The sequence below is a fragment of the Mesoplodon bidens genome (genome assembly GCF_964165515.1).
Source record: "Mesoplodon bidens genome assembly, chromosome: 4".
NCBI classification, from domain to species: Eukaryota; Metazoa; Chordata; class Mammalia; order Artiodactyla; family Ziphiidae; genus Mesoplodon; species Mesoplodon bidens.
In genome coordinates this window covers 170,901,258-170,972,321 of record NC_138160.1, presented here as the reverse complement: position 1 = coordinate 170,972,321, position 71,064 = coordinate 170,901,258, and the positions used below count along the sequence as shown (strand labels likewise).

The 71,064-nt window shown below is 41.8% G+C and overlaps 3 protein-coding genes and 1 long non-coding RNA gene across 8 annotated transcripts; 1 reads left to right on the top strand and 3 right to left on the bottom strand.

The window, feature by feature from the left end:
- Positions 1–11,022: 11,022 nt before the first annotated feature.
- FAM200C (family with sequence similarity 200 member C) lies at positions 11,023–17,973 on the bottom strand. Its single transcript, XM_081230866.1, has 2 exons — positions 17,569–17,973; positions 11,023–13,455 (listed from the first exon to the last, which is right to left on the bottom strand). Exon 2 carries the CDS (start codon positions 13,403–13,405, stop codon positions 11,624–11,626), a length of 1,782 nt encoding a protein of 593 aa, XP_081086992.1. The 5' UTR covers positions 13,406–13,455; positions 17,569–17,973; the 3' UTR covers positions 11,023–11,623.
- A 2,052-nt stretch (positions 17,974–20,025) lies between these two features.
- SLU7 (SLU7 homolog, splicing factor) lies at positions 20,026–36,679 on the bottom strand. Of its 4 annotated transcripts, none has more exons than XM_081230558.1 (16): positions 36,606–36,679; positions 34,383–34,568; positions 33,325–33,478; positions 32,902–32,982; positions 32,172–32,336; positions 29,534–29,602; positions 27,589–27,639; positions 27,262–27,393; positions 26,901–26,998; positions 26,666–26,733; positions 26,392–26,531; positions 25,388–25,549; positions 22,725–22,829; positions 22,495–22,566; positions 22,267–22,380; positions 20,026–21,599 (listed from the first exon to the last, which is right to left on the bottom strand). In XM_081230558.1, exons 1-16 carry the CDS (start codon positions 36,641–36,643, stop codon positions 21,420–21,422), a joined length of 1,815 nt encoding a protein of 604 aa, XP_081086684.1. In that variant the 5' UTR covers positions 36,644–36,679; the 3' UTR covers positions 20,026–21,419. The 4 variants fall into 4 exon arrangements, with proteins under 4 accessions (XP_081086684.1, XP_081086685.1, XP_081086687.1 ...); XM_081230559.1 differs by having other exon boundaries at positions 27,592–27,639; XM_081230561.1 differs by having other exon boundaries at positions 36,626–36,662.
- A 1,019-nt stretch (positions 36,680–37,698) lies between these two features.
- LOC308616640 lies at positions 37,699–39,236 on the bottom strand. The gene is made up of 3 exons (XR_014015736.1): positions 39,151–39,236; positions 38,428–38,489; positions 37,699–38,002 (listed from the first exon to the last, which is right to left on the bottom strand). It is a non-coding gene; the product is annotated as an uncharacterized lncRNA (long non-coding RNA).
- Positions 39,237–40,702: 1,466 nt separating this feature from the next.
- Positions 40,703–48,839, top strand: PTTG1 (PTTG1 regulator of sister chromatid separation, securin). 2 transcript variants are annotated; one of them, XM_081230996.1, is made up of 6 exons: positions 40,703–40,787; positions 41,246–41,346; positions 41,698–41,879; positions 43,227–43,320; positions 47,775–47,933; positions 48,686–48,839. In XM_081230996.1, exons 2-6 carry the CDS (start codon positions 41,256–41,258, stop codon positions 48,763–48,765), a joined length of 606 nt encoding a protein of 201 aa, XP_081087122.1. In that variant the 5' UTR covers positions 40,703–40,787; positions 41,246–41,255; the 3' UTR covers positions 48,766–48,839. The 2 variants fall into 2 exon arrangements, with proteins under 2 accessions (XP_081087122.1, XP_081087121.1); XM_081230995.1 differs by having other exon boundaries at positions 41,695–41,879.
- Positions 48,840–71,064: the final 22,225 nt, after the last annotated feature.

Below are 71,064 nucleotides of genomic sequence, written 5' to 3'. Positions count from 1 at the left end.
TGGGCTTCTCATTGCGGTGGCTTCTCTTGTTGCGGAGCACGGGCTCTAGGTGCGCGGGCTTCAGTAGTTGCAGCACGCGGGCTCAGTAATTGCGGCACGCGGGCTCGGTAATTTCGGCATACGGGCTCAGTAGTTGTGGCGCTTGGGCTCTAGAGTGCAGGCTCAGTAGTTGTGGCAAACGGGCTTAGTTGCTCTGTGGCATGTGGGATCTTCCCGGACCAGGGAGCAGACCCGTGTCCCCTGCCTTGGCAGGCGGATTCTTAACCACTGTGCCACCAGGGAAGTCCCACAACTTATTTTTTAATATAGCTGTTCTATTTCCAGTAATTTGTCTTGAAAGTGTGCATAAGGATATCCATTGCAACCTTGTTTGAACTAATAAAAGACTGGAAACAATCTAAATGCCAAGTAATAGGGGACTAATTAAATCATTATACATACATACATAGAGGCAGAACTCTTTGTACTATTATGGAATTATCTTCAAGACAAATTGTTTAGTGAGAAAAATAAGAAGCAGAACGGTGTGTATAGTTTGCTACCATTCAAATTAAAAAAAGAAGAGGTGGGGGCTTCCCTGGTGGTGCAGTGATTGAGAGTCCACCTGCCGATGCAGGGGACATGGGTTCATGCCCCGGTCCAGGAAGATCCCACATGCCACGGAGCAGCTGGGCCCGTGAGCCATGGCCGCTGAGCCTGCGCGTCCGGAGCCTGTGCTCCGCAACGGGAGAGGCCACAACTGTGAGAGGCCCGCGTACCGTAAAAAAAAAAAAGAAGAGGTGAGGAAAACACAGACACACATGGATGTATGAACACAATTTATCCCTAGGAGGATATACAAAAAATTGCAACAGCAGATGTTGTCTCTGGAGAGAGGAACTGGAAAACAGCAGTAAGAGAGAGGCGTATTTTTTCGCTTAGATTTTTTGGAACAATTTGATTTTTTTTTTTTTTTTAAAGAAAACTGGTACCATGATTTTTAAAAAATGATTAATTAATTAATTTTTGACTGCGTTGGGTCTTCGTTGCTGCGTGGCATTTCTCTAGTCGCAGTGAGTGGGGGCTACTCTTCGTCGTGGTGCGCGGGCTTCTCATTGCGGTGGCTTCTCTTGTTGCGGAGCACGGGCTCTAGGCACGGGCTCAGTAGTTGTGGCTCGCAGGCTCTAGAGAGCAGGCTCAGTAGTTGTGGCGCACCGGCTTAGTTGCTCCACGGCATGTGGGATCTTCCCGGATCAGGGCTCGAACCCGTGTCCCCTGCATTGGCAGGCGGATTCTTAACCACTGCACCACCAGGGAAGCCTGAACAATTTGATTTTTAAAACAATGGAAATCTTTTACTTACTCAACACTCCTCCCCTCAATAAAATAAAAAATAAGGAAATGCTGTATTGCATTTTTTAGAAACTCTTCCTTTGCTCTGATGGATGAGCCAGATCTGGGGATGTGGCAGAGAGTTTAGGGAGTTAATAAACCCCCAACAATTATAGACTTTCTTTTTAAAAAAACATTTTCAAAGAGCAGTCTCTTGCAGTCTTCCAAGTTTGGGACAAGTATTTTCCGCATTGTACAGTCGAAGGAGCTGAGGCCCAGAAGCAAGGCCATCTTCCCAAGGTTACACAGTGGGCGAGGGGCAAGTTGGAATGAGAGCTCAGATCTCGCCTAGGCATAAGTTCCTTCTTCTAGACAGTGTTTAGCTGGTCAGAGGGCTTCAACGAGCAGAGTAGTTTTCACGGGAAGGAAAAGAAGAACCAGAGAGTTATAAGAAGCTCTTCTGGCCCGAGGTTTTGGAAGAGTTAAAAGCCTTGAGACAGCTACAATCCCAGAGCAAATGAAGTCAGACCAAAATAGACACCACTTGTATTCTAGGGGAAATGACCCAGAAAAGATCCAACCCGTTTCCAGATGTAGCTTGAAAGGCTTCAGTTGGAGAGACTTCATTTTGGAATCTCATGCAAAAACCTCTCTTGATGAGGTTTCTCAACTCAGTATGTGGATCAGAAATGAACAGACATTTGATTTGAGGGAGATGCTCTGCTAAGAAGATCTAGAGGCTCGTACTTTGTAGAATCAAGCTTAGAGAAAGTAACCTATGAATGAGTATAGAAATGAAGGCTTTGCCATGCTTTGCCAGCATAATTTTGGGAGGGGATATGAGAAATGTAGGGTCTATCCCTGCCTTTTGGCTGGGATGAAAAGCAGAAATTCCAGACTGAGGAAATGAGGCTTGATGAAACTGCATAAATAAGATTTAGCTAGTGGCTAAAAGAAATCTTTTATCTGTTAGGTGTTGTGAAGTGGAAGGAGACTAATTTCTCAAAATCTTGTACTTTAAAAGACATCTACACATTTCTTTTAAATAATACTCAGAAGACACTTAACTCTACATGTCTCATCCACTTAATTTATTATGGGTATGATAAAAAATTAAAAACATTAAAGCATACAAGAGTGTGTCTACCGTGCTACTGCTTATGAGGAAAAAAGGTTACACACACAGACACACACGCACATTTATGTGTAACCACACTTGGAAGACATGTAGCCTGGTAGCCTTGGCTGCCTCTTGGAGAACTGTGGAGCTGAGATGGGGTGGGAGGTACAGCCTTCACTGTACTCTCTCAATTTACCAGATGCCTGTTTTACATATTAAAAATAAAACACACTCTTAAAAAACCTCAAAGGGAAAAACGTAGCTTTATAATGGAGAGATGTGGCGGCCCCTCTGTTAACCAAGTAGGGAAATTTAGCATTACCAAGGGCATAAAACCTGACATTATACGATACATCCAGGGTTTTAACCTGAATATAATTAAGCCTTCACACCTAACCTCTGATTAGCAGAAAGTATAGGGAATAGAGAAACTAGTTAAACAACACAGGAGAAAACAGTCAATTCAGAGAGTGGGACATTCTTTAAAATGTTAAATGTCATGGAAATATTAAAAGGTGGTTCAAAAAATTAGGAATAAAAGATATTTTGGGGGCAATTGGAAGAACTTTGAATATGGTGTGATTATTAGACATATTAGGGAATTATTGTTAATTTTCTTGTGTGTGAATAATGGTTTTGTGGTTATATAGGATAATGTCCTTATTCTTAGGAGATGCATGCTGAAGTATGGAGGGGAGAAGACACATGGTGTTGGGAAGTTACTTTAAAATGGTTCAGAAAACACACATGAATGCACAGACACTCACACACATGAACACCCCCCCCACCCCCCACCACCCCCCCCACACACAAAACAGAGTTGGTTATTAAGCTATAGTCTTACCTTCAAACTCAGCTATGTGATGTCAGGGCTGGGACTTTGCAAATCACATTTCTCCTTTGCCAGCGGGCCTTCTGTTAGTCTGCCAATAGGGGGCATTAGAAGGGAACTGGAAGTCTAGAGGAGCCACAAAGAGCTTGCTTCTTTCTGTTTTGCTTCCTGTTACTCTCAGCCTCGCCCGAGCAACAGTTCCTCACCCTGGGAATGAAAGTTATTTCCTGTAGGAGCAGCTGGTTTAGGTTTATATTTTTTCCACAGTCTTCAGACATACCTGTATCAGCTGGCAAATGCCTTCTCTAACCCAGCTCCATGGGACCCTTCGTCCAAGCTTCTAAATTCTATTAATCCCGAGCTCTTCTCCCAGCCCTAGGGATGGTAACTGCTTTCTGTGTTTATACAGTATTCCTTTTACCTTTCCAGTTCTCTGATACCTGGTTCACAGTTCTTTATATTAAATTTTCTCTGCAAAAGTAACTGGTAGAGTTTGTGCTTCCTGACTGAACCTTGACTGATACAGAAATTGGAACTAGGAGTCTCAGGAAACAGACCCTGTTTTTAGGTGTTTGGGTTTGTCTTTAGACTTGAACGCAATGTTGAGCTCCTTGTCATGGAAATGGGATGCTAGTAACTCATGGCATGGAGTGGCCCTGCCTTAATCTAATTATTGGCTGTAGATTATTGTGATAAAGAACCTCCTGAAGCAGGTGCCTTGGGGGACCAAGTGGCTGCTGGGAATGATGACTACAGGGACCGTGGGGCGGGATGCCTCCTTCTGAGTGCTCTGGAGTGTGTACAGAAAGAAAACAACACACTCAGCCCTTTAAAGTCTCAGCCCAAGTCCAGGTCAGAGAACTAGAGAGATTCTATGGTAGCTCTAAAAGTATCGCAAATCTGTTAGAGCTGCAAATTCAGACACAAGATTTAATTGTGAAGGTTGTAGAATTTAATGTAAATTGATTTCACAGCCTATGTCTCTCAGTGAAAGTTAGGATGAGGATTGGGAGTGTCCCCAGGACTTGGAATGAGGACATCTGCGTGAACACAGATGAAACTGAGAATCTGAACCCCTAAGTCACTCTGAGCCTTCCATGCCTTCACCTTCTGTGTCTGAGATTAGGTTTCCTTTGCTTGAAGTCCTTGTAATACTCTCACCTGAGGCAGGTGACTTTCAAGGAGATGCCTGTACTCTTCAAGACCTACCCCACCACTCCTTGCTGCCACTAGACCCATAACTAGGGTCAGATCCAGCATATTCCAAGGGAACAAGTACAAAGTCTGAACCTGGAGGGAAGAATTTATAATCCGAAAGAACTGCAAGATTTTTCTAATTTATATAGGCAGAAACCAGGTGAATATATGTGGGAATGGGATTCTAAGAGCATTAGATGGAAAAAGGCAGAATGTAACAAGCCAAATTTACTGATATGGGTGTATGTATCAGGGATTCTGGATTTAATATGTTAGCTCATATAAGAATTTACTTACTTGGGGCTTCCCTGGTGGCGCAGTGGTTGTGAGTCCGCCTGCTGAGGCAGGGGACACGGGTTCGTGCCCCGGACCGGGAAGATCCCACGTGCCGCGGAGCGGCTGGGCCCGTGAGCCATGGCCGCTGAGCCTGCACGTCCGGAGCCTGTGCTCCGCAACGGGAGAGGCCACAACAGTGAGAGGCCCGCGTACCGCAAAAAAAAAAAAAAAAAAAAAAAAAAAGAATTTACTTACTTGGATAACTTGAACTCAGCAGTGACCTACATATAATGAGTTTGAGATCCCAGAACTTCGCTGGCACAATGTAGAGAAAGGAATTAAAAGACTTGGGGAGATAGAAATGTTGCTAAGCTTATCACATGTGACCTTTGAACTTCCCTCACCCACTACCCCCCCTCCCCAACTATATGGTTGAAGAGGGCCCAGAGGACACTCATTCCCTGAGATATTGAGCAATACATTAGTGAGGAGATCACCGATATCCTTGGAAACCTCTGTGGTGGCTTTTCTCTGTGGGCTTGTATGATGGTAGAAGATGCTGCCACTGAGATGAGTTCATTGATTTCAGTGGGGTCGATAGGATCCTGGAGTAGCCGAGGCCAAGTGGCAGTGTTCAGTCATGAGAGAGAAGATGGATGCACTTAGTGCCCAGCAGAGACAAATGGAAATCAGAATGTTTTGATCCACAGGGATTGTTGGTAGTAGCTGTGAAGGTTAATTTTATGTGTCAATTTGACTGGGTCATCAGGTGCCCAGATATTTGGTCCAACATTATTCTGGGTGTTTCTGTGAGGATGTTTTTGGATGAGATGAACATTTAAAGTGGTGGACTTTGAGTAAAGCAGATTGCCCTCCCAAATGTGGGTGGGCCTCATCCAATCAGTTGGAAACCTGAATAGAACAAAATGACTTCCCCCCAAGCAAGAGAGAATTCTGTAGACGGCTGTCTTTGGACTGGAACTGCAGCACTGGCTCTCCTGGCTCTCTGGCCTACTGGCCCACCCTGCAGATTTTGGACTTACCAGCCTCTATAATTACGTGAGACAATTCCTTCTAATCAATCAGTCAATCCTACTGATTCTGTTCTCTGGAGAACCCTAATACAGTAGCTAAATGGTACAGTAGATCTAGGAATGGAATCGATAGGCAGTCTACTAAAACATTGCTTGATCTATGTAACGAAAAACCCCAGGGCTGGTGCCCAGAAATCTGACTAAAGTCACTACAGAGAGAGTCATAACCTCTCCTCCAGTTTCCAGACCTAAGCCAGCTGTCAGATCCAGAGCCCCTTGATTGAAGGACGTGCTGAGTTCCCTTAAGAACTCCACGACACCGCCACCAGTATACACTAGAGACCTCCTCCAAGACTTCCCCAGAAACCTGCAGTCTTTAATAGATGACTCAGTATTATGAAAAAAGGAAAGCCTCAGATCTTTTAGGGATTAAATAATAGGCACTGGCCCTGAATTGATGCTAATTCCTGGGACCAAAATACTACGATGGTCCACCAGTCACAAAGTGAGAACTGGTGGTGGTCAGATAATGAATGGAGTATTGGCCCAAGCTAAAATTACAGACAGCCTAGTAGGTCTGTGAACCCAGAGGTTATATCTCTAGTTCTTAAATGTGTAATTGGAATAGATACATTCAGTTCCTGGCAGAACCCCCAGATTTGCCCTCTGATCCATGGAGTGAGGCCTATTATGGTAAAAAGGGACAAGTAGAAGTCCCTAGAAGTTCCCTTCCCTACCAGGGTAGTAAACCAAAATCAACACCACCTTCCTGGAGGAAATTGCAGGGATTAGTACCACCATCATAGGCTTAATATCTGTCATATCCCCATTTAAATTCACCTGCTTTTCCTGTGCAGAAGGTTGTTGGATCTGGAGATTGACTATGGATTACTGTAAACTGAACAGAGAATAACTCCAGTTGCAGCTACTGTTCCAGATGTGTATATCTACGAAAGAGAGTCAGCATAACCCTTGGCAACCCATATACCATTAGTGATCTGGCAAATACTTTTTTCCCCTCTATATCAATTTCAGTGAATAACGCAAGCAGGTTGTTTTCACCTTGCTGAACCAAGAGATCACCTTCACAGTTCTGCCCTAGGGCTACATAGACTTAATGTCTGTGATAATCTAATCTGCAGAGATTTTGATCATCTTGACATTTCACAGATCATCAAATTTGTCCACTTCACTGATGACATACAGATGGCATCTGATAAGAAGGTAGAAGCAAGTACATTAGATGCCTTGGTAAAATGCGTGAGTCAGAGAGTGGGAAATAAACCTCATAAAAAGTCAGGGACTCATCTTGGTGAAGTTTCTAATGTGCAAAGGAGTGTATGTTAGTCTGCTTGGGCTGCCATAAGAAAATACCATAGACTGGGTGGCTTAAACAGCAGAAACTTCTCAGTTATGGAGGTTGATAAATCCAAGATCAAGGTGTGGCAAGGTAGGTTTAATTCTGAGGCCTCTTTTCCTGGCTTGTAGGAGGCCGCCACCTTTCTGTGTGCTCACATGACCTCTTCTTTATGCGCCAGAGAGAGAGCAAGCCTTTCATAAAGGCATTAATCCCACTGGGCCAGGCTCCCACTCCCATGACTCCATCTAAACCTAACTACCTCCTCCCAAAGGCACATCTTCAGATGTCACACATTGGGGCTTAGGATTTCACCATATGAATTTGGGGGTGAACACAGACATTCAGTTCATAACAGAGTGTGGCAACAAACTGACACCTGTGGAATTTATTGGTCTTGTCATGTACTTCATCACTCAGAGGCACCTAGTCTGTTAGAATGATAGAATGAGCTACTTAATACTCAGTTACTTGCAACTGGGAGACAAGAATCTAAAAAGATAAAGTTCTATAGTTCTATCTTGTAGGATGCAAATGTGCTTTGAATTGGTAACCTATGAATATACTTTTTTTTAATCCCCCAAGCCAGAATACATTGGTCTGGGAATCAAGGGATGGGCACCTAATAATTCACAGAATTTTTGCTTCCCATTGCTGTGACTGTGACTCTTGATATTTTGGAAGTCTCGGTTCCCGAGGGAGGAATGCTTTCACCAAGGGACGTAACAGTGTTTCCACTGAACTGGGAGTTGATACTGCTGCTGACCGTGTTTGGCTTGGGCTGTGGGGTTAATGCCAGTGGGCCTGAGATTGGTCTGGTCAAGGCATGGCATGTCCTGATGAATAGTGTCGCATTCTAACTGTGTATCTGAGGAGTTTCAGGGTGGTATCAATTTGTTATCGTTGTTTACTGTAACAGTGAGATAGATGCGACTTACACCTGGAGACTTCTTCTATACCCCCTCAATCCCACAAAAAAAAACCCAAACCTTGGTGGTTGGGGCTAGTCATTAGGCAACAGAATAGTTAATGGCACTGTTACTAAATTTGAGGAGCTGAGACTGTGTTTTCCTCATTCTGGAGAGAAGGTAAGAGCATCTTTATTTGTACAGAGGATAGTTACCTCTTAAGAGAACCACAAACCTATGTTTATTGTATAGAAATTCAATTATGGATAGAAGGATGACTGGCCAAACAGATGGGCTGTGCTGGTTACTAAGCTCTTGTCTTTCAGCCTCAGACCCACCCTCTACATGTCCTGTAGTCTGCTTTGTCATGCTGGGGCTGGGACCTCACAAAGTACATTTCTTTATCACCTAGCTTTCTGTTAGGCTCTGCAAATCAGGGGTGTGAGAGACATGGTGGAAACGTATTGGAAGGACCAGGGATTTACTCCCTCCTCATTTGCTTTCTACTGCTGACAGTATCCTCCCTGCAGTGGTTCTTCACCCTGGCAGTGAGAGTTAGTTTAGGAGCAGCAGTTGGTTTAAGTTTTCAGTGTTTTCACACTTCCAGAGCCGCCTCATCCTACATGCTCAGAGACATCAGCAGGCTGGCACCCATTCTTCAGACTTTTGAGCTCCTAAGACAGTAATACCAGTCAGGCAGGGCCTCTTCCTCAGACACTGGAGTCTCACTTCCAAGGGACCCCTCATCCAAGCTTTCACATTTTAATAATGCCAGCCTCTTTTCTTGTTCATCTAGCCCTAGTGATGCTGTTTCCTTAAAGCCAAGCTTACAATATTTTGGTATAATTTAATGCTGAAGACTATAATATAACTAAACTATAGTTTAAACTATAAATATCCAGACCCTATCAAAAAAAAAAACCTGAGATGTAATTTATATATCATAAAGTTCACCCTTTAAAAGTATATGTTTATTTGGTTTTGATTCCCATTGGATTGTCTGAAAACACTGACCTATTCATTCACTTCAAGTGGCTTTTGGTATCTTAGGAAAGCAGCCAAGATGTCAAAAATCCACGTGGTCAAGTCAGTTTTAGGCAAAAAGCCCTTTTTATCTTCTCTTTCCCACTGTTTCTCAATGATTTCTTGCAGTCTGGTAGTTGTTGGCTCCATGAGAGTTGTCACCAATTTTGTCACCACCAGAGGCTCAGGTGGGGCATTTTAAATTTGAGCTACTAATCCCTTTTCTAGAGATGTTTAAAATCAGGTATTTGGGAAAATCTGTAATGAGAGTAAGTTTGCTTTCAACCAGTCATGAACTGAGAGTGACATCTGCTGGTCATAAAGATTATTATTTATATTGTCTTGACTCCTTTTTGCAATTTATCGACGACCTCATATTTTGAAAATATAAGAAAAACAATTATGTCTTCCTTGGAAGAAAAAGAAATGAACACATAGGACTTATATATGCCAATATATGTACCACTGTGGAAGACTTTTTAAATTAAAAAAAAATCTAAGTTTCCTCTTCATTTTATCAGACACAGCAGTCTCATTCATTTGATCAGGGGAAAATGAACTGTTGTAGAATTTGAAAAAGAATTAAAAACTCGGTTAGCCATTTCCTTTAAAGTGTCCTTTGGGTTTTTGTTTCAGAGCAGAAACTAATGAATTCAGTCTAAGAGAAAACTGTAGTGGACCTAACAAAAGACTGGCTATCTCAGGGTCGTTTGCTTTTGGCATTTCATCCTAATCTTGCTATTGTATTGTTAGGTCCCAGGTTTCATTCGTACCCTTGCTCCCATTCCTACTTCCTTCCTATCTTTAGATATGCATACATATTAAACTTTATACATACTCTTCCAGATTTATTCCTGTATTAGCTTTGGAAATTTCCTCCACCGCTCTTGATGTCAGATTATACTGGGAAAAATTAGGACTTACATTTTCTAACTATATTTTTATAGAAAAGAAGGCATGTATTTATATTTATTGATAAAGCATTTTGATGGACAGTGATAAAGTTTAGTTTTGTGTAGGGAATATAAGCTTCAATTTGTGTACTCAAGTGGCATCTAAATTTGATAGTTGGACTTCATTCCCCTTCAAGTTAAAAAAAAAAAATTCAAAAGTGCTATGATTACCCACCTTATAAACTTTGTGGATACCCCTGATTCTTTCCATGTGATAAATTCCTAGAGGGAAAAATCCTCAATCAAAGTGCTATGAAGAATCAAGAGGAATGAAAATTAGTAATATCATAACAAAAAAATTGGAAGTAGTAGGAGAGGATGGATGTTTTATAAATTCAGTCCTTACCTATTATCTAGAGGAGTCAACACATAACTTCTAAATCTGATAAATCAAAACTGGCCTATGTATTTGGTATAACATATTACTTAGATATATGGGTGGGACCACAAAATGTTAAAGCAGAAATGGTTAAGGTAATTGGGTAGGAAGGGGACTGTGGCTTTTCATTATAGGACTCATTTCTTCTCCAGCCTTGAGCATATTGTACTTGGATAAAACATTAAATTTTGAAATAAAAAATGTTAGTTTATTTACATTTAAAAATAAATCTAGCCAAATTATCATCCAGGAAAGTATATTAACCTAGATTCCCATGGGGAACTTTTTGGTGGCCCTGAATTACTACAGTGACTTCATGTCAATTTATTATTTATATTCTGATCCATTCAAAAGTTTTGAACTATCTTAGAAAAATGCATACAGCATAAGGTGTAAAATAAGTGAGGAAACTGGGGTAAAGGAAAAATAAGTGTAGGAAAAATAAGATGAGGTGAGAGGACCAAAGAATCCATCAGAACCATATGGAAAGCTGGTTAAGAATGAAGATCCTTGATCTTGTCCAGACCAGTTAAATTAGAATCTCTCAAATAGGGCTCTGGGATCTCCTCTTTAGCAGCCCTGATGACTTGGAGTCTGGATGTAATTTAAAAGAAGACAAAGAGTGACTGACAGGATATTAGGATGTTTATTAATGTCATGGAATTTAGAGCATAGGAACTAAGAGGAATGGACATTGTGAGACTAACTCCAAAGAATACATTTAAAAATAAATCTTACCAAAAAAAAATCTTACATTAACTAGGACCATCCCTTCTCTCACTATAACATTTCATAATCCTCTTCTGATTTCATTAACCTCCCCAAAACAGCCCTCAAGGACATGGGAGGACTCAGTCTGTCATTTCTTCCTTTGACTTTTAACATGAGATGCCATGTTCTGGGAGGTCTTTTTCTCTTGGCTCTATTCGTAGCCTATTGTACCATTTAGCTTGGATATTGTGGCGCTCGAGTGTCTTTTTTTATGTATCACATCAAAAGGTTAAACAGATACTTAGAAGAATCCTATGCATCAGCAGCACTTAATCTTTTCTGCTGCTTGTGCTTTTATTCTCAAAACATATTTTCACGTCTTATGTGAAAATTAAAAGTTAAAAATGCTAAACTTTTAAAGGATTTGGTATATCATAAATATAAAAGAGACAGAATTATAACTTAATTTTACAATGGAATTAAGAATATATTAAAAATTATACATTAAAAAAGTCTATCAGCTTACAGTGACTTCTGTAGCTGTAGTTTTTGTTCAATGATGTCTGAAAAACGAGGAACTTTTTTTGAAATAGCCACACGGATGTCATCACTCATATTCAGGTAGCTTCTGGGCTTTGTTTTAAAATGCAAAAGTGATGAAAATCCCAACTCACAAAGATATGTAGTTGCAAACGGTATAAGGATTTTTAGAGCTGTCTTTGCTAGGCTTGGAAACACTGTGAATTGAGCACACCAGAAATCCTCAAGCTTCATTGTCTCAAATTCCATTAGGATTTGGCCACTAGCTCGTAATTCAGCAAGATCATTTTTCATTAAATAGCCATCATCGACAAAGTCCAAATTAAAAAGAAATGGATCCAGTATCCATTTACTTGCCTCATCAAGATCTCCAACAGAGAAATATCCGTGGAAGAAGTTGCTCAACTGTTGCAGGTGCACTGTTATTTCAGCTGCAATGCATAATGCTTCATTATCTGAAACAACGATTTCTTCAAGAAAAGGAAAGTTGGTAAAATTTCTTTTCTCAATTCGCTTTAGCCAAAATGGAAACTTCCTAACAAAAGCAGACAACTTCTCTCTAGCTGATACTGTGTTCACTCCAGTCCTTTGCATAGATGCACTAAGTTCATTTAGGTGTTTGAATAAATCTGCAAGGTATGCTAGGTGAATTTTAAACTCTTTGTTTTCAAAGCCATCAACTAAATTGCTGCTTTGGTGGTGAAGAAACTGATTTATTTCTTCATACATTTCAAAAATATGAGTAAGTATTTGGCCTCGGGAAAGCCACCTCATTTCAGTATGGAAAAGGAGAACACTATACTCTATTCCAATTTCTTCAAAAAAAGCCTGAAACAGGCGATGATTTGGAGCTCGCCCTTTGATAAAATTTATTACCCTCACCACGGTAAAAAGAGCATCCCTCAGTTTTGTAGGCAATGTCTTTGTGACAAGTTCATGAGGGTTCAATAAACAATGTGTGATCACGATATGAGGTACCTCTTTTTTCATACAGGAAACAAATTCTGAATTTTCTCCTAGGATAGAAGAGGCACCGTCAGTACAAACAGAGCCACATACATCGAGTGCTATCTTATGCTTCAAAAAGAAGTCTCTGAACAGATTGAACACAGCTTTTCCCTTCACTGTTAACTGCAATGGTTCACAGAATAGGAATTCTTCTACGATCTCCCTTTCCTTTATGTATCGCACAAATGCCATTAGCTGACTGCAGTCATCCATGTCTGTTGTCTCAGCAAGCTGAATACCCACTTTAAGAGGACTGGCTTTGATATCTTCTAGAACTTGCTGTAAGATATCCTGGCTCATTTCATCAATTCTAGAATGGATCACATCATCTGATAAGGATACCTGCTGAAGCTTCTTTTGTGCATCTGGTCCCAAAACTATTTGTGCTATTTCCAGTGCACAAGGTTTCACTAATTTTTCAGCTATCGTATGAGGATTCTTCTCCTTGGCACATAAATACGCAAACTGATATGATGCCTGTAGTAAGGTATCCTCCTGTGATGCAACTCCAAATGCTTTCAGGGTTTCACTCTGATCAGATGGTGCTGGCACATGTTTCAGGCTATTGAGATCGTGCCCACCTATACCACCATGCTGTCTGTTAAAATGGTCAGACAGTTTTGATGGTCGGAGGTCAGCGTTTGAAAATACAGAGTTACACAATACACACTGTGGGCGCTGAGTTCCATCAACCTCCGTTGTACAGGTGAACCAGTAACGAACATAGTCATCGTCCCATTTGCGTTTCTTCGACATGGCACCCCAAAATTCTCACGTAGTATTCCAGAGGTGTCGCAGACTTTTTGCTTTGGAAGTAAAATATAACCCAGACATTAAAAACCAGTGGCTAACTGAATTAAAACAAAGCCACATCACATGCCATCCTGTCATCACTGTACATGTCAAGAAATATCCTGCAACATGTCAGTTCAAAGTAAGCCGTGACAGCATCACAGTCCGACTTAAACCTAGCAAACTCACAGCTAAAGCTCTGGAGTAGATACCTTGCCAGCAAGTTATATACGAGAGATTAGGGCTTTTGCAAATTGTGATTACCCATAAATTCTCTATTGATGAATTGCAGTGATGGCTTAATTTGTTTTCAATGATGTATGTTCCAAACAAATCTGGTACATTTTGTATCCCCAGAAAAGGCATCTCACTACCACCCCCTTCTTTGCATCTTATGCCGAGGATGTATGCACACCCCCAGTTATGAACTAGTGAATAGAGAATGGAGTAATTCACTAAGTACTGTAAGGAAGGGCAGATTTTGAAATGGTGGCCAGTTCTTTCTAATAGTTAAGGATTAAACAGGTCTATAAAACTATTTGATCCTTGAGTGGCTTTGACTCCAACTTAAGCAGAGAATTTCAAACAGGTCTGACCAACCACCCTTGACACAGAAGTAGGATACACACTATCAGTCCATGATTCACACTGTCCATATAAAAAAAGCAAAACAAGTTGCTCAGGAGAAACACAACTATTCTTGTTACTGAAACTTCAGAAAAAGCTCTCTCATAGAAGAAAAGCCTTAATGACAGTATGACAGGATGTAGAAGGCAGTGGTTCTCTAGTTTAGTAAATGGAGGAATCATATAAGTCTCTTGCTAAAATGCAGATTCTTGGACCCCAACCTGAGATATTCTGATTCCCTAGCTCTGGAGTAGGGGCCCCAAATCTGTATTCTAAATAAGCATTTTAGATAATTCTCATGAGTAGTACCTAGAACAGTAATCTCTAACAAGAGATGCCTATCATAATCATTGGGAGCCCCTTTGAAAGTATACATGTCCCTATATCACCTCAGAATTAATAAATCATCATCTCCAAAAGTAGGACAAAAGAATCTAAAATAAAGTTGTCCAGGTGATTCTGATACACATCCTAGTACATAGACAGATTTAGAGAAATGAAACATATCCTCGGGCCAATTCCTAGCTTACAGATGTTCTAGGTTGCTAAGTAAACACTAAATGCTTTAACAGGCAATTATGTTTTCTGAGTTGATGACAACTTCTTACGAAAGTTGAGGGACCTAACATTTCTCCAAAAAAGACATATGGATGGCCAAAAAATACACGAAAAGATGCTCAACATCACTAATTATTAGAGAAACACAAATCAAAACTATACCTCACCTTACACTGGTCAGAATAGCTGTCATCAAAAAATCTACAAATCTGGCTTCCCTAGTGGTGCAGTGGTTGGGCGTCCGCCTGCCGATGCAGGGGACATGGGTTCGTGCGCCGGTCCGGGAAGATCCCACATGCCGCGGAGTGGCTGGGCCTGTGAGCCATGGCCGCTGAGCCTGCGCGTCCAGAGCCTGTGCTCAGCAATGGGAGAGGCCCGCGTACCGCAAAAAAAAAAAAAAAAAAAATCTACAAATCTGCTAGAGAGGGTGTGGAGAAAAGGGAACCCTCTACACTGTTGGTGGGAATGTAAATTGGTACAGCCACTATGGAGAACAGTATGGAGGTTCCTTAAAAAAACTAAAAATAGAGCTACTATATGACCCAGCAATCCCACTCCTAGGCATATATCTGGAGAAAACCATAATTCGAAAGGATGCATGCACCCCAATGTTCATTGCAGCAGTATTTACAATAGCCAGGATGTGGAAGCAACCTAAATATCCATCGACAGAGGAATGGGTAAAGAAGATGTGGTACATATAATACAATGGAATATTACTCAGCCATCAAAAGGAACAAAATAGTGTCATTTGCAGAGACATGGATGGACCTAGATACTGTCATACAGTGAAGTCAGAAAGAGAAAGACAAATATCGTATAATATTGCTTATATGTGGAATCTAGAAAAACGGTACAGATGAACTTATCTACAAAGCAGAAATAGAGTCACAGATGTGGAAAACAAACTTATGGTTACCAAGTAGGGTAGGGAGGGTGGGATGAATTGGGAGATTGGGATTGACATATATACAGTACTATGTATAAAACATAACTAATGAGAACCTACTGTATAGCATAGGGAACTCTACTCAGTGCTCTGTGGTGACCTAAACGGGAAGGAAATCTAAAAAAAGAGTGGATATATGTATATGTATAACTGATTCACTTTGTTGTACAGCAGAAACACAACATTGTAAAGCAACTATACTCCAATAAAGGCTAAAAAAAAGTCATAAATGAAACATTAAAAAACTTTTAATTTAAATTAAAAAAAAAAAAAAGAAAGTTGAGGGACCTAAAAAGAAAGACATGCCTTTTTTTCTTTCTCCCTCCTGAGCAATGAGTAAAGGTGTAATCCACAGGTAGACTCAAATACACCTTAGAAAACATTTCTATCTCCCACGTAAATAAGTGATCCCCTAAATTTCCAGAGTTCTGTGCCACAGAATGTGGCTGAAATAATGTAACAGGAGTACATTTAAATCCAAATGCCCACTTTGGCCATTAAAAAAAAATCACAGTAAGTAAGCCAAGAATATTAAGGCATTAGCTTTCTAGAGGCTCTGCCAAGAATGACTAGTTGTAAAATGCACTTCTATGTAACTAGTAAGTTGATCTGCCATATGGTTGTTATCAGTGAGTTTAAAATTGGAAGATGTCTGCCAGTCAGTAAAGACAGTTTAAAGTTTAGAGTTGATCTTAAGCGTTCCTTTATCAAGTGATGAGACTATGGGCCAACTGTGTTTAGAACCTCTCCTAACTGATAACAAAATGATGATATAAGCATAAAAAATGCTTATCTTTCTGTATTCTGTTACGTATATTTTGGGGAACAGAGGGAGTGAAGGAAAAAGCTTTACTTCAAATGATTTCTCACTAGAAATCATTATAGGATGAGTTTAGGGTCCATTGTTCCCCTCTCTGACTATGCTACTCATGCTACTCAAGTATATTCTGATTGAAGATTAACCTGTTTGGAAAATAATTTTTAGAAAAATTCATCCCCCTCAAAAAGGGAGAATAGGTAGCAAGAATTTTCAAGATCCTCAAAGATGAACTTACTGCCCAAGAGGCTTTCTTGTGTTTTAGAAACTCACAATTTTCACTTGCTCCTTTGTGGTATTTAGCAATCACAATATCCTAAAATATGTAAACATTAAAAAAGCATCATCTTATTAAGGAATTATTGTTAACTGAAACTGTGATAATGGTATGGTTGTGTTAAAAAAAGTCTTCATTTGTTAGAGATACAGACTTAGTTATTTACAAGTGAAATGATGTCTGGGATTTCCTTTGAAATACAGTACTTTAGCACACATACACAAACACGCACACACACACAATAGGGTGGAAACAGAACAGGATTGGCCTTGAGTTGGTAACTGCTAAAGCTGGATGATGGGTACACATCATTACACCATTCTCACTCTATGTATGCTGGAAAATTTCCATAATAAACAGTAAAATAAACAAAAAGGTTTACTTATTAAGACAGACATAATTAGTTTTTAGAATGATTCTTCGGAGAGTTTGTTGAAAGCTATCTGAAGATGCAGAATGAAAGACCAGATGTAACAGAGTAAAATGTTTTGCAAATTTATGAAGGGTAGATACGAAAAAGCATCACAATTTAGAGAAAAAACAGTCAGTTACAAGGGAACGTTAACGTAACAGAAATACCTGAGGAAGCCTAAAACATCTATTTCAGCAGTGACAATACTAAAGTGCAGTTGTAAACCTAAAACCCCAAACCAAACACAATCCAACTTGTACCTGGCCACCGCCTATGCCCGTCCATGGTAGGTGCCGGTGTCCAGGGAGGCAGAGGATTGAATCATTACATTTTACATCGTTAAGAGCAAAAGCCAGGAGAGAAGTGACGGGAATGCAATAGCTGAGCAAATGCGCCAGAGGCAAACGCCTGGGACCCTGCCTTTGTCACTTAGGCTGGGACCTGTCCAAGCTTCAGTCCCTCAACCGGGGAGGACAATGGTACCTACCTTATAGGGCTGTTGGGAAGTTTAATTATGAGAATGCATGTAAACAACACCAGCTTGTACTGGTAGGACCTGTTGGTGTATTATAAGGACGGAGCGTTTAGGAGGCGGCCCGGCGAGCTAAGGACGCCGGCGGCGCGGGAAGAAGACTCTGCTCGGTCTCCACCCGACGTCTCCGAGCCAGAGGAGCGGGCCCAAGGGGATGCTCGGGCTTCTTTTAGGCGCCCGTTTCAGGCTCCAGTTCGCTCTCCGCTCAGGCTGGGGCCCAGCCTCCGGGCGCTGGAACCAGTCTAGGTGGCGGTTCCTCGTGTCCGACTCCCGAGCAGGACCCTGCGGGGCGCGGTGAAACAGCAGCGCCTGCGGTGTCCCCCGCTCTAGCCGCCCGGGGTTCCATCCGGGTTCTCGTGGTGGGGGTGGGGGCGCTTCCCGCCCGCAGACCGGGCGAAGCGGATCCCGGCACGCAGGCGCACTGGCAAGCGGCTGAGGGCCCCGCCACCCTGAGTAAGGAGCACGCGCGCTGGTTTTCTTTTCAGACGGGGGACTTGGAGCTGGGGATTTTTTGCCTATTGTGTCTGCCAGAGAGGATGAATCGTAGAATCTCGGGAATGGAAGGCCCTGTAAAGCCCACATAGTTCTACTTTCTAAAGCACTGCAGATAAAATTTTATATTAAGTCAGGCTTTGAGCTTGGCGATTGTAAAGCTTCAATAATTAACCATTTTCTATGTGGAATCAATGAGGAAAAAGGGAGCGCATTCTACTTACAAATTAAACATTCAGGCAAATGGGACAAGCTGTACATTCATTAACATACTAATGGTGGAGGCTGAGCTTGTGTCCTCTCGCCCATGCACGTTGCCCTCCTCCCACTTCCCATTAATTAGAGCATGTGGATGAATTTGCTAAGAATCATCATTCATCTTAGAGAAACGATTTTAAATTTTATTTAAAATTCTTTTTAACAACAGACTCCTAGAGAAATAAACCCATATTAGAGAGATTGCAGAGAAAAACCCTAAAGTAGAAATGAGAAAAAGTTGAAAGAAACAAACCTAAATATAGCCCTCTTTCCTATTTTGAAGGTATTTAATGAAATCACATTTTACTCATTTTTGTATAGTTAGTCTTGGGAGAAGCATCCCACAAGGCTGGGGGAGGGGGAAGTGTCAAAGAATGTGGGACAGATACTTTATTTTCAGGTATTGAGGGTGAACCTGATAAAAAGATTGAGAGCCTGCTTAAAGTTTCTGTCAATGAGAGAAATTGCAAAAGACCAGTTTGGTCCAGAAACCTGGGCCTTAAATGCTAGAGAAAGGAGTAGGCTTTAGAGTCAGAGACTTGAGTTTATGTTCTGGACCCAACACTTTTTACTGTTAGGACTTGAGCAAACCACCTGGACTCATTAAGTCCTTATGCTTACTGTGAAATATGGATATCATCCATTACTCACCCCATGAAATTCTTTTGAGGAGATAACATGTGAAAATTACATTACATAGTTCCAGCACTCAAAAGGCAGCTATAATTGAGATAATAAAATCAAAGTTCATATCTTGAGTAATGTCCTAGATATTACCTTTTATCCAAAATGAAACAGAAATAAGACATGATTTCATATATTATAGAATTCTTCCTAAAATCAGAGTAACTTAGGTTTCAAGAAGAGGGAACAGAAGCCCTAACAGAAATGTTAGGTGACACATTTTTTAGAGTTAAAGAGTCCTGAAATTGTTTTAAAAATATTTTATTTATTTAGGCTGTGCTGGGTCTTAGTTGCAGCACGTGGGATCTTCAGTTGCGGCATGCAGGATCTTTTTTTTAGTTGCAGCATGTGGACTCTTACTTGCAACATGCATGTGGGATCTAGTTCCCCAACCAGGGATCGAACCTAGACCGCCTGCATTGGGAGCGTGGAGTCTTACCCACTGGACCACCAGGGAAGTCCCTCCTGAAATTTTCTAATTCAAACGCACAGAAGCTAACCCAGGCTTCCTGCCAGTCCTATAGATCACTTGTCTGCCAGGCATTTGTTTTGTTTTTTTAAAAAATTGGTCTTGGTTGCGGCATGTGGGATCTTTAGTTGTGGCATGTGGACTCCTAGCTGTGGCATGCACATGGGATCTGGTTCCCGGACCAGAGATCGAACCTGGGCCCCCTGCATTGGGAGTGTGGAGTCTTACCCACTGGACCACCAGCGAAGTCCCCAAATATGGTTGTTTTTTTTTTTTTTTTGGTATGTGGGCCTCTCACTGTTGTGGCCTCTCCCGTTGCGGAGCACAGGCTCCGGACGCGCAGGCTCAGCAGCCACGGCTCACAGGCCCAGCTGCTCCGCGGCATGTGGGATCTTTCTGGACCGGGGCACGAACCTGTGTCCCCTGCATTGGCAGGCGGACTCTCAACCACTGCGCCACCAGAGAAGCCCTCCCCAAATATTTGAAATAATGCTACAAACCACTCACAGTTAAGTATTCTCAGTTACACATCTTTATCAACAAAAGATAAATAAAATACAAAATAGACACTAATATCAGACTATGTTGAACCATCCTATGTTAAGGTAGGAATATGAAAATGTAAATTTTTGACATTCTTAAAGTAGGTAAGAATTCGATGTATTTGCATTGCTGTTTTAATTTCATACTGGTCTGAATCTAGATACCATGTATATCCACAGAACTTGACAATTTGATTCAGTTACTCTCCCACCAGCACTATTTCTGAGATGCTAACTTAATGCAATATTCTAGTGGGTTTTGGTAGTTTAGAAAAGCCAGTGAGCTGTTAAAAGTCAATGTCCTTGTGTCAGGGGTTTTAAACAGGCTGTTTTCACTGATCCCACTCTCACTGTCAGTATTATCTTCACAGTGTTCTTAGAAGAAGGCTAAAAATCACAGCAATCTCAGTTACTAATAGCCCTACAAGCTATACTTGTAATTCTTTGAAAAAACCTTCAACTTCAGGTTTTGCTTTTTACAAATTTTACAAAAAGACACCTGCTGGCTATGAAGGTTAGGTATAAGAGTTATTCTATAGTCTTTAAAAAATCTAATATTCATGATTGTCATATAAAGGCATCACAATTAAAACAGCAATTAGTATCACAGACCATATCCTCTATGCTAAAGGATTTCTGTGTCTAAACGCTCACTCATGTCTAGAATGGTAAAAGACCTAGTACTAACACTGACTCAAGGGTGACAAAATAATTTTTTTTCCATGCAAAGGCTAACGCATTTAGTTCTGAGTATAAGATACAAGGAAATGTGAAAATCAAAATTTTATAACCAAGTGGAAAACAGAATTATTACTACGCAGACTGACATCAGGGATAAAGTTTTCACACGTTCTACAGTCCTTTCAGTAACCCAGAGCTCAAGATAGGATATTAGCTTCAGGTCAGAAAAATCCGAGAAGGCAAAAAGAAATGATTATCAAATAACTACAGTTATAGTGACTACTAATTAAAAAAAAATGAAGCCCTTGTTTTGAGAAAGAGTAACTGCCTTCAAAATGAGTGCTAACACTAGATAAAGGGCCATAAAAATTGAGGAAATAAAGTTTGAAATTTAATAAATAAATGTTAAGATATTTGTGATAGGTGGAGAGCCAAGACCTTTTTCCACATCACTAATATAAAATTGGAAATAAAATCTTAATCTGCACTTAATATACCGCTATTTTTTCTTCTCTGTTTCTTCAGTGTGGAAAGGAATGAATTTACTGTAAGTCTTCTGGATGCTTTAAAGTCAGGCAGCAAGGAGAGTAGATACAGATTTTTCCATTGATAATCATCAGCAAGAATCTAAAAGAATGTATCAGCAGAGTCTATCTTCGGTGACCATCTGTGACCAGTTACTACTGTCCGAGGAAGGAGGCCATGGGGTCATCTGGCCTCTGACGCTTCATTCTGTAGGCCTCCATTTCCTCTTCAGTGGGTTCCCGAGTTTCATATATGCTAGTGTAAGGCCGCTTCCTCTCATCAATCTGCATGATCTCCTTGACATGAAGAAGACGGGCCTCCTCTGCATTCAGTGCCTATAGTGAGAAAAAAGAAATTAGTACCGTGGCTCTACATCAGATCTCTTTTGTGCAAAGGTGGTAGAGTACCAGAAGACCCCACTGAGTATGAACTACTACATCAAAAACCTAGATTGCCTGGAAGAGCTTGGGAGTCAGCCCTTTCGCTGTCAAGCTACAACTAATTACTATTTGGCTCATACATTTTCACAGAGCACAAAACATTCTATGACATTTTCAATGAAATTTCAAAGAAATTTTATTTAACAACGAAAATTGAATGAGGTTTATTTTACTGACAGAAGCCGGCAACTGATGCTTTTTTGTGGAGACTGCAATTTTGACTTTTCCCAAGACTTGCTGAAACTTACAAATTATAGAGCCAGATGGCAAGTCTCTCTGGTGAACATGTCATAAATCTAAAATAACAACCATACCAAGCATTTTTCTTCTGTGCATTAGTGATATTCAACAAATAGTTCAAGAAGCAGGCAATACCGAGACACACAAAATCTCTATTCGTATTCTACACCTGATAGGTGACCTCAGCAAATCACCCAGACTAGGGGCTCATTTGCTCATTTTTAAAATGAGCTTGTAAATAGGACTAGATAATTTCCTAAGGTCCCTACAAATAAAGAATGCTGTGGTCACTTTTACTATTTATTTAGCCTTCACAAAGTACCTTTTTCAATTTTTCATGTTTCTTTTCTTCGTCATCACTCTCTGAACTGCTCTTTCGATGCTTCCTCTTCTTCTTTTTCTTCTTTTTCTCCTCTTTTAGTTTTTCCTGATGCATCTGATTGCGAGGATGCAAATATAGTGTTGTTAATGCAAAAACAAAGTTCTAGCACAAGTTTTAAAGTCCTCCCTCCAAGACTTAAAAATTCAGGACAACTGATCATGGACTTACCTCCATGAGGGTCTGAGGTTTTTTCACAGATTCTTCTCCAGTTGTATCATTTATAATACACTCCTCTGAATTCTGTGGAAAAATATATGTAATCTAACTTGAGAGTCATAGTTACCAGTCATCTAAGAAAAAGTTAAAATTTTAAACATAAAAATATATGTTTCATATAAATTTTGACTTAAGAGCTTTGGCTGTTGTTCACTTTTAAGCACTAGAGGACAAGGACTTACAGCAGTCTCCTTCCCCGCTTCTCCAGTACAATAGGAATACTTGAAAAAAGAGTGACAGCATTTGTATCCCCAACGGCCTTCTTTCCAGTAAGAGCCCCAGATATACTGCAGAGAGACAGAGAGAGGTTATTTAAAAATGAACCTGGGGCTTCCCTGGTGGCGCAGTGGTTGGGAGACCGCCTGCCGGTGCAGGGGACGTGGGTTCGTGCCCCCGTCTGGGGGGATCCCACATGCCGCGGAGCAGCTGGGCCCGTGAGCCATGGCCGCTGAACCTGCGCGTCCGGAGCCTGTGCTCCGTGGCGGGAGAGGCCACAGCAGTGAGAGGCCCGCGTACCGGAAAAAAAAAAAAAAAAAAAAAAAGAACCTGAAACTAGGGTCTCTCATATACTGTTTTTCTTTTTTTTTTAATTCTATCATTAATTAATTTGATTGTTTTAAAAAATTGAAGTATAGTTGATTTACCATGTCATGTTAGTTTTAGGTGTACAGCACAGTGATTCAGTTATAAATACACATATTCATTTTCAGATTCTTTCCTCTTACAGGTTATTACAAAATATTGAGTATAGTCCCCTGTGCTATACAGTAGGTCCTTGTTGGTTATTCTTATATACTGGTGATAAAAGGAGGAAAATTATGGGGATGCTAGGGCTAGCTAACAGGGAGAAGGTGTGGTTACAACGGTCTTACATTCTATGCCCCCCCAAAATTAAAAAACTTAGGCTATCTGACTTCTCTTGAAAAATTGAGGACTGGGAAATTCTGCGCCCACATTCCCACTTGTCAATAATTGGCTGTTGCCGACCAGTGGATGCCCCTATTAGACAGGGCTTGTGTTCTCTAGTTTATAAAATTTGCCTGGCTCATTTCACTCATCTATGATTACTGGCCTAGCTCCTATTAGGTAGCTAGGTTTTTGACTCTTATTTAGAGAGACAAGTGTAGTTTGGGTACTTAAAGTACAGCAAATTATATGCTTTATCATGCGTTGCAGTATGACATATACTGTATCACCTATGAAGTGTTCTTGTCAAAATATTTAACTTATATCTAATCAAGTCTTTAGATCTGAATTCCTGTTTATAGGAAATACAGGGAACATAGGAATAAGTTATATGATATCACTAGGAACCAGTCAAATACAGGATATGAGACAGTTTACAAGATAACTGGCATGATCTGTTAGAGTCACTGTCATGATAAAGAGGAGATACATGCTAGAAAAAAGAGAGATAACAACCAATAACAAAATAAACGTAAGCTGTGACTGGATTCTGTGTCTCACACTCGCGCACAAAACAACTATCCCCACTCCAACCAAAAAACCCGAACAGTTATTTAAAGGCATTTTGGGGTATATTTTGGAAAATGTGGTTAAGGACTAGAGATTAGGTGATATTAAGGCATTAATGTCAATTTTCTGAAGTGTGATAATGGTAATGTAGTTATATAGGAGAACATCCTTAATTTTAGGATACATGATACAGTGTTATGGGTGAAATGTTATGATATCTGTAATTTCCAAATGTTTCAGTCAAAAAAATATAGTTATGGGCCTCCCTGGTGGCGCAGTGGTTGAGAGTCCGCCTGCCGATGCAGGGGATACGGGTTCGTGCCCCGGTCTGGGAGGATCCCATATGCCGCGGAGCGGCTGGGCCCGTGAGCCATGGCCTCTGGGCCTGCGCGTCCGGAGCCTGTGCTCCGCAACGGGAGAGGCCACAACAGTGAGAGGCCCGCATACCACAAAAAGAAAAAAAAAAAAAAAAAAAATATAGTTATACACATACACACACACACACACTCTCTCTCTCTCTCTCCTAGACAAAGCATATATGGCGATCTGTAAAAAAAAATTTGAATCTAGATGGTGGGTATATGAGTGAAAATAATAGTATTCCTTCACATTTTGGGAAAATTTCATAAAACAGCAACTGGTGCAGCCACTGTGGCAAACAGTATGGAGGTTTCTCAAAAAAACTAAAAATAGAACTACCATATGACCCAGCAATTCCACTCCTGGGTATATATCTGATAAAAACAAAAACACTAATTCGAAAAGATACATGCACCCCAATGTTCACAGTAGCATTATTTACAATTGCCAAGATATGGAAGCAACCTAAATGTCCATCAACAGATGAATGAATAAAGATGTGGTGTACACATATACAATGGCAAACTACTCAGCCATAAAAAAGAACAAAATTTTACCATCTGCAGCAACATGGACGGACTCGAAGGGCATTATGCTAAGTGCAATAAGTCAGACAGAGAAAGACAAAATACTGTATGATATCACTGACATGTGGAATCTAAAAAATACAACTAGTGAATATAACAAAAAAAGAAGCAGACTCACAGATATAGAGAACAAACTAGTGGTTACCAGTGGGGAGGAGGGGAGAAGCAGTATACAGGGGTCGGGGAGTGGAAGGTATAAACTATTGGGTGTAAGACGGGCTACAAGGATGTACAATGCGGGGAATATAGTCAATATTTTGTAATAACTGTAAATGCTGTATAACCTTTAAAAATTGTATTAAAAAATAAGACAAAGTTAAAATGCAAAAAACAAAATGAAACACAACGACTTACTAATGAAAAATACAATCCAGAGCAAAATGCTAACAAGGACACAAAAATAATTCTGGTTGAACACATACAGTATGATTGTGGATCTTCACATCCTCCTCATACTTGGAGGAGGCAACAGCCCGCTCCTGTCCTTTGATGACTGTCCCATGTCTTGAGTACTCCACGTAGTCTTCGGTCTGAGCTAAAAGCAGTTCAGCTGGAGGGGCATCCAAGTGTTCTTGGCCACCATACTAAAAGGACATTGAACATTATTAAATACATTTTACAAAGATTTGCATTCAAATCTCTACTGAAGGGTTTATTTCCAATCAGAAAGATTAGAGGACTATTCTTCATGGGCTTTGTTATACAAACCACAGTGAAAAAAATGTCACCAAATTTTCATAGGCAAATAAAAGATGTCTCAATTGCTATTCATCTGTTGAGTGTGGTAGATTACAAAATGCTCATAAAATTCCCCTTGTCCTGTGTGCATGCCCATTTGCCACATGACTTTGCTGCTCCTTCCCTTGAATCTGGGCCTTGCCAAGCTACTTTTTCTGGCCTATGGAACATTGGCAAATTTGATGTAAGCAGACCTGAAAAACACTTGTGCACCGGGGCACACTTTGTTGCTAGTTTCTGGTATCCTGAGAATGCCATGTAAAGAAGCTGGGCTAGCTTATCAGAGGATAAGAACCCATGTGGGGCAGAGATGAGCTGTTCCAGGTGAGGCCTTCTCAGGACAGATGAGGGCTGCTAACTGCTAGAAACCAAAGTGAGGCCATTCTAGATCATCCAACTTCAGATAGGCAGACTCAGACCAGGAGAGCCAGCTGACATACAAAATGGTGAGAAATAAGAAATGTTTATTTAAACTATTACATTTTGAGGTGATCTTTTTTGCTGCAAAAGCTCACTGGTATAGCTACACTGATACTGTATACCAATTGATTGCATCAGTGGAAGGACAGGACTAAGCCTGATGGATTAAAATAGACTGTATATTGTATTCCAAATGTAAATCAAATGTTTATTAACTGATAATTTCTATTTAAGAAATGTTTTCCTTTAGCAGTTTGGTCAGAATTACCTTTTCCAGGATGCTTTCTTTCTGCTGTTCTTTGAAGTCTTCTTTCTTGACTTTGAAGGACTTATACAACAGCTCTAGTTTTGTAGGATCAGCTTGCAGATGGACTTCAGACCCCTTGTCATAGGCTTCCCAAGCAAACACTAGGGTAATTAAAAGCATCGTAATGAGCTGTCACCTACATTGTTTTCATGCTTCTTGGCAACAAGCTTTAAAAAATGCCCCTAAATTTCTTATGAGCTGATATAAAATACCTTGACATGGAGAAAACACTTACGTTGTGTCTGAGCCATTGAAATGGTATCACCTGTGTATCTAACAAAGTTATCCCCTGCGTAGCTCACTCTGTAAACACAAATTTAAAAAAAAAAACTGTTTCAGAGATTGATTTCTTTAAGGAAATTCTTTTCTGACCTGCCCATAGGTGATGCTCATTTTAATTCAGATTGTGGTTTATGAATAAAAGCTCCCCTCCCCTACCTTGAAATCTTTACATTGAACTTGGCACTTACTCATCTGGATTCTTTCCTGCATTGGCATAGGGATTCTCTCTCATCGCTCTAGTTTTGGGATCATAGTAGGCAGAATTTGGATCTAAATTCCGCAAATACTAGAAGGAAAAAAATATTTTAAGACTATGTTAATGTTTACTTTCATCAAAGAAGATTTCAGCAGACTAGTAGGAGGAGCCAATTAAATGTGTGTGTGCATGTCTGGAGTACAGGTGAAGAGAAAGAAAACCGGAATGACACCTAACCTTGGAATGACTGACTATATTACCCATATACTACCGAGATACCATATTAGCAGACAAAATTTAGGCTGGGAAGACAAATATTTCTTGAATATGTATGTTGAGTTGGCAAGGCTTACTTTTGCAATATCTTCTCGAATCCTGAGATTCCGGACAGTAATTCGTCTCTTAGAGTCAAAATTCTGTCCAGGCATGTCAATGTCATCTGCATATTTATCTTCATCCTCATCTTCACTGTTATGATCTTTTTCCTGAAAGAGGAAGAGAGAGGGAAAAGAATTTTTTAAGAAAAAAAGAGCAGCATCTAGTTCTTGTTTTCCCTTTAACCAAACCCTTACTCACTGTGTTCTTTAAACCTATTATTATTATGAATGATAGACTACTATTAATATTAGCCATCAGAAATTTAAAACTTTACTGAATATCCACATAGGGCACGTATTTACTACCGTCTGAGAGTTTGGTTCCTCTTCTCCCCACTGGTGTTTTGGAGAATTCTGTGTCACGAAAGAAGGAAACGAATTTGTAATTGTATTCCACTGAACCAACTGATTATTTAACACTTTAAAAACATAGTTAAAATAATATGACAAATTTAACTGAACAAATTCTCATATTTCTCACTTGTAGCGAGCACATAAGTTTTGAATACAAGTATGTCATTGTGAATAATTTTATGAGGCTGTCTACAAATCCAAAAGTTTCATTGATGATAGGACTATAATCACACAAACGGAAGAGAAAGATTAAAGTTGATCAGTATACCTAATATTCATTTCATATGTGTTCAATTTTCAGACATAACATTTTCATTAAACTTCACTGTTTTTCTATTAAGGCCAAAAAGAAAAGTTACCAGGATCATGTAATAAGTATCTTTAGAGCCAAAACAGCCTTTGTAAAATTTAGGCAATGAAGAAATCTACTCAGGTGACAACACGCTGTGATTTAAGAAGCGTGCGAAATCCTTGCCTCAAAGACACTCTTCCTTCATTAGCAGTTGGTCATGATATTCTCTAACTCCACAAAATGCCGAGAGCGAAGTGCTCAGTACTTCATCATGTCCTTTTAAAAAGGCTTCACACGTTCAAAAGAATACCTTATACCATTAGTGGGGGGATGTGGAAACGTGTGTATAAAAAAATATATATATGGTATATTGGTGGAAGCAAAAATTTGTACAGGCTTTCTGAATGCTAGCTAAGTGATAAGTCATCAAATTTTACATATACATATTCAGTGCATCAACAATTACACTTTTAGGAATTTATCATAAAGAAAAAATGTCTATTATATAAAGACTTATAAGAATCTAGTGTTGGGTATTGTACAAATACCCATCTACTCTGTGATACGTATGCTAAACCTCCTGGCGGGGGTAGGTGTTGTTATCTCTGCTTTAGACATGATCAACTGAGGCTCAGAGAGGCAAATTAATTTTTCTAGGACCACCGAGCTAGCCAGGGGCAGAGCTGGGTTTTAACATTATCTGTCTGTTAACTTGTGCTTTGAACCTGCCTGATAGGTAGCCTCTGTGACTGCTCACTTGGTGATTAACTTACCTAGTTGTGTTTTCTTTGTAATTATACTTGCTAAGGGTCCCTTTTAGAAGTTTAAACTCGACAACTAGAGAACGTTTATTATTTACTTATGCCATTAATTTGTTAAAAGAAATTTTCACAACTCTAATAAGTATAATATACTCTATTAAGCTGACTGACTGGAAGAAAAAAAAAGGAAAAAACCTGTCTGCAATACATCTTTTTTGTTAGTTTGAAATTTTTTTGCCTAGCTATAAAATTATTACATGTTCATTACGGAGAATGTGGGATATACTAAAATAAATAAATAAAAAGAAAAATTCACTAATTCTATATTAAATGAGAACTGGTGTTCTGGTCGTCTTCCCTGTGTGGTAATATTGTAATATTTTACATGTATCATTAAAATATAAGTGTTAGCCAGTGTTGTTACAAAGTTTTGATAAAAGTCATTTTACATTCTATCATGCAGAGGAAGGATAGCTCATTTCACTAATTCCCTATTAAACTATGTCAATTTCTTGCTGTTGTAAAAAGTACTGCAATGAACATCTTGGTGCATAATGACTTTTCTGAATACTAGAAAAAATTTAGGATGGATGGATTTACTAATTTAATTCCAGAAAAGGTATATAAATGTTTTATGGCAATATTCTCTCCAAAATGATTGCATCAATTTATAGTCTCATAAACCCTATAAGTCAGTTTTACTCTTTCCCCTCAATAGCACTTCTCTCTCCCTAAAATCTTTTCTAACTGGAGAGATATAAAATGAATTTTTTGGTTCAATCTTCATTTTTTGTTTACTAGGAGTTTGAATTTTTTTTTAATGATCATTTTTCTTACTTACAGCCTGTTCCACTAATTTTCCTGAGGCTAATTCTTCTTGGAGTTTTTGGGCTTTCAGCGTTCGTTTTGCCTAAGAAAAAAGAAACATTTGAAATTTACTTAGTCAAATGAACATTTAATTTTTATATGTGTAAAAAGTGTAAGTTTATTGTTTTCAGTAAAGGTCACTGGATAAGGTCATGTTTTGTAGCTCCAGACCTCTGGCTCCTAAAGAGCAGGAGTTACAAGGAATTCCCTAGTGGTCCAGTGGTTAGGATTTTGCGCTCTCTCTGCCGAGGGGCTGGGTACGATCCCTGGTCTAGGAACTAAGATCCCAAAAGCCATGCGGTGTGGCCAAAAACTAAACAAACAAAAAACCCCCCAACTCTACTGAATGCTCTGTGGTGACTTAAATGGGAAGGAAATCTAAAAAGGAGTAGATACATGTATACGTATAACTGATTCACTCTGCTGTACCTCAGAAACTAATACAGCATTGTAAAGCAACTACACTCCAATAAAACTTAATTAAAAAAAACATGAATGGATAAAGAAGATGTGTGGAATATATATACAATGGAATATTTAGCCATAAAAAAAAGAAATTTTGTCATTTGCAGCAACATGGATGGACTTGGAGGGCATTATGTTAACTGAAATAGGTCAGAAAGAGAAAGACAAATACTGTATATTACTTATATGTGGAATCTAAAAAAATACAACTACTGAATAAAACAAGAAAGAAGCACATTCATAGAGAACCAACTAGTGGTTACCAATGGATAGAGGAAAGGGGGGAGGGGTAATAGAAGGGTAGGAAATTTTAAAAAAAGGGGGGGTTATTATAGGATTATATGAAATCATGTGTGTGAAACTTCTGAAAATTGTAAGGCACTGTAGAATTTAATGACTCCTTCATTCAATAAAAAAAAACTAAATTAAAAAACAAAAAAACCAGGATGAATTGGGAGATTGGGATTGACATATATACACTAATATGTATAAAACAGATAACTAATAAGAACCTGCTGTATAAAAAAATTAAGTTAGGGCTTCCCTGGTGGCGCAGTGGTTGAGAATCTGCCTGCTAATGCAGGGGACACGGGTTCGAGCCCTGGTCTGGGAAGATCCCACATGCCGCGGCGCAACTAGGCCCGTGAGCCACAACTACTGAGCCTGCGCGTCTGGAGCCTGTGCTCCACAACAAGAGAGGCCGCGATAGTGAGAGGCCCGCGCACCGCGATGAAGAGTGGCCCCCACTAGCCACAACTAGAGAAAGCCCTCGCACAGAAGCGAAGACCCAACACAGCCAAAATAAAATAAACAAATAAATGAATAAATTAAAAAAAGCTAAGCATTAAAAAAAAAAAAATTAAGTTAAAAAAACCCAAAAAACAAAAAAATCCTCAAAAAACCCCCCCAAAAGCCCCCCAAAAAACAAAAAATGAAAATGAGTTGGATTCAATCAGCCATATTTAAACAGGAGTTACAAACTCCTGTTTGAACCAGGCATTAATGTAAACTGAGTTAGACACCACCAGGGGTAAACTGCAGAGAACAATCCCTGCTGACGAGGTGCCACCTGACTCGAGATGACTGACCCCTCCAGGCTGGCCCAGGATTACCACATATTTCACTGTTCAAGAAAAGATAAAATTCAGATTTTTATGTGAAATCCCATGATTTTAAATGTTAACTCTACTTAAAAACAAAAACAAAAAAAGCAATGTGACTATGGTGTTTAAAAAATGGGAGAGAGTAGGTGAAATCATAACAGAAAAAATTCAGGTTAAATGAAAATAAAATTCAATTTTCTGAAACGACTTCTCCTCTTCCCCTTCCCCCACCCTGAAATGCTATGTGAGACAACTATAAAACAGGCCCATAGGCAAGATATAGTCTGTGGGCCAAGAGTTTATAAAAGAAAGGAGGGCTTCCCTGGTGGCGCAGTGGTTGAGAGTCCGCCTGCCGATGCGGGGGACGTGGGTTCGTGCCCTGGTCTGGGACGATCCCGCGTGCCGCAGAGCGGCTGGGTCCGTGAGCCATGGCCGCTAAGCCTGTGCATCCGGAGCCTGTGCTCCGCAGTGGGAGAGGGCGCGACGGTGAGAGGCCCGCGTACCGCACAAAAAAAAAAAAAAAAAAAGGAAAGAGCTTTGGACACTAATCTGTTCTAATGCTTCCAGTATTTTTTTGCAACCTAAGTCATAGAGTAAAGGACAATATAAGAATGAAATAAAAAGAAATTGCTGCCAAATAGGGCTAGCACACTGTTTATTACACTATTCAATTAGGCTTACTACTACTACAATAATAAAAATGCCATCATTTTTTTTTTTTTTTTTTTTTTTTTTTTTGCGGTATGCGGGCCTCTCACTGCTGTGGCCTCTCCCGTTGCGGAGCACAGGCTCCGGATGCGCAGGCCCAGCGGCCATGGCTCACGGGCCCAGCCGCTCCGCGGCATATGGGATCCTCCCAGACCGGGGCACGAACCCGTATCCCCTGCATCGGCAGGCGGACTCTCAACCACTGCGCCACCAGGGAGGCCCCTGCCATCATTTTTATACTGCTTGAAGACTCAAAAAATAGAGTTGCTAAATTAGAGATACAGCAAAATGTACATTCTTTAAGGACAGCAGGAAAGCAGTGTGAACTGTGCTCACCAGATCAACTTTCGCATATTCTTCTACAATTTTCATGTGTTCTTCTGGATTGTAGCCATTCCACCGATCCCTCTTCCCATCATAGTCAAACATCAGCTGAGGCTGGACGTGTTCATCTGGAGCTATATTAGTACCTGTAAATTTTGCTCCAACTCGCCTAGGTCTCTGGAAAACAGAATAAGATTAAATCTTTTCCTAAATATCTATAGCCCAGAGGAAAATTTCATATTATCTTTACAGAGTGGGTGTGAACATACCATGGGACTTTATGGTTTATTCAATTATCATTTAGTCTTCCAGCAAAAGGTTTTGATGATACTAAACTAATTTCATTCAAATTAATTTTTATTTAACTTGTACCTAAATATAGGTAATTAAAAAAACAGAGGGGGAGGGGAGGACTGGGAGTTTGGGATCAGCAGATGCAGACTATTATGTATAGAATGGATAAACAACAAGGTCCTACTGTATAGCACAGGGAACTATATTCAATATCCTGTGATAAACTATAATGGAAAAGAACATGGAAAATAATATATATATGTATAACTGAATCACTTTGCTGTATAGCAGAAATTAACATAACATCGTAAATCAACTATATGTCAATAAAATTTTTTAAAAACTGAAAAAACAAACAAACAAACACAAACAGAATGAAGCTCTCTGACAGGAATAAAGAAAGAGACTCTCTGACAACAGTTTCCAAAATTCTCAAAGGTGAACTCACCTCAAAGCAGTCTTTCTTTTTGTGTGTCATGGCTCCACAGTTTTCACATGCTCCTTTGCGGTACTTAGTAGTTATGGAATTCTATAAATGGATGTAAAGAAAAACAAGGAAAATTTTTATTTATCTGAATAAGTTAAAAATAACTGGCTCTCATTCCTATATTGTCTAGTGAAATGATTTATTCATTAAGAGGAAAACCAGTTAGAATCTCCACTTTTATAAATGAAAAAGTTTAAAGACTTCAGCAATATCAAATTTATAAAATATAGACGCTAAAGTAGTATGTATTGTGAATTTTAATACCACATAAAAGGTCATATAATCTGTTTCTACTTTATATAGTATTGCTTTAGAGGTTCTTATATTAAGTTCTTAAAGTAAAATCTCCATTTTCACATGCATATATACAAGTTGCATACATACCTCTTTTACACCCCTCTTGTACCAGTCTACAGATGAGCTATACTGCCTTTGTTTCTCTGGCTGTGGTCTCTGATGCTTTAAAGTAGGCCTTTTTGATGGATCAATATACCATGGCACTGAAGAAATATACTGAGGAATATGAGGATTGATGTCTCTGTAATAAAATAAATTTTTTTTAACAGAATGAAGTTGAAAAATAATTGATATTACAATTACAAAGGTAGCTTATACAGAATCTAAGAATAGAGATACCGTACTGGGAGGAGAGAGGCAGAATATGCTTGTTATCTCTATAATAAAAAACAATTAAAAATAAAGAAAATAATTTATATTAGAGTGAAAAAAATTCCAACAAAGAAACTAAAAATAGTGATATAACTAAAGCGGGAGGAGAGATGAAGGAATACAGGGACCTATGTTAGTGAGATTAATCTTGTTGAAGGAATATAGGGACTTATGTTAGATTAATCTTGTATCAGAGCAAGAAGTTAACTAATAATGTCTAGAGTTGATTATAATAATGGTATAGGTATGTTATTTAGAGATGTGGAGGTTATCAACCAGAAAAACTCAAAACAGAGTGACAAGTACAGTCATCCCTCAGTATCTGAGAGGGACTGGTTCAGGACCTGCCTCAGATACCAAAACCTGCGGATGCTCAAGCTGCACAGTCGGGCCTCTGTATCCATGGTTTGGAATCCGAGGAGTCAACCCATGGCAGATTGTGTAGTACTGCATGTAGTTATTGAAAAAAATCTGAGTATAAGTGGACCCACACAGTTCAAACCTGTGTTGTTCAAGGGTCAACTATAGTCACTTGTGTAGAGTAGGACAGGGAGTGGGAAAACTGAAAAGGACTACCGCTATTCATTACAAGTCCTTCGTTATTATCTGATTACTAAACCTTATACATATGAGTTTGATAAAATAAATAAAAACAAAAATGATGTAAATATTAAAGATGGCTTCCTGTCAAGGCAAAGGATGAGAAATTGGTAAACCAACTAGACATGAATTTGAATTCTGATCAGATCTTGCAAAAATATTAAAGTACTTACTTTCCTTCTTCATCAACTTCTGCAGGGGCGTTACCCAATTTTCGCTGTTCTTCTAGCTCCTTTTTCTTTCTCCAGTCCTCTCTGGTCATCTTCTTTGGTTCCTCCAAACTCATTTCTTTGGACCCCGAAAGGGTGGCTGCATTACCTGCATCCATGGCTGCAGCTGACATGGTTATCTGGCCTTCTCTATGAAAAGGAAGAAATATCTATTAGTATAAACTAGCCCTTGGTGAATTCACCAGTGAAACTATCAAAAGTACACTCTAATGACACATACTGTGTGTTATACAGAATGTTTCATATTCTAGACATTATTAACTTCTTGCTCTGATACAAGATGAATCACTAACATAGGTCCCTATCTTCCTAAATCTCTCCTCCCCCTTTAGTTATATCACTATTTTTAGTTTCTTTGTTAGAAATTTTTTCACTCTAATATAAATTATTTTATTTTTAATTGTTTTTTATTATAGAGATAACAAGCATATTCTGTCTCTACCTGCCCACTACAATATCTCTGTTCTTAGATTCTGTATAGGCTACCTTTGTAATTGTAATATCAATTATTTTTCAACTTATGTCTTATTCTTCATAGTATCTGTAAGGGAAAGGTCTCTTTTCCCTCCACAAAAGTCTTTATATACTGTTGCAGTTTTTCTCTCAACTCTAAGTTATAAGTGGAGAGAGACATACACATGTATTTAAAATTTCATGAGACTCTTTTTTCTCTCATATATATTCCTGAATTCCTCTCTACGTAAGCGTCTCAAACTTTTCTACCACACTAACCCTTAATGAGTACGTAGGGTCCTATCTCTGTTCCTCTTAAAGACTGGATGCTTTAAGATTTACCTATATTCATCATCTCTATTTCCTCATCTTCTGCTTCCCTTCTCAATCACTCTGATTTAGCTCCCACACCCCTCCCCCCACTCCAAAGATACCACTAAGTTATCAATGTGCCTAGTCCTCTGGACATTTTTCAGTTCTGTTCCTTCCCCTTTTGATATATTCTTATCCTTTGGCTTATGTGACACTATACTCTCCTGGTTTTTCTTGTACCCCTCTCGCTGCTTCTCCTGAATCCTTTGTAAGTTCATCCATTTCTGCCCAGTTATTTTATTTTGGATTCCACAAGGGTCAATCCTGGGGCCTTCTTCATCACTCTAAACTCCACCAGAGGACAGCTCATCTATTTCCAAGGTTTCGATAGCCACGATATACAACTGCTGGCTCTCCCAATTTATTTCTCTACTCCAGACCTTTTGTCTGAGCTTCCAATAAATACATTCCAATTGCTTACTTCAAAGTACCTCCACTTAAATGTCTCTGAGAAACCTGAACTCAACAAATCTTAATTCAAATTCATAATCTTCAACTAAAAAAAAATTCATAATCTTCTCTATGGAATCTAATCTTTTCCCACTGTTCCCTCTCTTGATGAAAGACACCACCATCCATCCCTTTTCATAAGTGTTCCAGCTAATTCCCACATCTATTTCATCACTAAGTAATGTTATTTTCACCTCTGAATATCACTCAAATTCATCTACTTCTGTCAATAACCTTAGTGTTAATACTTTTCCCTACCAGTCTCTCCCAATTCCCTCCAATCAGTTTTCCACATTGCAATGTTATTTTTTCAAAACACAAATTTGATCATATCATGTCCACTACCCAAGCTTAATACCCTCTAATGCAGCGCTGTCCAAGAGAAATATAACGCCAGCCCTATATGTTATTTTAAATATTCCACAGCCATACTAGAAAAGTAAAAAGAAACAGGTAAAATTATTTTTGCAATATTTAACCCAATATACCCAACATAGTATCATTTCAACATAGGAAAAAATCTGTTTAGACTTAGAAAAACTAAGTCTTTAAAATCTGATATGGATTTTACACGTATTCAGACTAGCCAACATTTCAAGTGCTTAAGAACCACAACAGTTAACAGCTACTGTACTGGACAGTTCAGCCCCAATGGCATCTTATAATTCTTACTTTAAAAACCACTGAAGACACAGTCCTGGTCTGACTGGGCACAGGTACTATGACTGAGGCCTAGGACGGCGGCTTCCTTCTAGGTCCCCGTTCCCTCCTCAACCTGGCGTTCCTCAGTTTCGTGAGGATATTTGTAACAGTTAGGAGCTTCTGGTCCACTTCTCGGGGTTCTTCACCCTCACCCACCTCCCTCTTCAAGTTCTCACAATATTTCCCTACCCGGTCCCGCCGCTGCTGACCCCAAGACAGCCGGACATGAAGGAAGCCAACCCTCTATGTTTACTTCCTGAACTCCTCCCTCTCCCAGCAGCCCCTGCGGCACCTTCCGGACGACCCACACATGCGCGCTAAGAACTCTTTGAGTCTCAGGCTCCCAAGCGCAGCTGGTCTCGCGAGATGTTGAGCTGTGTCCCTTTCTCTACTGTGGGTCTATAGAGCGGGTTAGCTTTGAGCAGCTGCTTTTCCGCTCTGTTCTCTGAAACTTTTTTTTTTTTAACAGTCGCCGCATCATACGACGTAAAACAAAACAAACAAAGAAAAACTTAGTAGAGAGCTGACAACAGCTTAAGCCTCACTAGAGCGCTGTGAAATGAAGGGGGAAGTGCGTGAAGTTAAAAAAAAAAGTTAAAATTAGCATTAATTAGTAGCCAGGTAGTGTAACACGCTGGGGACAAGGTAAACACAAAGTGTCTTCCTCTCCTCGAATTTACATCATACGGAGTGAGAAAGACACTGAATTATTCAAAAATGTATAGTTCTAGAAAGCCGCTATGAAAGGTATAACAGGTGCTATGAGAACATGAGGCACTATTCCGTAATTGTGATACCTCGCCCCATTGTGATATTGTATTGTACCATTAGGAAAAAAATACTATAAAACGATTTCCATTTTGGGAAAACAGTAATATTTATGACATCTCAACCTTCCTTTAAAGTATAATATGAAATAAAATACTGGAAAATATTAATTTTGGAGTAGAATTCCCCCCCACCCCCCACCCCCACCCCCTTTTTTTTTGGTCCTATCCTCTCTGTTCCGGTCACGTTTTATTTTTCAAAACAGTATGTGTTCCTTTCAAATGTCAGAGTGATATCCTTGCTTCAGTAAGAGATCTCATCATAATCTATTTTTTCTTATTAAGAATGTTCAGTGCCTAGCATAGGAATGTAAATATTAATTTTGATTTTACAGGGCAATCGTTGAAGGGACAGAAGTTGTCAGAAAGTAGTCTGAAAGTGAGTAGTCTGTGAATCACTCACACTTTGCTTTTTTTTAATATATATTTTATTTATTTATTTTTGGCTGCGTTGGGTCTTCGTTGCTGCGCGCGGGCTTTCTCAGGTTGCAGCGAGCGGGGGCTACTCTTAGTTGTGGTGCACAGGCTTCTCATTGCAGTGGCTTCTCGTTGTGGAGCACGGGTTCTAGGCACGTGGGCTCAGTAGTTGTGGCTCGTGGGCTCTAGAGTGCAGGCTCAATAGTTGTGGTGCATAGGCTTCGTTGCTCCACGGCATGTGGGATCTTCCCAGACCAGGGCTCGAACACGTGTCCCCTGCATTGGCAGGCGGATTCTTAACAACTGCGCCACCAGGAAAGTCTCACACTTTGCTTTTATCTCCTTAAAACAATTCCCAAAATTTGCTTGGAAGTGTTAAGGTGTATTTAGTTAAAACTATCAGGCACAAGCCAGGGAGCACATCTCTCAGAGGAATTATAGAATGTGCTGGACAAGAGAGAAGAACCTTTTGTAAGGTTCAGCTTCCCCCTGGAGGATTCTGAGGAGGGTCTAGGGAAGCAGGGATCAATGCTGGATGGATTGCTGTTTGACAAACTGGGATTGATTAGGATCTAGATGCAGATATAAGGTGAGGATGGTTTAGCAATTGGGTATCTCCAGTAATGGTCTGGGGTATACCCCAAAGCAGTTTGGGGTATCATTAGTAAGGAAACAGTGGTTACTCAGAGAGGGAGTGGTTGTGCATTTTACAGTTACTGCATGACCTTGGGTGACACAGTGCTTTCTGTTGTAGGGGGAAGACTTACCCTAGGGAGATATAAACCTTGCGCCCCAAAACTTCAGGAGATAAAGAATCCCCACTTGGAAGCTGTAGGTGTTGTTAAAAGATAAAAGCCACAGGCCCAAAATGGTGTTACTTGTGCTAAAGCCCATGATACCAAACCTAGATGTAACACCTAACCTAATCACAACTTCAAAATGTAATCCCCAGAAATGTAATCCAATCAACCAGTTTGGAATTTCCTGGTCAGTACTGAAGAGGTAATATGTCACGTGGACCCTTTCTATCATCCCCTCACCCCCACCCTACCTCTCAGAGGAAGAAGAGGCAATCAGCTGTAAAAACCTTGCTGTTCCTTGCCCCCTTCCCCACCCCCCAAAGATGTCCCAGCCTAAAAATAATCCTTTCTATTATTTTGCTAATAGCTCCATGCCCCACCCTTCTTCCTACAAAAACTTTTCAGTTTGTACAACCCCTTGGAGCATGCTTCTGGTTGCTAGGTGGGATGCTGTCTAATTAATGAGTTGTTGAATAAAGCCAATTAGATCTTAAAGTTTACTTGATTGAATTTTGTTTTTTGACAGTGTCGTGCAGATTTGGTTTCAAAATGAACACTTTTGTGTGTTGATGATGTAATATGGAGCTGAGACATTTAGAAGGAGATACAGGGAGGAGATAAGGGGAGGGGTAGGGATAAAGGAGAAAGGACAGAGAAGGGGCAAAGAAGGTATGCATTTTTTTGTCCTACCTCTTTTCTTCTTGATGTCAAGCATTTAATAAGTATTCAGTAAATATTTGTTGAATGAATGAGTCATTCAATCAATTTTGATCCTGAAATGCCAGGGAAGATGGGACAATGAACTGGCATATATTTCGCACCATATCTATGCCAGGTGTAGTGCTAAGCCTTTTGTGAAAGAGTAATGTAGGCTCAACTCCTCTCTCCCAACTTACGTGCAAGTTAAAAAGTATCTGGTGACCTGTTGGGAGTACGGTTTGGATGACACAGGTCACCCTTGGTGGTCTTTTGAATTGATTCCTTTATCTTGTTCAATATATTTCTATCTACTGTAGAAAGGAAAAGGTCACCAACTTTTTCAAGCACAATTTCTCCCCATATCTTGGAAATTGGAATTCCTTTTGTGTATCTTTATTATTCCTCTGATCTTTTTCTCTTGTTCACCCTCTGTCCTTCCCCCACCAGCTTTGATGAATATATTGTTGAGATGTTAAAAGTTTAAAATAAATCCCTATTGGGACTTGCCTGGCCGTCCAGTGGTTAAGACTCTGCGCTTCCATTGCAGGGGGCACGGCTCGATCCCTGGTCTAGGAACTAAGATCCTGCGTGCCATGCGGCATGGCCAAAAACAAACAAAAAAAGTCCCTATTAAATGATAGAAGTTTAAAGGAAGCCTGAATTATGTACTCATTAGGTCATTATTTTGTTCCTAAGTCAGATTCTGTATAGCAGAGACAGCGTCCTAACCTGAAATATTGATGATAGTCTTGCAATTAGGAAATAATCAGTCCATTAAAAAAAATTGAAGTATAATGGATTTATTATATTATATTAGTTTCAGAATCAGTCCATCTTCATCACAAGCACCACAGAACGATACAAACACTGCCGTTTTATCTACCTGTACTTTCATTTCTTAATTTTTAATTCTGCCCTGCTAGTATTCACTAGACCTAATATGGTTTTTTTCCCCACCTGACTATATATTGACTGTATATGTATTTTTTATATCTCTAATTGAAATACAACTATATGTATCCGTCTCCTTTCGTCATTTTCCCGATGACTACAATGCTTTTCCTCCAGTGCTGCCCCTTCTTTTTTATTTGATCTGCTCTATTTACTCTCTGGAAAAATAGTTGATTAGTTGAAGACTTTAGGAAAATAGTTCTGTCATCACCTCACCTTGACTTTTTGGACTTCACAATCTTCTCATTTGAAAACGTCTTGGACACCAAAGTGTCTCAGGAAAAAACAAAAAACTCCAAAAACCAACTCTGTATCTTGGTATTACAATAATCATCATAATTATTTATTTCTTGGAATTGGAGACCATATTTACTCCCCTTCTATTTCTGCGGGGAGCAGGTTAAAAACAACTAGAAATCCGTGATCAAGGTGTCGGCGGGTTTGATATCAATTTCTCCTCCCAGGAAACAAGCGACAAAGTTGCCGGGGGAAGCTTTCGGGGCGGAGCCCAGGGATCTTATGTTCCTACCATTGGTTCTTCCCGGGAGCCTCCTCCCCACTCCTGCCCCGCCTCCTGGACGGATGAACCAATAGCGGCGTAAGTTGTGATTTAAACGCCGAGGCCCGCGCGACCGCTGGAGACCGTGTCTCGGAAGAGTTTGGCAGTTGTTCCCAACGTGAGTGAATGGAGCGGTCGCGGGTGGTTGGGCGGGAGGGGTCCGGCGGGGTAGGAAGCGGGGCTAGGGTGGGGGTCTGGGAAGCGGGGTCCTTATGTCTGGGAGCCGGGGCTGGGGATTGGGGGCTGGGACTAACCCCGGGACGTCTGTAGCGCCCAGCCGGTTGAGCCACGGCCTTTGGACTGCGTCCGCAACCCACGGCGGTTCGGTTCCGATGGGTAGCAGGGCCTGTGCCAGTCCCAAACCGCCAACTCTTCTGGAATTTAGGGCCCCTGACTCAGGCTTCAAGAGTTAAGAGCTGGATTAAGTGCCTGTCGGCCCAAGATCGGGCTTCTCCCTCTGCTTAGCTCTTGTTTTTGCATAGACGTGCCCAGGGTAGAAAGTTGGGTCTGTGCTACGCCTTAGCTTCTTTCATCTTCCTTAACTCCCAGGGTTTAATGAGTATTTCACACCCCTAGGTAATCCAGAATGGCTACTCTGATCTATGTTGACAAGGAAAATGGAGAACCAGGCACCCGTGTGGCTCCTAAGGACGTGCTGAAGCTGGGGTCTGGGCCTTGTAAGTATACAGGCGGCAATCAGGTACACAGGTATTGTGAATCAGTGGTGGGTGTGGCCTGGAGCTGGGGGAGGCATTTAGTATACTTTGCCGGCAATTGGAGTCAGGTTTACCCAATACTGCTACTGCCAGGTTCTTGTTATGGGTCTCTTTTTCATGTTCAGTATCTTAATGAGATTATTTAAGAGGGTACTGAACTGAAGTACTGTTAGGCATAGGAACATGCCACTGTCAAGAAGGGGTTAAGTTTGGGTGTGAGAATTAGGCCACGTTTATAGGCAAGGTCAGCCTTCAAGTTGCACAGGCGTTTACTGCTGGAATAATCTCACGGTAAGACTTTTTCTTTAGCAGTGAAAGCTTTAGATGGGAGATCTCAGGTTTCAACACCACATGTTGGCAAAATGTTTGATGCTCCACCAGCTTTACCTAAAGCTGCCAGAAAGGCTTTGGGAACTGTTAACAGAGCTACAGAAAAGTCAATAAAGACTAATGGACCCCTCAAACAGAAGCAGACAGCCTTCTCTACCAAAAAGGTAAGTGTTGGCTCTAAATAAAGATGCTGTTTAAACACTTCAGCACTTGTGACTCTTAAAATGACTATTGGCATCCTACCCGACTTTCTCCTGTGTGAATAGAAAGAAATAGAGGCTAGCAGACATAGATTAGCAGAAGAGAATCATCATACTGTCTTTGTGGACTTCCCCTGTAACTCGAGATCACAGGTCTCAGTAGCAGCTGGTGAATTTTTTGCCTCACCTGCCCTTAATGAATGTCTTGAAGCAGATTGATTGGTAGAATGTACTTACAGATTAAAAAGTACTGAGAGGGAGGGTATTTTGCAAGAGGTCACGTTGCTAATATAACAGCTCAGGTGCTGCCATCCTTCTCCCCTCCTTCCAGAGCAAGCACCAGTTTTTTAGGTTATAACGTGGTAGCATGTTGACCTTGGTATGTGTGTTTACAAACTGTAGGTTACTGCATCCTAGACTGAGAGGACTTGGCTATGAAAGATAACTTTAGCCTGTGGATTAACACTTCATTTCACTAATTGTTTTGTTTAATGTGTATTAGGAAAAAACAACTAGTACTTGATCTCAAACTGAGACTTACATGTGTGGGTTTAGGACAAGGATGTCTTTTTAAAAAAACTGAGTTGAGTAAGAGAAATGTTAAAGGCAAGTATTGCAAGGATATAGCAAAAGTGATGAGAATCTGACAGAACTGAAATGTGGGAAACCCTGCCTTAGGGATTTCCTCTAGCCATGCACATGTGACGTAAGCATAAGTCAAGACTATGCAGGCTTCCATTTTGGCCCACCATCGTGGCCTGCCTGCCAATTCCAGACTAGGAGATATCCACTGTGGGCTTCTAAAGTCCTTAGCTGTCTTTGGCTGCCTCTTACTCTGTGTATTTGAGGAACACAAATTGGTTTTTAAAATTAGCCAAGCAAATAATTTAGGTAACACTGATGGACACACCAACGGAAAATTATATTTCCAACAGCCAAAAATGGCTTCCAGGATTAGCTTCTATTCTGGGTGATTCATGCCTATTTTCTCCTTTGTTAGGTTGGGCGATTGAGTCAATTAGTTCTGAATTAACTCCACTCTGCATTTTGATAACTTATGCTAACAGGTGCTGATACTTATATTTTAGAATTAACTTTTGAGCCATGATATTAGAATTGCTTGCTGAATTGTATTTGTGTGTAATTTTGAGAATGAAGGATTATGGTTTCTTAGAAGTCAGCATGAAATTAAAAACAATTTAAAATGTGGTGAAGCAGTCACATGTCTTAAAGAAGCCCTATGATCTCTTGTACTAATCAGTTGACAAGGCTTCCACTCTCACTAATGTATGTTTTCTTGGGTTGTTTTAGATGACTGAGAAGACCATTAAAGCAAAAAGCTCTGTTCCTGCCTCAAATGACACCTATCCAGAAATAGAAAAATTCTTTCCCTTCAACCCATTAGGTAATATCTTTTGGTATCGCACAAATGCTTTAGCCTTGAGTTTCTCTTAGGATCCAATTCAACTGTAACTTGATATAGCTATGAATAAGATGTGATCCAAGACTATAACAAGGCTGTCTGAATCTGGGTTGCTTTGAACAAATACACTTGTTGTGAATTTATTTGTAAGGTATAATCTTAGGTCAGAAGAGGAATCCGAGCTAAAATGTGGAAAACATTGTCCCTGTCCTCAAAAGCTAACCACCTAGGGGGAGATTAGACCTGTTCAACGTTAGAGTACAGTCTTCTTAGCAAACCATTTAGAAAGAGGGCTCTATGTCAAACTGAACAATGCCTGAGGGCTTCCCTGGTGGCTCAGTGGTTAAGAATCCGCCTGCCAATGCAGGGTATGCAGGTTCGAGCCCTGGTCCGGGCAGATCCCCCATGCTGCAGAGCATCTAAGCCCATGCACCGCAACTACTGAGCCTGCACTCTAGAGCCCTTGAGCCACAACTACTGAGCGTGCGTGCCTAGAGCCCGTGCTCCACAATAAGAGAAGCCACCGCAATGAGAAGCCTGCACACCGCAACGAAGAGTAGCCCCCACCCGCCACAAGTAGAGAAAGCCCGTGTACAGCAACGAAGACCCAACACAGCCAAAAATAAATCAAAAAATAAATTAATTTAAAAAAACACAACAGTTTCTTTCTAAGCTAAAGCATTTAGTCAGCAATACTAACTATATACAAGTTGTGAATCCAACCCTTGCTTGTCCTGTTTCTCCACAAGCACATTAAATATTTCTTTAAAAAAAACCCCAAAAATTCCTGAAAAATCCACATAGCCAGTGAAAACGTGCTTTTTTTTTTTTTTTTTTACTCCTTCAACCTGCTATACGTATCTGAAATATTTTCTGTTACAGAACCAGCTTTTCAAGCTTTAATTTACTCACATTTGAGGAGAGGCTACCATACGCCAGGCACGAATAAGCTTGGGATGCAGTGGTTAACAAGACAGGCCCCACCCTGAGAAGTCCATGATTTGGAGGGAAAGTCAGGCACTGAACAAATCATCTCACTTTGAGTGTGAGCAAGGAGAAACACAGGGCCTGTTAGGGGGACTGAACCTAGCCTGTAAGAGCAGGGAAGAGTTCTCTCAGGAAGTGACACCCAGTGGAGTCTTGAAGGATATAAGGAGATAGTTGGGTGAAGAAAGGATAGGGCAGGGCAAGAGCACTGTAGCAGATAAAAGTGTGTGCAAAGATCCTGAGGCAGAAAAAAGGACTGGAGTGGTTCTGGGAAGCTGAAAGGCAGAGGTGAAGGATGGTATTGGTGAGGGGGTGGGGACAAATCACACAGGTCCTTTGAGATTTCTGAGCTGGATTTTTTGCCCTTTGATCCAAAGAGCATTTAATCATTCCACTACATCTAGGTTGTTTCTGGCTTCTTTATATTACAAAACAATTATGCAATTATTGTTGAGAGTTTGTGAGTCTCTCTGGAGAGTAAACTCCAAGAAGGATTGCTGGGTCTCAGAGCTGTGTGATTAACTTTTGATAAAATGTGGTACATCCGTTCTAATAATTACCATTCAGGAAAATGAGGTAGATTTATGCATATTGACCAGGAAAGAGGACTACGATATGCTGTGTTGGAGGAAAGAGATATTGCTAAATTGCCTTCCAAAATAGGAGCATAAATTATTGAAGCCACCTTCAGTGGATGAGGATGGCTGCTTCCCCTGTAATCTAACCGCAAATGTTTTAAAACTCTAATCTTTATCAGAAAGGTAATTGGTATTTTATTGTTTTAAATTGGGGTATATGAGTGTGTCTGAGCATATTTGACTATGGGTCATTTATAGTTTTTTTTATCTTCTGTTTGTATCTTTGTTTTCTCTTGATTTTTGTGACTTACACTGTGTGTGTGTGTGTGTGTGTGTAAGTGTGTAAAGAACTCTGTGGATAAAGGTAATTAGCCCTGTATGTTGCAGACTTATTTCCTCTGGGGTCTTTTGTCTGTTTATGCTTTCCTTTACAATTCAGTGTTTAAATTAAGTAGTCACATATCACTCAATTCCGTTTTTTTTTTTTTTTTTTTTTTTTTTTTGCGGTACGCGGGCCTCTCACTGTTGTGGCCTCTCCCGTTGCGGAGCACAGGCTCCGGACGCGCAGGCTCAGCGGCCATGGCTCACGGGCCCAGCCTCTCCGCGGCATATGGGATCCTCCCAGACCGGGGCACGAACCCGTGTCCCCTGCATCGGCAGGCGGACTCTCAACCACTGCGCCACCAGGGAAGCCCTCAATTCCTTTTTGAATTCTGGGCTTTATCAGGTTTGAAAAAGAATAGACTAATTCCTAGTATTTAGGCTTTAGAGAACTTTCGCACTTCAGAATATGATGGTTCTCCCTCCATCTTTGTTCTTAGCTTTTTTTTTTTGCTTTTGCTGTATGTGGGCCTCTCACTGTTGTGGCCTCTCCCGTTGCGGAGCACAGGCTCCGGACACGCAGGCCCAGCGGCCATGGCTCACGGGCCCAGCCGCTCCGCGGCACGTGGGATCTTCCCGGACTGGGGCACGAACCCGCGCCCCCTGCATCGGCAGGCGGACTCTCAACCACTGCGCCACCAGGGAAGCCCTGTTCTTAGCTTTTGAGAAAATGCTTAAATTAACCTCTTGGGTAGTTTTGTTAAATTACAAATTAAGTTTTATGACTGTGATTGGTCTGTTCAAATTGTCTGTTTCTTCTTGATTCAGTCTTGGCAGGTTGAATGTTTCTAGAAATTTATCCATTTTTTCTAGGTTGTCCATTGAATTACCTCTTCGAAAAGAGGCAAGACTCTAATCCTACTTTTGTTACTGTCAAGAAAAATTAGTTGTTTTAAATAATTCCTAATCTGAAAGGCACTTGGATTTTAAGAAGAAATGTTGCCTAAAACAGCGTTTCTTAAATTTGTTTTAGGACTTTTGCACTCTTACAAATTAGTGAAGACCCCAAAGAACTTTTGTATGTTGTTTATGTATTCTGTATTAGAAATTAAAATTGAGAAATTTAAAAAGTATTAATTTGTTTAAAAAACAAACCCATTAATGTACATAGCTTGAAACAAACTTTTTTTTACATGTAAAAATTGTGAGAAGGGGCTTCCCTGGTGGCGCAGTGGTTGAGAGTCCGCCTGCCGATGCAGGGGACATGGGTTCGTGCCCTGGTCCGGGAAGATCCCACATGCCGCGGAGCGGCTGGGCCCGTGAGCCGTGGCTGTTGAGCCTGCGCATCCGGAGCCTGTGCTCCACAATGGGAGAGGCCACAACAGTGAGAGGCCCACATACCGCAAAAAAAAAAAAAAAAAAATTGTGAGAAGAATATTTATATTTTTGAAAATTTGCTTAATTTGGCTTAACATAAAACAGCTGGATTCTGCAGTCTGTTGCATCTTGTTTTGGTTGAAATATATGAAGAAAATCTGGCCTTATGCAGACATGTAGTTAGGAAAGAGAAGCATTTTAAGTCTTTTAGATAAGTATAGATAGTTTTCTTTGCCATTACACTAAAATTCAACAAGTGGCTGTTTCTGTAGGCATAGTTGCAATGTGGAATCCAAAACCATTTCAGTAAACATTGTGTGCTCTGACAATAAAATCCATTGGTCTGTTTTGCATTTTGAAGGTATCTTTTATCCTGCATTTATCACCATTGATCATTTAGAAATACTGGTACACTGGGAAATGTAGGTCATGTTGAAATGTTTTTATTATGAAGTATCAAAAGCACCCTCATTAATACCACCGCTGATCTCATCAGAAAAATCTTCAGTATTAGGAAGATCTTAAGCTAATGATTACAGATAAGTTTACTGATATTCCAGTTTTTTTTTCCCCTTGAAATTGTGAGTTTTATCATTGGCAACAAATACCATTTCCCTTTAAGTGGTAGACTTTTCATTCCTCGGAGAAAAATGTGCAACACATATCCAAGGCTGAGTTACCACGGTTTGTCTTTCAGTTCTTTCAAGTAACTTGTGTACAGGAATAAGGCCTCTAGTTTAGCTTGCAAATCAAATAATGGCACGAATCTTTTTTTCTTGGAAAACACCATGGTCTTTCAGTATGTGGTAGATGTGTTTTATGGCATACTTCACATCATATACAGAATACTAAAAAGACATGTTCTCAAGGGTTGAGAGCTAATAAAATTAATACTGTTTACTGCATGTGGTAAAGTAACATTATGTGAAACGCATTTTTACTACAAGTGAATGGCAGCGAGGAATATAGTGACTACTAAGCATAGTTTATTGCCACTGCCTTGATTCGTGCACAGCAGTTTTAAACACCATTGCTTTTGGACCATCATTGTAAATGTCAACACAGTGGAAAAAGGTATTAATATTATTATAAAAAATAGTTTGAGCTCATGGGCCCTGTGAAAGCTGACTACCCTGAGGAATGCTGCCCTGACAAAGTACTTTTCCGTGGCAGATTTCGAGAGTTTTGACCTGCCTGAAGAGCACCAGATTGCACACATGCCCTTGAATGGAGTGCCTCTCATGATTCTCGATGAGGAGAGGGAGCTTGAACAGCTGTTACACCTGGGCCCCCCTTCACCTCTGAAGATGCCTCCTCTACCGTGGGAGTCTAGTAAGTGAACGAGTGCCCTTCTAGAAGGTCTGTAAACACTCTGTGTCATAACACTTCCATTACCATGGGGACAGGTTGTGCAGAAGGTTAGCCTGTAAGTCATTTCTATCCTTCAGACTGCAGGGATAAGGTTTCAGGATAATGAAAACTATTCTCAACTGGTACTGCTTTTTAGTCCCAAATGCCCAGTAAAATTGTCATTCTGGAATCTGGACAGTCTTAGATACAAGCAAAACCAGAGGAAATTTAGTGTGTGACTTCTTAGGTTTTAAGCTGAAGTATAATAAACTTGCTTGGAATGAGAATTCCAAGCTACACCCAAAGCTCGTGTAGGATCAAGACCCACGTAATAGCATCGATTGGCAAACCTTTACTGCAGAAGGTTTGAGGTCTTGGTTCAAACTGGTGGTCAAAAGCCATCATCAGTATGTTTTCTATTTGTTCTGATGGAATACCTCACACTATTTGCTAAATTGCATTAATGGTAATTGTTGGCCCTTACTTGGGTCTCTAAGGATGATGGAATTGCGGGTACTTCTATGATTTATCTCATAATGAAGGTTAATTCTGTGGCCACAGCCACATTCCAAGAAATAAGTGAGAGCGGGTATGTGTGTGTGTAGGTGGGGCGGGGGTAGAGATTCATTAGACAAAGGGAAAAACAAGAATTCATGATTAAGAGTGACAACTAGTGTGTGTGTTGATGGACACGAGGATTTGCAGATATTGAACAAGAAATTCCTGTTTTCTAGATCTGTTGCAGTCTCCCTCAAGCATTCTGTCGACCCTGGATGTTGAATTGCCACCTGTTTGCTATGACTTAGATATTTAAATTTCTTAGCACTTTATAGTCTGTGGGTATGTATTAATAGTTTGTATTAATAAAGCAATTCTTTGTTTAACAAACTCTTCCTAATATTGTGGTTGGTATTGTTTGGAATTTGCTTAAAACAGTATGAAAACTAGTAGATGTGTTTAACAGACAAGAGTCTATAATCTGACAATAGAAGTTTGTCCGAGTTAAAAAAACTTTCCCTGAAAGCCTCTGCTTTGTTTTAACAGCTTATTTTAGAAGCTGCCACTGTTCTCCCTGAAACATATACCCCTCCATGTGTACTTTACTACCTTTTTGTGGCCACTAACTAGTGACAGTTATTAGATCTCTTAATAGGAAGAGCTACTTCCAGCTCATTGTGTCTGTTGCTAGGCATTCTTTATTGCTGGTTCTGTTTAGTTTCTAATGCCTTCAATACTCTGTATTCAGTGATCAGAATTTGAAAGGCTCTGAATCTCCTGAGAATTCTGCCTCCTTGAGCTCTTCAATTGGGTTCTTTGAAGACCACAGCAGATAATTTACTGATAGTAAGATCCACTTTCTACCTATAGGAAACTCTATTTATTTGCTAACTCTGTGCTGGGAATTGTTTTTAAGTCTTAAATAAGCATTATCGTGTTTCATGTTCATGACCCTGTTTTTCAGATGAGGACAGTGAAGCTCAGAACTTCACTGATATATCAAAGACACGAAGAGCTAGAAAATGATAGAACTGGTATTTTGATTCCATAACTGAGATTGGAATCAAAATATCAGATTGCTCATGGATTTTCTTTTTTTTCTTTTTTCTTTTGGGCAGGGGGGCTGGATGATGTTAAAAAAAAATTAATTGTTGCCACCATTTTAAATTAAAAGTTTCACATATCTTTGGTTTTAGAGCTTCTCTTGGAAAAGCAGACCTGTTTATAGTAGGCCCTTGTTTCCAACACTTGGTAGAGTGGCTGCCTTTTATGTGGCGTGTGGGTTTTCTGTCTTCTGAACCCTATGTGAGATGGTTTGAGGGGAGAACTGAAGTGTATTCCTCTTACTCTCTCTCTTCTGTGACCCAGCCTATTTAACTCACTTAACGTGCCTGGGCCAGGCAGCCAATTGAATTTGATCCTTGCTAAATACTAACTTACATAGGAAGGCTTTCTCCTGAAACATCTGTAGCATCTATAGTCAAGTTAGAACGTGAGCCTTTTCTTTTCCATCGTTATTAGAGGAATCTGCAAAATATTAGGCATGAAACACTAGAAACACATATAGACTCTGATCCTGAGTTTAAAACTTCTTTTTTTAGTTTTATTTACTTAAGAAAAATGAAAAAAAATTTTTTGGCTGTGCTGCTCGGCATGCAGGGTCTTAGTTCCCTGACCCTGGATTGAACCCATGCCCCTGCATTGGAAGTGCAGGGTCTTAACTATTGGACTGCCAGGGAAGTCCCCTGACTTTCAAACTTTGACCCTGTAAACATAGCTGAACCAGTCTGGATTTCTGAAATGAGTAGAAAGACTTCTAAAAGACAGTAAAGTAAGACAACTCGGCACTTGACTTTAAGGGAGAGGATTAGACCTTATATCCTCAGGTATAATAGGGCCACTTTGAAAAGCAAAGCCTAGTTTTGAGTGACTTTCATACCCTCCAATATATTTAGAAACTTTGGAAAGTGGTTTGTCGTGGTGGAGGGAACAAAGGGCTGGGAGCGAGGCAGCTGGTCAGTCCTTTCCCAGTTAGTTACTGTCCTTGGTCAGACCTGGGCACAGGTGATCTTCTCTTCACTGCTGTTAGTCAGACGCAAAGTGCTTAATGTTTGTTGACTTTGAGAATTTTAAACAGATGATTTTCCATTAATCTAGATAATTCTTTCTGTGGGTATTGTCGCTGTTTGTAAACAGTTTATTAAGTAGCATGTGTTTGGCTTCATTACTTGAGAAAGCTTATAAGAAGCCCTGTTTGGAAATCTAATCTGTCCAAGCGGTAATACCGTAGGGTTAAAGTTTCTTTCAATCACAGTTCCCCTGCACGGGTCTGAAACATGCTTTTACCTACGTAAGGTTCATCCACACCTAACTTCTTATTTTTTTTTTTTTTTAAATTATTTTATTTATTTATTTTTGTCTGTGTTGGATCTTTGTTGCTGCGCACGGGCTTCCTCTAGTTGCGGCGAGCGGGGGCTACTCTTTGTTGCGGTGCACAAGATTCTCATTGTGGTGGCTTCTCTTGTTGTGGAGCACGGGCTCTAGGCATGTGGGCTTCAGTAGTTGTGGCATGCAGGCTCATTAGTTGTGGCTCAGGGGCTTAGTTGCTCCATGCGTTGGCAGGCGGACTCTTCTTTTTTTTTTTTTTTTTGCGGTATGCGGGCCTCTCGCTGTTGTGGCCTCTCCTGTTGCGGAGCATAGGCTCCGGACGTGCAGGCTCAGCGGCCATGGCTCACGGGCCCAGCCGCTCCACGGCATGTGGGATCCTCCCGGACCGGGGCACAAACCCGTGTCCCCTGCATCGGCAGGCAGACTCCCAACCACTGCGCCCCCAGGGAAGCCCTGGCAGGCGGATTCTTAACCACTGCACCACCAGGGAAGTCCCACACCTAACTTATTCTTGCATTGGCATTTTTCAGGTTTCAAATGCCAATTAACCATTCTTGCATTGGCATTTTTCAGGTTTCAAATGCCAATTAACCTTCAACAGGGACACAAAGCCTTTTAAATATATTAATGCTGATATTCTCTATGAGACTAATTCTGAACTAACCTATATAGGAAGGTTAGTCCCTATACCAAGTTCCAGAAGGGTCAATACTATGGCAGAAATGTCCTAAGTTGACTTTGTTCTTTCCAGTAGTTTAATCATTTACATTTATTGAGGCCCCATGTGCTAGGGACCAAACCTACGCCTACCATGGTTAAGTAACAACATTGCCTCTGCCCTCAGGTACCTGGCATCCAGTGGGGAGAGAGGTATCAAATGCCATTGTGATACAGGAAGATGCATGTGGGGGTGGGGAGGACCAGGAGTTGGGGAGCACTCCCCAGCCCAGTCTAGGGAAGGACAGGAAAGGCTTCCTGGGGCGGGACATGTGGATGGAGACTTGATGGAAGAGAAGCATTCTGGGCAGAGAGAACAGCTTTTGCAGATGGCAGGAAGCAAGATAACATAGCTTGTTAAGTGAAAACTGCCATTCTGTTTTTTTTCCTGCTTTAGGTGTGTTTGGCAACAAGGGAGTCTGGACAGTGAAGCAGGGGCAATATGGCTTTTTGAACTGTGCAGGGGGTTTAGAGTTTGTCCTGGGAGTGTTTGGTGCCACGGAAAGGTTTCATTTTGTTTTTCATTTATCATTTATTTAATAGTATTTTCCTGCATAATAAAGCAAACTAAAATGTACACACTTATTTTCAGCAATAGTTATACATATATCTTAAACTGTACACAAACTTAGAAATATTAAATATCATTACATAAAAATTTGAAATTATGACAAGATATATAGCAAAAACCACTTATTGAAAAGAGCATACATGTGGTAGTTAGTTGGTAAATGCTGCCCCTGTATCAGTATACACACTTTGAATATCATCCTTCTGTGCTATTGATGTGTTTAATTTTTTTCTTGTATCTGCAAATACAAATTTCACTAATATTTTCCCCTTGAAATAGAGAAAAAATTCTGCACTGTTCCAGGGACCCATATTGAGAAATGCTCTTTTGTATATACCATCTCAAGTCCTTACAAGCTCTTTATGCTCTTATAGAAATCATATATACTGTTTCCAAGGTGCACCATAAATTAAAAAAACTTTTTTTGTTTTATATTGGAGTATAGTTGATTAACAATGTTGTGCTACTTTCAGGTACACAGCAAAGGGATTCAGTTATACCTGTATCTGCTCTTTTTCAAATTCTTTTCCTATGTAGGTTATTACAGAGTATTGAGCAGAGTTCCCTGTGCTATACAGTAGGTCCTTCTTGGTTATCTATTTTATTTTTATTTATTTATTTTTTTTTGCGGTACGCGAGCCTCTCACTGTTGTGGCCTCTCCTGTTGCGGAGCACAGGCTCAGCGGCCATGGCTCACGGGCCCAGCCGCTCCGCGGCATATGGGATCTTCCCGGACCGGGGCATGAACCCGTGTCCCCTGCATTGGCAGGTGGACTCTCAACCACTACACCACCAGGGAAGCCCAGGTTATCTATTTTAAATATAGCAGTGTGTGCATGTCAATCCCAAACTCCCAATCTATCCCCACCCCCCATCTGTAACCATAAGTTCTCTAAAACTGTGAGTCTGTTTCTGTTTTGTAAATATGTTCATTTGTATCATTTTTTTAGATTTCGCATATAAGCGAAATCATGTGATATTTGTCTTTCCCTGTGTGACTTATTTCACTTAGTATGGATCTCCAGGTCCATCCATGTTGCTGCAAATGGCATTATTTCGTTCTTTAAAAAAAAGGGGGGGGGCTTCCCTGGTGGTGCAGTGGTTGAGAGTCTGCCTGCCGATGCAGGGGACACGGGTTCGTGCCCCGGTCCAGGAAGATCCCACATGCCACGGAGCGGCTGGGCCTGTGAGCCATGGCTGCTGAGCCTGCGCGTCCGGAGCCTGTGCTCCGCAACGGGAGAGGCCACAACAGTGAGAGGCCTGCGTACCACAAAAAAAAAAAAAAAAAAATTAATTTGGTTGCACCGGGTCTTAGTTGTGGCAGGTGGGCTTCTTAGTTGCAGCTTGCCTGCTTCTTAGTTGAGGCACTTGGGCTCCTTGGTTGTGTCAGGCGGGCTTCTTAGTTGTGGCAGGCAGGCTCCTTAGTTGCAGCTTGCCAGCTTCTTAGTTACAGTACTTGGGCTCCTTGGTTGCAGCAGGTAGGCTCCTTAGTTGTGGCATGAGAGGCTTCTTAGTTGTGGCATGCAAGTGGGATCTAGTTCCCTGACCAGGGATTGAACCCCGCCCCCCTGCATTGGGAGCGCAGAGTCTTAACCACTGTGCCACCAGGGAAGTCCCTATTTCATTCTTTTTAATGACTGAGTAATACTCCATTGTATATATGGACCACATTTTCTTTATTCATTCATCTATCGATGGACATTTAGGTTGCTACCATGTCTTGGCTATTGTAAACAGTGCTGCAATGAACATTGAGGTGCATGTATCCTTTCGAAACATGTTTTTCTCCAGATATGTGCCCAGGAGTGGGATTGCTGGATCATATGGTAGCTCTGTTTTTAGTTTCTTAAGGAACCTCCATACTGTTTTTCATAGTGGCTGTACTAATTTACATTCCTACCAACAGTGTAGGAGGGTACCCTTTTCTCCACACCCTCTCCAGCATTTATTGTTTATAGATTTTTTTTTTTTTTCGGTACGCGGGCCTCCCACTGTTGTGGCCTCTCCCGTTGCGGAGCACAGGCTCCGGACGCGCAGGCTCAGCAGCCATGGCTCACGGGCCGAGCCACTCCGCGGCATGTAGGATCTTCCCGGCCCGGGACACGAACCCGTGTCCCCTGCATCGGTGGACTCTCAACCACTGCGCCACCAGGGAAGCCCTCATAACAGTCTTTATTTTAAAGTCTATTTTGTCTGATATGAGAATTGCTACTCCAGCTTTCTTTTGAGTTCCATTTGCATGGAATACCTTTTTCCATCCCATCACTTTCAGTCTGTATGTGTCCCCAGATCTGAAGTGGGTCTCTTGTAGACAGCATATATACGGGTCTTGTTTTTGTATCCGTTCAACCAGTCTGTGTCTTTTGGTTGGAGCATTTAATCTGTTTATGTTTATAAAGATAGTTATCTATATGTACTTAATTGCCATATTGTTATTGTTTTGGATTTGTTTTTGTAGGTCTTTTTTCATCCCTCCTCTTTTGTTCTCTTGTGACTTGATGACTAACGTTAGTGTTGTGTTTGGATTCCTTTTTCTTTTTTGTGTTTGTATCTACTGTAGATTTTTGGTTTGCAGTTGCCACGAGGTTCTGTTAGAGCAGTCTGTGTATACACAAGATTGTTTTAAGTTGCTGCTCTTTGAATTTCAAGTGCCTTTCCAATGTCCTGCATGTGTGCGCTGCTGTTCTCACAATGGCTTGTTTTGATATCATATTTGTGTGCAGATGATTTCCTACCTTTACTGTATATTTGCCTTTACCAGTGGTCTTTTCCATTTGTAATTTTCTTGTTTTTAGTTGTGACCTTTTCTTTTCCACCTAGAGAAGTTCCTTTAGCATTTGTTGCAAAGGTGGTCTGGTGGTGCTGAATTCTCTTAGCTTCTGCTTGTCCGTAAAGCTTTTGATTTCTCTGTCGAATCTGAATGAGAGCCTTGCTGGGTAGAGTATTCTTGGTTGTAGATTCTTCTCTTTCTTCACTTTTGTCACTCCCTCCTGGCCTGCAGGGTTTCTGCTGAGAAATCAGCTGATAACCTTATGGGAATTCCCTTATATGTTATTTGTTGCTTTTAATCCTTTTTCTTTGTCTTTAATTATTGTCAGTTTGATTACTCTGTGTCTCGGCATGTTCCTCCTTGGGTTTATCCTGCCTGGGACTCTCTTTGCTTCCTGGACTTGGGTGGCTGTTTCCTTTCCCATGCTGGGGAATATTTCAACTATTAGCTTTTCAAATATTTTCTCAGGTTCTTTCTCTCCTCCTCCTGGGACCCCTATAATGCGAATGTCGGTGCATTTAATGTTCTCCCAGAGGTCTCTGAGGCCATCCTCATTTCTCTTTGTTCTTTTTTCTTTATTCTGTTCTGTGGCAGTGATGTTCATCGTTCTGTCTTCCAGCTCACTTATCCATTCTTCTTCCTCAGCTATTCTACTATTGATTCCTTCTAATGTATTTTTCACTTCAGTTATTGTGTTGTTCATCTGTTTGTTTTTTAGTTCTTCTAGGTCTTTGTTAAACATTTCTTGTATCTTCTCGATCTGTACCTCCATTCTTTTTCCAAGATCTTGTATCATTTTTACTGTCATTACTCTGAATTCTTTTTCAGGTAGATTGCCTATCTCCTCTTCACTTAGTTCTTCTGGGGTTTTATCTTGTTCCTTCATCTGGGACATAGTCTTCTGCCAGAAACGTTTTAAGGAGGGAAGTAACAAGGTCAGGTTTGTGTTTTAGAACCTCGTTCTGGAGACAGGGAGACCAATTTGGAGTCTGTTGCAGATTAAGATGATGATGATGAAATGACCTTGAAGAGATGACAGTGGAGAAAAGACTAAGGCTTCAGGAGGGATCCAGGCATTGGAATTGGCAGGATGACAAATGATGGGGAGAAGGCACAGGAAAGATCAACAGTACGTGGGGAAACGCCTCATACAAGTGTCCCCAGGTGTGTTTACAAAGCTGTTTGTTGCTGCATAGTTTATAATGGGAAAACATGATACAGTTAAACACTGGAGTAAAATGTGCTCATTAAAAAGGACAAAGTAGATCTACATATGTAGACATGGAAGGATAACCATGGAACTTTTTTGGTGTACAATGTGGGTCATAGAACAGTCTTTAGGATCACTTTTATTTAAATACATATATGCTTACATGAGACAGGAAAGCATAGTGGTGAGGAGTATAGCCTCAAAAATCAGATCCTGGCTCAGCAACTTATTCTGTGACCTTGGGCAGGTTGTCAGGAGGATTATATGAGCTAATGCATGAACACCCAAAATAGGTTCGTCAAGGAGTAAGCCTCTGTGAGTTTTAGTTACTATTACAGTTAGGTTTATTTGGGGGTATAAAAATTATCTGTAAAGCTATGTGTTCATCTCTTATTAGGATTATCCTGTGTGTGTATGAATACGGGAGATTAGCATAGTTTAAATTTATGAAAATTTGTTTATTAATAGGATTATACCATCTAAAGAAAGAGAAAACGCCCTTCCCTCTGGAACCTTGAGAGCCTGGAGTCTGGAGAGATTGCCTTCCTCTTGCTAATTCCCCACAGACCTCATTGTGGAGTTGTGGGCATCAGGTTTTAGCCTTACCTTGATACCTGCTCCTAAGATATCTGGATACTTAAGGATGTCTGAATACCTGGTTTGTGACTTGGGTTGGGGATCGTGCAGCTGATTCTGAAACAGCCTCAAAGGAGGCTAGGGGTGGGATGTGGTACTTGGTTTTTTTTTTTTTTTTTTTTAACTATTTATTTATTTATGGCTGTGTTGGGTCTTCGTTGCTGCACGCGGGCTTTTCTCTGGTTGTGGCGAGCGGGGGCTACTCTTCGTTGCGGTGCACGGGCTTTCTCTAGTTGCGGCGAGCGGGGGCTACTCTTCATTGCCGTGCGCAGGCTTCTCATTGCAGTGGCCTCTCTTGTTGTGGAGCACGGGCTCTAGGCATGCAGGCTTCAGTAGTTGTGGCATGCGGGCTCTAGAGTGCAGGGTCAGTAGTTGTGGCGCACGGGCTTAGTTGCTCTGTGGCATGTGGGATCTTCCCAGACGAGGGCTCGAACCCGTGTCCCCTGCATTGGCAGGCGATTCTTTTTTTTTTTTTTTTTTTGCTGTACGCGGGCCTCTCACTGCTGTGGCCTCTCCCGTTGCGGAGCACAGGCTCCGGACACACAGGCTCCGCGGCCATGGCTCGCGGGCCCAGCCGCTGCGCGGCATGTGGGATCTTCCGGGATAGGGGCACGAACCCGTGTCCCCTGCATCGGCAGGCGGACTCTCAACCACTGCGCCACCAGGGAAGCCCAGCAGGCGATTCTTAACCACTGCGCCACCAAGGAAGTCCTGGTACTTTGGTATTAGTGCCTTTTGAGAAATGAAGATCACTCCTGGAGAAAACCCCACCCTCTGGGCCAATTGGCATCCCTAAGATTCAGGATCAACCAACTTTAGGAGCTGACCTGGGCACACAGCACTGCCTGACAGTTTGACACTCATATTCATTCTCCCACTTTGAGTCAACTGTTTTCATACCTTCTCTACTCTCTTAACTTGTACCTTTCTCCCCAGCACCACTGCCTCTTGGGTACTGTACCTCCTTCTTGCAGAGACTGGCTCCTGCCAACGGTCAGGAATGCTCTCATCTTGCTATCATTTATTCTATAAGCTGCCTGCATCTTGCAAAAGAAGTGTCCCTTCACTTGTGCTCTGCGTCAGTTATCACTGTCTTCTCCTTTTTATTTTATTTTTTGCAGCTTCTCTAGTCTCAACTCCATCTCTAAAAATCCTTATCTCCACATCTTTCTTAAATGTCGGATTGTAAGGGCTCAGTGTTGGCCTCTTTTCTCACTCTACAAACCCTCCCCTGTGATCTTATCTACTGCTGTGGTTTAGAATCCCACCTCTGTACTGCGTTTGTATCTCTAACCCACGTTTGTGTCTCTAACCCAGGTCTCTCCCCTAAACTCCAAGACCCCTATCTATAGTTGCTTACTTGAGATCTCAAATCTAACACGTTTAAATTAGAACTCTTGGTTCTCCCCTCCCAAATCTGCCTTTTGCTAGCCTTCTCTATCTCAGTAAATGGCATTTACTCATCCCAAACCAAACCTGATGGTTCTGCTTCTACTCTATGTTTCTAGTTTGCTCACTTCTTTCCCATCCCTCCAATGCAAGCCGTTATCTCGTATGCTGACCAGAGCCCTCTAACTGGTCATTCAGCTTTTGCTCATGCCCCTTCCAGTCCATTCAGATCATTGACCAGAGTGACATTTGAAAAGGTAAATCTAATTGTGAATCCCCTGCTTAGATTGTAATCTAAGTAGATTCCCATCGTGCCTCAGGTGACATCTGAACTTGTCTCCCCGGTCCTGGAGGCTCTGCCTGATCTGGGCGCTGCCTGACCCTCCCGTGTCCCCTGTTCCGCACTCCTTCACCCCTGAAGCCAGCTACACTCATCCTTCAGTTCTTGAGTGCACCACTCCTGCCCCTGGTGTGGCCCCTGCAGGATGCGTTGCCTGGTTTCATGGCAGGTGCCTCCTGGACTGCATTTCCTTTGCCCATTGCTGGTTCCATCTAAGGCATGGTTGATGCTCTCTGACCTCACCTCAAGTGGAGGAGGTGCTTGCTTCCCTTCATCTTACATCTCACCTCGTCACCTTCAGCTCCCGCACTTCACACGCCTGAGCAGTCACCTTATCCTGCCAATTCCACCTCCTAAATGTTTCACAAACTCCTGATTCTTCCAGTGCTTGTCATTCCTATTCAGACAGCCATCATTTCTCACCTGGAATGTTCTAATAGCTTCGTATTTCTACTTTAATATTATTTCCCCAAAGCCATTCTCTAGGCGGCAGCCAGGATGAGGTTTCCCATTCAGCAAATGTGATGGTATCATTTAACTTCAGACACTATAGTTTTCACCTCCAGGAGTTTGATTACAGTCTTTTCTTTTTATATCTTCCATGTCTCTTATTAATGTTTTGAATATATGGAATACAGTTATAATCTGTTTTAATGTTTTTGTCTGTTCATTCTGACATCTATGTCAACTCTGTTGGTTTCAATATGTTTGTTTTTTCCCCTCATTACGGTTCATGTTTTCCTACTGCTTTGACAATTTTTAATTAGGTGTCAGATGTGAATTTTACCTTTTTTTTTTTTATGCTGGGTATTTTTACAATTCTAGAAATGTTCTTAAACTTTGTTCTGGGATGTAGTTAAGTTATTTGGAAACAGTTTGATTCACTTGAGTCTTGCTTTTAAGGTTTTTAGGCGGGGCTAGGGTTAATTTCCCCTTAGTACTGAGGTAAAACTCTTTTTTAAATTATTTATTTTTTAAAATTTATTTATTTTATTTTTGGCTGTGTTGGGTCTTTGTTGCTGCGCACGGGCTTTCTCTAGCTGTGGTGAGCAGGGGCTACTCTTTGTTGCGGTGCGTGGGCTTCTCATTACGGTGGCTTCTCTTGTTGCAGAGCATGGGCTCTAGGCGCGCGGGCTTCAGTACTTGTGGCCCGTGGGCTCTAGAGCACAGGCTCAGTAGTTGTGGCTCATGGGCTTAGTTGCTCCACAGCATGTGGGATCTTCCCGGACCAGGGCTCGAACCCATGTCCCCTGCATTGGCAGGTGGACTCTTAACCACTGCGCCACCAGGGAAGCCCCGGTAAAACTCTCTTAACATGTGTTCTTCCATTTATCTTTACAACAATCAAATGAATCCTTATATTACAGATGAGGAGACGAGGCTTCCAAAGTTTGTGACACAGCTGGCAGGTTGTTGAAGCCTGGAATCAAAGTCATGTCTGTCTGGCCCCAGTCTCTCTATCTCTCTCTTTCTTTTCTTGAGCTTTATTGAGATTACCACTATAGTGTTAGCTAACACCTCCATCACATCACATGATTACGCTTTTTTTTCCTTGTGGTGAGAACATTTAAGATCTACTCTTAACATATAATACAATATTATTAACCATAATGCCATGCTGTACATTAGATCCCTGGAACTTATTTATCTTAAAACGAAGTTCATACCTTTTGACCTACATCTCACTCTACTCTGTTTCTATAAATTTGGCTTTTTTAGAATCCACATATAAGTGATACCTTACAGTATTTGTCTTTCTCTGGCTTATTTCACTTAGTATAATGCCGTCACGGTCCATTCATGTTGTCGTAAATGACAGGATTTCCTTCTTTCTCACAGATGGATAATATTCCAGTGTGTGTGTGTGTGTGTGTGTGTATGTATATGTATAGCACATCTTTTTTATCCATTCATCTGTTGATGGACACTTAGGTTGTTTTTGTATCTGTGAATAATGTGCTGTGCATAATGCTGCAGTGAACATGAGAGTGCAGACATCTCTTCGAGATCCTGTTTTCATATCCTTTGGATATGTACTAGAAGTAGCAGTGCTGGATCATATGGTGGTTCTATTTTTAATTTTTGAGGAATGATAAGACTCTTAGTAGTCTACTCACTGTTCCCTGAATTCCGAGGTTTTACAGTCTGTCTGTTGGGAGCAGATGCTATTCCCAGCCCTTGTGAGCTCTGGGCATTCTTCCCTCTAATCTTTTCAGGTAGTTTTCTTGCATGCACGCAGTGGACACTGGAGGGAGACCCTCTGCAGATTTCCAGGGTTTTTTCTCCCCTCCAGGGCTCTGCCCTGCAGACTCTAGCTGCCGTGATATTCCCTGACTTCTGCTCGGTCTCTTCAGCTCAGAGAGCTGGCTTGGCTCTCCTTTCTTCCCCTCTCTGTGGCCTCAGAAGTCTCAAAGCAATACACTGGGGCAATCCTAGGGCTCACCTCATTTGTTTCCTGTTCCTCAGGGATCACTGTCCTTTGTTGCCTGATGTCTGTTCTCCTGGAAACCATGTTTCATAGATTTGTCTTGGTTTTAGTTGTTTCAGGCAGGAGGGTAAATTGGTCCTTGTTACTCCATCTTGGTTGGAATTGAAAGTTCCCTCCAGGTGTCTTCCCCACTCCCCCCCCATTAATTAATTAATGGTTAATTAAATGGTGAATTAACCATTTTAAAGTGTACAATTCAGTGGCTTTTAGTACATTCAGTGTTAGGCAGCCATGACCACAAAAAGAAACCTATGCAGTCATTCCTCATTTCGTTTACTTTTTAATGATGCCCTATTGCCCTCTGGATAAAGTCTACGTGGCTCCCAAGGCTACTCGGTGGCTCCCAGGGAGATGATGGTGCGACTCCTCTCCTGGAAAGCGCTTCCTGTTTGCCTGGCTCACGCCTATCCATCCTTTAGCTCTCCACCGAGATACTCCTCTTACCAGATGCCTTTACCTGATACCCTAAGATTGAACTAGGTGCTCAGTTGGCCCCAGACTCTTAAATTTCTGGCACTTACCACGCTAAGCTGTGTCTGTCTGTTCGGCTGTCTGTCTCTTCTGCCACCCTGGGAGCTGGCTGTTGTCTGTCTGCTGTTGTGTCTTGCCTGGCACGTGGTAGGTACTCAGGTATTTGCTGATATGAATATGTCCTCAGTCCCCGATGCTTAAGAGTTCCGGTGACTGCAGTGTGTCCAATGTTAGCGTCCTGCAGAGTCAGGGCTGAGGAACCTAACCCCATCAAAGTTTTCTGCAGAGAGGCGGTGGCGGAACACAGGTGTGGGGGCCCCCCCCCACCCCCACCCCCGGCCAGCATAGGCAATCATTTGTGTTCTGAGAAGTTCCCAGCCATCAGGGTGGAGATGTGAACCCGTTTGCCTTCTTCAGTAATTACTACCAGTGGTGTTTTCTTGACCTCTTCTCCTGGCTGGGTGTGATGGGTGAGGCTTAACAGAATCTCAACAGATTCCCTAGCTCTCTCGTTACTTTTGGTTAAAATGAATTTGGGGCTTGGAATGTAAGCCTCAGTCCTGTTCATTTCAAAACTTCAGTTTCAAACTCATTTTGAGCTCTTCTCCCTGTCCCCCAGCACAGGCTAGAGCTGGGACTCAAGCACGTGCATGTTCAGCTCTCCTCCCACCTCCCCTCCCCTGAAGCTGCCAGGCCCCTCAGGGGCCTTCTGCAGCCCAGTGCCAGGGTGGACAGCGGGAGGGAGAAGGGACTCTGCTCGTGGGACCGGATGCATGTTGGTTATGAACAGCGTCCTGGCTTTGCTCTGGGTGTGGGGCTGTGTGTGATCACACAGTCCTCTGTGGCTGTGGACCCCCGTCCCTCCTGAGAAAGGCAGCCATGCCTCTTCCCGCACTTCTCCCAGGTGGGCCTCCTATTGCTTGGTCCAGGGGCCACCCATGGCCTCTGCCCTTCTGTTAATAACCACCTGGGTCCTTTCCACAGGAAAGGGCTACAGAGAATAGGATGAGGTGAAGGTTTCCCAGGCACACCACGTCAGAGGCTCTTCAGACCCTGTAGTCCTCGGCTACTCTGGCAGGTGAGAAATCTCTGGGCCAGGAGCAGGCACCAGTGTTTGAGTTCAAGTCCCCACCCGTCAGTGAGCCCCCCTCCCTTCCCACAGTGCAGTGAGAAGACAGAAAAAGACACCCACCATATTCTCAGACACCCAGAATGCTCCCCACCATGCTTGGCTCTACTGGTGGCACCAGGGGGGCCTATAATTTCTGCAGCTCAGCAGGTGTGCACCTGGAGGACAAGATGCCACTTTCTCTTTCTTGCAGGTCCCCCAATCTTCACATGTGATTTGTTTAGAGGTACTCTTAGCTACGGGGGGTGGGGCGTGGGGGTGGGGAGGGACCACGCCCTCCCACCATGGACATGGGTTTTCCCTGCAGACACCCAAAAGCTAGCTCTTTTTTTTTTTAAAATAAATTTATTTATTTACTTATTTTGGCTGAGTTGGGTCTTTGTTGCTACGTGCAGGCTCTCTAGTTGCAGCGAGCAGGGGCCACTCTTTGTTGCGGCCCGCAGGCCTCTCATTGCAGTGCCCTCTCTTGTTGCGGAATACGGGCTCCAGGCGTGCAGGCTTCAATAGTTGTGGCACGTGGGCCCAGCAGTTATGGCTCGCGGGCTCCAGAGCGCAGGCTCAGCAGTTGTCGCGCACAGGCCTAGTTGCTCCGCGGCATGTGGGACCCTCCCAGACCAGGGCTCGAACCCGTGTCCCCCGCATTGGCAGGCGGACTCCCAACCACTGCGCCACCAGGGGAGCCCCCCAGGGAAGCCCCCCAAAAGCTAACTCTTGTCAGGCTTTCCTTTCCTAATGGTTGACGCTCACCAGGGCTGGTTCTGGCATCTCTCAGCAAGCCCAGAACGAACTTTAGAACATGTTGCATTTTGTGGCTTTTGGGGACCTTAGCCCCATGTGCTCAAGCAACAGGAGCAATGAAATAGCAGATCTTCCATCCCTCTCTAGCTCGAGTGAATGCCTGCTGAGGGGTGGTATATCTTTGCAGTCTCCAAGTCCACAGCCATGCCTGGCGTAGACAGACAGTTTATGGGATTGAGTTACAGCAGGAAGCATGACAGCCAAGTGGCTGCCTGTGTCCCTGGGTGCACAGGCTCCCAGGAGGATGCGTGCTTATATTCCCAATGAAGGGGCCTCTTTCCCATAAGAGGAGCCTGGATGGATGAGCCACTTCTCTTCCCAGAGCACAAAGTGGAACAAACTGCAGGTCCTGCCTTCCTCTGGTGCCCGAGGAGTGGGAGGGGGTTGCCACGGCACTGGCATGCACCATACTTCCTGCCCATCTTGCAGCAGAGGTGCGAGCTGCCTGCCGTTGGTATGCTGCTCAGACCCCAGGCCCTGGCTGGCTTCTGGTGTCCTGCACACTCGCACTGACACACCAGAGGGGAGAGCCCACCGGGGGCACTGTGGGGAGACTAACCCAGGGATGTAGTCCAGGGATGGGACACGTAGTTAAGAAGCATCTTGGTCTTCCTGGAAAGATCAAAAGCTAGTTGAGCACAGTGTTGTGCATTCCTTGGTTGAAAACTGGGCGTGTAACTAGAGCAGTCAAACAAATTATATTTCAATCCTGCAGAAAGACTGAAAGAGGCAGAGGGGTGAGGCTGGTGTGGGGATATGCTGAAGGGGGCAGTCAGATGGAGAGAGACAGGAAAGTCCCCAGACTCACCTTGAAACAGAACTGGGAACTCAGAAGGTAGCAGACATAACACCACACAGGGCTTGGCACCCAGCTGGCACTCACACTCAGGCCTGTTGAATTTTATAGGAGGGATGTGTTCCTAAGACCTTGCATAATTAAAAATTTACATAATTGAAGACTAATCCTCACATGGATGCTATATTAGTGTTCTTGGGCTTCCATAAAAGAATACCCTAGACTGGGGGCTTAAATAACAAAACTTTATTTTTTGACAATTCTGGAGGGTAGAAGCCCAAGGTCAAGATGTTGGTAGGTTGATTCTTCCTGAGACTTCCCTCCTCTGGCTTGCAGATGGCTGCCTGCTCTCTGTGTCCTAGCATGGTTTTCCTTCTGTGTTGTCTGTGTCCTAATTGCCTTAAAGGACACCAGTCATTATTGGATTAAGGTCTACCCTAAGGACCTCGTTTTAATTTAATTAGCTCTTTAAAGGCCCTATCTCCAAATGTAGTCATATCCTGAGGTACTGGGGGTTAAGAATTCACCATATGAATTTCAGGTGTGGGGAGGAGCGACCCAATTCAGCCCATAATAGGTATTGTGTGCTTCTATTAAAGAGGCAAAGATAAGTGGTAGTGACATAAACATAACTTACGCTTCATTTTTAAGCCTGTTAAAACTTTGAAAAATGGTTCTTGATAAATTCTGAAAAATTGTAGATGCTTTGCAGTTTAAAATTTTATGTAGAAGATGACTTAATAACCTTTTTTTTTTAATGTTGGAAATCTGCATAATCCAGTTTCCTTTTTCATGCAGAAAATGTCTATTGAGTGGTCACTATGCCCCAGGCACCGTTCTAGGTACTAAGGATATAACATTGAACAAAACAGGTACAAATCTCTGCCTTCATCCTGGAAGAAACAGACTATCTGCAAAATAATAGTGTTACACCATATGCTATAAAGTGGTAGGTTCCATAGAAAAAATAAAGTGGGGAAGAGGGTATGTCCTTTGTGTGGGTGGGTTGAAATTTTACATATTATAGATGGCCACATTGAGAAGGTAATTTTGAAAAAAGATTTGAAGGAAGTGAGGGAGGAACCCTGAGGACATCCAGGGTTAGGACTGTCTAGGCAGAGGAGAGAGCGAGTGCAAAGGCCCTGAGGTAGGAATGGACTTGGCATGTTTGAGAAAATGCAGAAAGGTCAGAAGGGCTGGAGGGGGGGGGTTGAGTAATAAGGAGAGGATTGGGAGACAGTGCCAGAGAGGTAGGCCGGGACTAAATCATGTAGAATCTTGAAAGCCATGGAAATTAGTTTGGATCTTAAGTGTAGGTCCCTGGGGGACCAAAAGATTGTTGGGGACAGGGTAGTGCTGAGCTGGGAAGATGGGGAGTGGGGTGCCTGAGGATCAGGTTACGGAGAGTTTGAAGTTATTGGTAGTGATGATGTCCAGGAGATTACCACAGGAGTGAGTGACTCAGGTAGGTGGAAGCCAAGCTCATTGTAGGAGAACTGTAAGGGAATTTTGAGAGCAGGGTCTTGGAAGGAATAAACAGAACGAAGGAGTGGTTTTAGAGAGAATGGCAGTGAGCCAAGAGTCAGATTCTTCAAGGGGAGAAGGGTATGACCCAGGTATTTGCAACAAGACAGGCAATGGATGGTGTAGTCTGTTCACGTGAGGTTGCGAGCTGGGGTTTTAGGACAGAGGGAGGGCATGTGGTCTGGAAGCAGCAGTGGAGCAGCGGCCTCTTCACTGATGCTCGTGGGAGGCCTGGGAGGGATGGCAGCTGGGGGCCACAGTTCCCTCTAGGTGTGAAATGTGATTGACTTCTAGGATATTGCTCTTGATGACTTTATTTAATAAAACCTAAATGGGAGTATCACTTCTTAATATTAGGCTTCTTAGTCTAGATGAAATTGAGTGAGGATTTTTCAGAAGTTCTTGTCCTTAAAAATGGAATAACAGGAATTAATCGTTTATGCTCCTTGGTCTTCAGATGGAGGTCTTCAGGGCCTCTCTTTACTGCTTGTAGCATTCTGTCCCGAGGTTAATTATTGCCTTGACAGGCTACATCCAGAGCCCAGTGGGAGAAAAAATTGACTTAGAAGACGTGCAGTTGCCAGGAAAAGAGCAAGAATGGAGGGAAAAAGGAAGAAAAGGCATTCGAAAAGTCAGTAGGAATGTTTTGGGTGGAATGAACTTCGGGGAGAAGTGACTCATTTGCCCTGCAGATAGGAAGTCACAAAGCAGTGTTCTCCAAGGGTGCCTGGGACCCAGGGGCCCCGAGACCCTATTGGGGTGTGTGAGGTCAGGACTCTTTCAGGAATAGCACCAAGATGTTTTTTGCTCTTTTCATTCTTTTTCACAAGCGTATAGTGGAATTTTGTAGAAATTATGTGAAGTGTGATATCACAGCTGATTGAATGTAGCAGCAGATAGAAGAATCCAGCTGTCTTCATGTAAGCCAGATATTAAGGAATTCTGCAAAAAGGGGGACTTCCCTGGCGGTCCAGTGGTTAAGACACTGTGCTTCCAATGTAGGGGACGCAGGTTCAATCCCTGGTCGGGGCATTAAAATCCCACATGCCATGCGGCCCCCCCTCCAAAAAAAAATCCTTAAGACACATATTTTTAAAAAAAGTCTGCAAAAATGTATAACAATGTCAGTCTCACTAAATGTTTTTTTATTTGAGAAAATACTTTTCATAAAGATATGTTAATTATATTAACATTAAAAGGGTTATTACAATATTTAAATCAACTAGTAAATATTTTTAAATTCCCATTTAAGTTTCTAATGCTGTATATATCGATAGATATAATCCTTATAGACAAAACGAAGGCTCTTTGTGGTCCTTACTTTTTAAGAGTGTAAAGGAATCTTGAGACCAAACAGTTTGAGAACTAGTGGATAAGAGGCCAGGCTCTGGAGTTAGTGTGCTTGGGTAGGAATCCAGGCTTTGTGATCTCAAGCAAGTTACTTAACCTCTCGGAGACTTTAGTTTCCTTGTCTATCAGCTAGGCCACCTTATACAGGTATTGTGAACAAGTGAAATAATGCATTAATACCACTTTGCACAGTTTTGGGTATAAGAATGATCATTTCAAAACTGTTGATTATTACTTCATCAAACAACTGACTGAATGCATAATTCTTTGCTAAGTGCTGGGAGGATGTAAAATGGCATAAGTCACAGCTCCTACTCTGAAGGGGTTTGCTGCCCAGGTAGAGATTTCTGGATTTGTAGTCTGCACCTTTTTTCTTTTTTTTTTTTTTTTTTGTGGTACGCGGGCCCCCCACCGCTGCGGCCTCTCCCGTCGCGGAGCACAGGCTCCGGACGCGCAGGCCCAGCGGCCATGGCTCACGGGCCTAGCCGCTCCACGGCACGTGGGATCCTCCCGGGCCAGGGCATGAACCCGCGCCCCCTGCATTGGCAGGCGGACTCCCAACCACTGCGCCACCAGGGAAGACCCTGTAGTCTGCACCTTTGCGTTCAATTCCCAGCTCTTGACTAGCGACCTCACCTTGAGCGAGCCAGTTCCTGTGGGTAAAGTCAGATAATAAAGGCATTATGGCAGTTCCCTGGTGGCGCAGTGGATAAGACTCTGTGCTCCCAATGCAGGGGGCCCGGGTTTGATCCCTGGTCAGGGAACTAGATCCCACATGCATGCCGCAACTAACAGTTCACATGCCACAACTAAGGAGCCCACCTGCCACAACTAAGACCCGCTGCCACCAAATAAATAAATATTTTTTAAAAAAAGGCATCCGTGAGGGTCCACTGAGGAGATGGTGAATTCCTGCTGTATCTTCCAGGCACTGCTGTCCCCTGACGTAGTTTAACACTTGGATTTGTCCTTCTTGAAAATTACGCTGTCCTTCCTGCTTTCCATTTCTGGAACCTGCCTTTCTTCCCGAGATATGTAAATACGCCACTAGAGGGCACCTCCTGCCTTCTTATTCATTCATCGTCTGCTGTTTCTTATTTGGAAATGTTCCTTTAGCTGAGGTGGGTGGCAAGTCCCGATGTTGTCTTCAGGACACTCTCAGCTTGGTGAGTGTGCTACGTTTTGTCTGAAAATCCCGACTCTGTGTTTATCAGTCGATACAGGTTTACTGAGACTTCTTTAAATAAAACTGGAGGGAAGGCGTTGGTGGAAAGGAGATTGTGGGTGTCACCGCCACCACCTGACATTACAGATCATGGACTCCATACCAGGTGGTGCTCAGTGCTTCACGTGCATCGTCTCATGGACTCTCAGAGCAACACTAGCGGGCTTAGGTATGGGCACTCGTTTTTAATAGTTGGAAGCCCGGGCTCTGATTGGTTAAGTAACTTGTGCGAAGTCCAGTGTGTTGGAGCTGGTTCAAATCCCGGTGAAGTGTGCTGATAGCAGAGGAGGGTGGCCTGCAGGGAGGCAGGATTTGGACAGAAGAGGACCAGCGAGAGTTTGGTCAGGCAGGGGAAATGGTCTCCAGAGGGACTTGCGCTGCCTGTGAGCCCTGAATGCAGGGAGCAGGTCTTACTGCTCTGGGGTGGTGATTCTCAGCCTTGTCAGACACAAACACCCCTTTCTGTAGAAAGTATTTTACAACAACCATTTTACTATTCTGAAGTGAAATTCAAAGGCAGTATATATCTATGTTTACATATATGCTTACATCTAATACGAAGGACAGTACTACCTATCAGTTGAGTATCAGGGGTGTACACAGACCAGACGATGGAAAATGCCAGCATAAATCCCCAAATGGTCCACTAGGGGGCGGCGTACTTCTTCCACGGCTGTGAGCCGCTCCCCCAGTCGACTCCCCTCGAGTTGCCTTTGGGCCTCTCCCCTCTCCCGTTGCAGTGGCCTCATGTCACACTCCTCCTGGGGTGGCGTGATTGTCTCTCTGAGGGCCCCTTAGTGGTCAGGGGGCAGGCGGGGATTGAAGAGAGGAAGTCACAGAGCATGGAGCTGACCCCCAAGTGGGTGTGCTAGATTTCTAATCACATGAACGTGCCATGATTAGAGTCATGTGCTTTAAAGTTTTACTTTTGTTGTTGAGTCATTTGCTTAAAAAGTGGTTATGAAGTTACACGTTTGTCTTATTTTCATTAAATTTTTTGAGGTTACTTTGTATTGTAGCAAGTGGTAACTATCCATTTAATTTTTTTCTTTAGTGGATTTAATTTTTCTTTAACCTAAATACATTTATTTATTTATTAAATACATATATTTAAATAGAAACCTTAAATGAGTATATAAATGTAAAACTTATATCACTTGGCATAATTAGAGGGTGACCTAAAAATTAAAAAAAACCAAATAAATAAAACAATGTTACTACATTCTTGCTGTACTTATACTTTGGTTTTCCACCAAAGGTCCAGTCTCTCTCTATAAAAAAAAGAAGTTTAACAAGTGTTAAAGACAGAGTCACACCAAACCAAGACTAGCCTTAAAGTAATCAGAGAACTAAGAGAGAAGTGAAAGGGAATATTTTTCTCACTATTTAAGAGAATCCATGTTATTTAAAGCTTTATCTGTACTCCTAAAATCATCTCCCATACAACAGTGGATAAAATGTTTCCCACTCTGGAGACATTGGTACAGCAGATGGCTTCCTGGACTTGGGAGTCCAGGGACCACTTACTAGCTGTGTGTCCTGCACATGTTGCCTGCCCTCTCTGGGCCTCTCTGTCCTCACCTGTAAAATGAGGAGGTTAGAAGAGATGATCTCTGAAGTTCTTCTGGACCTAACAGTCGAAGACTCTGAAGCCCTGATTCTCATCAGAAGGAGATCCAGGACTTAAGGTGAGCATCCTCTTGTTTTGTGCTTAGAACCTTTGAAGGGGGCTGGGGAAAACCATGGATTCTCAGAAATTCCAACTAGCACCCTCTCTCCCTCAGGGCAATTTAGCCTGACATAGCAGAGCCACTGAGAGTTTAGAACCTGGAGTCCAAGAGACCTGGATTTAAATCCCTGCTCGGCCTCCTACAAGTTTTGTGACTTTGAGCAAGTTACCTCTTTTGTCCCCAGTTTCTCTAGCTATAAAATAGGGGTGAGAGTATTTATCCTTACTGTGAAGATGAAATTATAATGTCAAGTGCTTACTACAGTGCCTGGCCCATGTCTTAGCAGTGATTCCAGTTTATTATGATAATTCCTAAGATGCATTTGCTCATTTTTAATGAAACTTGGTGGTATCCTGGAAGTAAGCCATTGGGGGAAACTGTTTGGTGGCCCTGTTCCCAAAATCTTTAAAACTGATGAAATGAATATTATAGACGCCCAAGAAGGGGAGGCCTTGTCTGAGAAAGGTGAGTGTGAATGCATGAGGCCGTCCCACCTACACATGGCCTTGGTGGTAGTGGGGGGGCCAAGTGTATTTGTGTGGGTTTTAGGACTTTGAAAAAAATAATTTTTTTTTTTTAAAGCATTAACTGAGCAGCTTGTGGCTTTCCAGCCCACAGGTTTCCTGCGTCTCGGCCTGGCCCCTTAGTGCAGGTGCCTGTGAGTGTGTGCGTGGGATAGGGGAGAGTGGGGGGGATGGCAGAGCGACAGAGTTTCCCCCTTGTGGCCCCTGATCCACTCTACCACCATGACAGGCCTGTTCGGGCCCACGTGGAGCTGGGCCAGGTGGCTGGGGCAGTGGGAGCCTGTCGTTTGGAAGAGCGGCATTGCTCGTCCTGGGGACATCTATCTCTGAGGTCTTGCTGCCACTTCTGGGACATTCCTGACCAGGTGGAATTCTCCTGAGGACATTTTTTTGGGATAATCATGTGACGACTACTCCCTAAAACATAGAGAGTTCCATCATTTGAGCTGTGGACCTGGATTTTCACTCTGGCCTGGCCACTAACAGGTTCTGCAACCTTTCTAAACACTTCTCTTTCTTCCTTTCCTTATTTGTAAAATGAAAGATTAGATCATACCAG

Coding starts and splice junctions, on each gene's coding strand:
- FAM200C (XM_081230866.1), bottom strand. CDS start 13,405: ATGTCGAAGAAACGCAAATGGGACGATGACTATGTTCGTTACTGGTTC.
- SLU7 (XM_081230558.1), bottom strand. CDS start 36,643: ATGTCCGGCTGTCTTGGGGTCAGCAGCGGCGGGACCGG. Junction 33,479..34,382: donor GAAGTTGATGAAGAAGGAAA/GTAAGTACTTTA, acceptor ATTTTATTACAG/AGACATCAATCCTCATATTC. Junction 21,600..22,266: donor AACATGAAAAATTGAAAAAG/GTACTTTGTGAA, acceptor TTCTCACTATAG/GCACTGAATGCAGAGGAGGC.
- PTTG1 (XM_081230995.1), top strand. CDS start 41,256: ATGGCTACTCTGATCTATGTTGACAAGGAAAATGGAGAACCAGGCACC. Junction 43,321..47,774: donor CTTTCCCTTCAACCCATTAG/GTAATATCTTTT, acceptor TTTCCGTGGCAG/ATTTCGAGAGTTTTGACCTG. Junction 47,934..48,685: donor TCCTCTACCGTGGGAGTCTA/GTAAGTGAACGA, acceptor CCTGTTTTCTAG/ATCTGTTGCAGTCTCCCTCA.